Source organism: Polistes fuscatus, unplaced genomic scaffold (genome assembly GCF_010416935.1).
Source record: "Polistes fuscatus isolate 324 unplaced genomic scaffold, CU_Pfus_HIC Scaffold6, whole genome shotgun sequence".
NCBI classification, from domain to species: domain Eukaryota; kingdom Metazoa; phylum Arthropoda; class Insecta; order Hymenoptera; family Vespidae; genus Polistes; species Polistes fuscatus.
Window position 1 is genome coordinate 7,737,378 of NW_025113140.1, and position 72,089 is coordinate 7,809,466.

The window sequence follows — 72,089 nt, forward strand, 5'->3', positions numbered from 1 at the left end:
TCCTCGACATAAATATCAAAATTATATATATAAATAGATATAGAAAATCCTTGATACGCCATATTTGGCATAAATAAATGATTCGATCAATTTTATATTGAATTTTATTGCTATTTACCACATTCGAGTAAAATTATTGCGAAAAAATATATATACGATCTGTTGTAATAAATCAAAAAAGGGGGGGGAGAGAGAGAGAGAGAGAGAGAGAGAGAGAGAGAAGGGGGAGTTGAAGTTGAACAAACAAATATATAAAATGTTACGAGAGAAGTTCGATACGACCTAGGATTAATTTTGCAAAGATGAATGAATTTGCCATCGACCCGTCGCATGTCCTACGTATAACGTGCTCCCTATGCGGATTACAAACCGCGGGGAACACAGTTGCAAATATTACTTTGGCTTTAGTAAAAGACGAGGAGGAGAAGGAGGAGGAGGAGGAAGAGGAGGAGGAGGACGCGTCTGGGTCCGAGCTGCGATTACGAGGAAACTCCTCTAACTTTGGAGGTTGTTCCTTCCATGATGTTATTTGCCCTTGTTACTTAAAATAACTTTATTTTGTTACAATCTCCCTTTTCTTTTTTGTTAGAAAAATAAATTACAAATTTAAAATTGTTTCTTATCGTCTGAAAAAAGATCAACTATTTTTTTCAAAAATAATATTCTAAATTCAATTATATACAATTATTATTAAATATAATATTATACAAGTATTTCTAATTTATTTTTTAATATAAATATTCAATTAGATATCGCAACCTTTTTGATAGTATTAGATAAGCGTTTTAATTTATTCTTAATTGATATTAAAATAGATTATTAAAATCCAAAATATTAATTTTGAAATACAAAATGAAGAAGACATATGAGTATCCTTAATATTAGATTATTGTTTTTAGGACAAAATGTTTCTAACAAATTAGGAAAGCTTCGGTTGGATAGTCGAGGGATGTTCGTAGGTTGTATAAATTTAGCTTGTAACATAATTTTTATTTTAACGATAACATGATAAAATTCTTGTATCGTGTACGCAAGAACACGAGCTCAAAGTTCTCCGGATATGTAACCAGTAACCGTTATCCTGTCCTCCTATGTCGGACGAGTAGCCGCAGGCACTGGTAAAATGAGATTCCTACAGTACTACGCGAACGATGTATTGTAAAATTTCAAAAGAAACGATTACAAAATTTTTATCGCTAGTACCGATCGAGTACAAGTGTAATTAAGCTTTTGTGAGCGAAGTGAACACGAGGGATATCTTGCAAGCGCGGAAATCGATATAACCTACACCTATCTTTCGAGATACTAATAGGTTAAAAAAAAAAGAAGATAAAGAAAAGATAAAAAATAGATTAAATAAAAAAAAGTAGAAATTAATGAACGCAATTTCGTTAGATCCTTCGTTCCCGCGTTTTTCTTCTTCTTTGTTTTTCGTTTTATTTTTTGTTTTTCCTTTTTCATTCGAATTCCGATCATCTACAAGTGTAGGTACAGGTATTACGATTAATGAAATTAACCGTGTTGAATTAGTAACCTTATTTCTCTCCTCCCCCTTTTTTTCTTTGTTTTGTTTTATTTTTATCTCTTCCTTCCACTTTCTTTCTTTAGTAATTAAATAGTTGAGCAAAGTGTAAGCTAATTTATTTGCCGAGTGAGTGAATGAACGAACGAGTGTTAGTGACCGTTAGAAAATGTAAGATCTTATCGGAGGAAAAACGTAATCGTGAAATCGTAAATGCGAAACGAAATTCTAACCCGAGAAAAACGTATTTTCTTATCTACTCTCACTATTCATCTTTCTTTTTTTTTTCTTTTTCTTTTGGGGAGATTGAGGGAGAAGGGGTGGGGCTTTTCCAACTGGTCATTTAGCATTCCAAGATGAAACGTTGGTCCGCCACGGTCGGCAAACATCTCACGCTTGGGAAATAGCAATTTCGTGGCTAAAGGCGAACGTTAAAACGACGGCAATGAATTTTTATAGGCTTAGGTAATATAAGTCATTCGTTCGTACTTAAATGAGGAATGTTAATATGTAATCTCACTTTCACTCACTTACACTCTTATCTTTTATTTTTCTACAAAAAAAAAAAAAGAATCGCATTCGTTTCGCGTAACTTTTACGACATAACTCGATAATCTATTTGAATATTTTTTATCGAAAGAAGAGAATCTATTTGTTAATAATATATTTCTCTGATTTCGCTGTTGCTCTCGTATGGATGAACGAATAAATTGGAATTATTATTATTATTATTATTATTATTATTATTATTATTATTAACGTACATATAATATATTTATGTGTATGTGTTAAAACTTTTCTAATTTAAAAATTTGACTACTCATTGTAACAATGAAATACAGATATTAATGGGAAGTACTTTTATCTTTTATTTTTTGTTGTTGCTTTTTTTTTAATTAAGTAAAGTTCGAAATAATTATTATTTGTTATTTTACGAAATAATGATAACGTAGTCCCAATCGATTTGTATATCGATATGTGTGATCGATATAACAAATCGATGAGTTGCTTGATTAAGATTTACGAATTTCCATAGTCTCGGTTGGACGATATCATCGAACGTGTTTCATTAGAGACGATCATTTTCACTAATTCTTGCTATAGTATTACTCCACGCGACCCATTTTACTCAGATTTCACCACCAATTGCGGATTACATTTGTCCGATAGAAAATTTGTTTTAAACGATAGGTCATAGCAATGACGCTGCATATCGTATATAGATTTTTAACTTTTTATTCATTTACTCTCCGAACAAAAATGCAATCCGATCGTTTGATTAATTGAATTAATCAATGCAAAAAAAAGGTAAATTGATCGATTGATTTATCTGAATATTTTTCCAAAACAACGAGAACAAATCGATCGTTGTTATCGTGGATAAAAAAAAAAAAATCACGTGAGTGGTACAACCATAATTTGCGCACCACTGTGCTCCTTGGAACGATCGTTAAACCGAAAACACGATTAGAAGAGTAATTCGGGGAGCATTTTCGCGAGAGGTACAAAAGCGAGAGCTTTGATTGAACTCGGACGAAAAGATCTACGAGTATAAGTGGCAGATGCGTGAAAAAAAAGGGGGAAAGAAAAAAAATGATCGGAAGTCGTTGGAATTGCGAGCAGTTTCCTTCTTTCCTTCCTTCCTTTCTTGCTTGAATTCTTGTATTCCAACGAGTAGGGTGAAATTTGTAACAGTCATGATCCCGACAAGATTTTTTCTCCCCTTTTTCTTGTTTTTATTATTTTTCTTTTCCTTTCTTTATTTCTTACTTATTTTACCAACACACGTTTCACCGATTCGAATTCTTTCTCTCTCTCTCTCTCTCTCTCTCTCTCCTTTTTTTGCTCATGTTAACTCGATAACGTGTACACCTCCTTCGACTGGTCCAACGATATAATATTGAACAAATTGTACAACGTTTATGTTTATGCTGTTATGTTCCTTGGAAATATAATCCTCTTTCCATTTCTTCTACTTTGAAAATTCACGATTTTATCTTGAAAAGAAAGATACAACAATAAAGAGAAGATCGTAGATGACCAATGGCAACGAAAATAATAAAAATCGTGAAATTTAATTCGTTGTCTTTGTTACCATCACGGATTTGAAAAGAAAGGTGAGATAATGATCGCTAAGAGTATTAACTTATCCTTCTTATAATCCTCTTGTCGTCAGATTGTGCTAATAACGTCATTCAAGTGGATTATGAAAAACGAATTAAGACAAAGAGATAGATACTTTTTATAAACTTTCGTTTCTATCTGAGATTATTATCTTGAGTTGGACTTTTTTTCAAATAAATGATTAATCAATTATGAGAGAACTATTTTTTTTTTCTTTTTTTTAATTAGATAAGTAAGATTCTCAGTATTTAAGTTTTCAAGATATAGATTTAATTTTAATAAAAATATATAAAATAATCGTATATATATATAAATATAATAATTAATAATTATATAATATATATATATTTTTTTTATTTATATATTTATATATATATATATATAAAATATTATTAATAATTATATAATATATTTTATAAAAATACTTTTCATATTATCAAAAAATCATTATACTTTTCCATGTATTATATATGAATTAACGAAGAACGAAAAAAAATATTATCGCGTCATATCCGTTTTGCGTGCATAAGAAAGGAAGAAAGTAATAATAAAAAAAAAAAAACAGTATAAAAATAAAATAAAATAAAAAAGGAAAAGAGATTAAACATTTTTCACAATCCTTTTTGGTTCGAATACGAGCGTCGAAACGATCGTCGAACGTAAAGGCCGACGGTTTGTTCGTTTCCGTTTTCTTGAAGAAAATCGACGCTTGGAAAAATTTAACGAAGCGAATGAACGAACGAACGAAAGAACGAACGAAAGAACGAACGAACGACCGAGCCGTTTGGTATAAGAAAAACCCTTCGCATTACATCGGCTCGGATCGTTACGCGACGCGAACGGAAACGGAAGTGTCGACAGGGACTGTCATTAAGCGGCCTTCTATGAAAACGTTGTGAGTCAAATGCGAAACGAGCAAAGGAATAGAAAATAAAGGAAAAAGATATAGCACGAAAAAAGAAATCATAGGAATTGATGGGAAAATGTTTGAAATGTATTAGGAAATTCATATTTCAAATCACGAGGGGTACAAATATTTTGTATAAAACTTACGTACTAACCAGTTTATCGAATTAAATAAAACTATTTTAATATACCAGGATAAATGATTTATAACGTACATTGATTGTATAATAACATTGTATTTTAAAAATCAAGAAAATCTGCAACAATCAGATGAGACTCATTAAAAACGTATTCCCATTATCACGCGCAATTATTAAATTATTTCATAGAAAATTATGCTAACAGATATAAATATTAACACGTACCACTATATATATATGTATAGTTTTAATAGCTACATTATTATTACTTAAACGATTACCGGAACGAAATTCGTGCATGTAGATAATTAATTAACAACGATATAACGGATGAAGTAATCTGCCGAAATGAAATTTTTTCTTTATTTTTTCTTTTCTCGTATATTATATTTCTTTTTTTAATTGAAACGAGGAGAACAAAAATTCGTGATTTTTTTTTTTTTACAGGCTTTCAATTAAGAGGAAGAAGTAATCGCGTAAAGATTCATGTAGATGGGGGGGAAGAGGGATGGTTTTTTTTTTGTGAAAGCAACACCTTCGGTGATCGATGCGTCAAAATTCTTCTTAGCAAGGATCGTCCAAGCTTTATCACTTCTCTTTTGTACATAGTAGGTCCTGAGCATATTGTAGAGAAGGTTCTTCTCGCACAACAACGCCCTTCGGCTTCGTATGATGTATATTCTAAGGGATATATCTACATATCTAGTATATACCGGGTAAGACATTTAAAACATGCTACAAGAATAACTCGATTACTATTCGTGATAAGAAAAAAAATAACACCGAGAGATGTCAGATGAAACTTATTCGATTTTGTGGCTCTGGCATCATTTCTTGCTGTAATAATTCAATGCTCGTTGTACGCGTTTTAAAATGTCTTATTAAAAAGTGTATAGAAGAATACTTATATAATTTTATTAAAAAAGAAAAAAAAATCAAGTCGACGTTCATTTGTTCATCTATAAAAAAGGAAATAAATTATTAATATAAAATTATGCCACTGTATAAAAAGCCGTGTAAGTTTTGAACGACACATTTTCTCCTATCGCTAATTGCAATCAGGTTATTCAGGTTGACCTGTTTTAAATTTCTCACCCAGTATACATACACTTACGTATATGTATACGTACTATCGCCTTTTGATCGCTCGTCACTCAAGAAATATGCAGCACAATTTTCCAAGGGCTAGTTCCGTGTCAGGACTGGACAGGAAAAATTAACGAGGATCTATCGAGAAATTTCATTTTTCTCCTTCAAAATAGCCCGATCGATCTTTTTTCAAGAAATGGAACAAGGATTTATGGTACGTTTTAGTGAAAATATTTTCATTGAATTTTGGAAAAATTTAGTTAAACGTATTCAATTTTCATTGCATTATCGTCAAGTATCGAAATTAATTTGATTTTGAATAATTTCATCGTAAAGAGATGTAGATATGTAATAATTAGAACCAATATTTTTTATCATTTTTATTTTTATTCAAATATTTTTCGAAAATATTTTGACAATGCTTCGTTCAACGTCTAAATATTCATCTAACTCGGTAAAATGAAAGGAATGAAAGTCGTACGACCGTCGTCGGCTCTAGGGATGGATAATGAGTGGAAAAAAAAAAAAAAGAAATCCGCACGGTAAATGACCTCTCGGTGATTTTATAAAGTTAAGGGGTAAAAGTTAAAGGAATGAAAGAAGGTCCGCGGAAAGAAATAAAACGGGAAAAAGGAACAAAAAAAAAAAGAAAAAGAACAAAAATTGAATAGAATGGCAAGAGATTTTGATTCGCAAATTCTTTTATTTTTCTTACCCTAAGACGTTAAGAATTCTAAAGCAAGTTAGGTATTTTAATTTTCGAGAAAGGAAGAAACAAAAAAGGAAGGAGAAAATTATATAAAAATGCTTTTTATTGCCCACATTTGCTCGTGATATAATTAAACGTCACGAAACTAATTGAACCTGCATCGATTCCGATTTACGGTCTGATATTATCTCGTAACGAGATAATGCGAGTGAAAGAGATACGAAAGATACTTTTTTTTACAATCTTTTTGTTATCCTTTTCTTCCTCTTTAGATATTATTTATATCATTTTCGAGATGAGGAAAATTCAACTGCTTAAATCAAATTTGTTATTTGGTAGCATTTAAAATATCAAAAAAAAATATGATTTCTTTTTTCATATACCTACATACATTTACACTAATTACACATATAAACAATTGCAAATATATATATTATTTTATTTTCTATATTGAATATATATTGTGAACACACATGTACGCGTACACACGAGTATACTTCTAATATTATTCTACATTTTATTGGAATACACGTATATACATTTATCCATATTTTTATATAAAATTATATTCGTATTAACATATTTTAAATATTCCTTACGCACATACGCAAATCTACATATATTATTATTATTATTACTATTATTAATATTATTATCACATATACATATATGCTATGCATAGAGAAGGTTAATGCACGCTTTAACGCTTACGATCGTGTGGGTGCATTAGCAAGGTTCGCGAGGTACCTTTTAGCCAGGTGCTGTCGTGCACCATAATTTACTTGTACCAACATAATGCGTACGTACCAACCATCGTCTCTTGCCGTGCGCGTACCATGGTTGAAATTACGCGTACCATCGACTTCGCGTGTCACTTCGCCCATGACGCAATTTTCCTCTGACACAGACACACACATATACACATTCACACTCATCCCTCCACACACACGTTCTCGGGATAGATACATTTTACTTCTCCCCCCCCTCTCTCTCTCACTCTTCTCCTTGTTTGTTTCTTTTTGTTAAGCTAAACGTAAATAATTGATAAGTTTGGATTAACACGTGTAAGATAACTTGTCGACAATATTTGATTCTGTATTTTTTTTTTCATGCATACATACATACATACATACTTGAAAATGGTTGTGTGAAGTAAATGATAAACGTTATGTAATTTCATATAATCTTTCGCGTGTTATATATTATGCTAGTTTATATATTATCTCATCGCAGAAATAAAAAAATTGGTCGGTTTAAAAAGTGGGTCACAGTGTCTATGGATAGGAGAAAAACTTGGCGTTTAAGCCACGTATAAAAGTTTGCGCGCGAGAAACATGTATTTATATGTGTTATATGCATATATAGAACACACATATATATATGTATATGTTTTAGAAGATTACATTTTTAAACGAGTTGTATCTTCTCGTAAATGTGAATTTTATTAAAAACTGACGATTTATTTCTCTGGATAGTGTCTTGCAAACGATAAGTCCAGTTGACAGGACACAGGTTTTTTTTTTTTAATTTTGTACATTGTGCAAAAGGTAAGACCTAATTTATATATTTAATCGTGTCAAGGAAAATAACGGGAAAAGTTTCAAATGCGTTTTTATATACCAGTTTGTTTAAGATAGAAAAATAAATTATTAATATAAGAAAAAAAATATATACAGTTGGGTTGAAAAATTTTGAGCCTGGCACAGGAAAAGCACAGAAAAAGCGGATCCTTACGACTGTGTAGAATTAAAAACAAGTATCGGTGTCATCTGCCAACTCGACTTTCCTCTTATACGTCGAGTTTGTTTTTGAGTATCAAATGTGAGGTATAAGACATCGAGTTTTAATTTACATATATGTATGTATGTATGTATGTATGTATGTGCATATATATTTTGAATTGTTCGAACTCGAAGCATTTCTCTACTGTTTTCTCTTATCGTAGAAAAAGAAAGTAAAAGAAAGTAAACGAATCGAGGGTAGGAGATAAAATCGCGTTATATTTTCTTCCAAGTAGGAGAAGGAGAGAAGAAGAGGTTTGGCTTTTGAAACGTGGAAATTGCGGACACAGCGTGTATCCCAAATATTTACTCGTCTCTTCCCGTTACACCGTACAAATATTCCATTTTCAACTATGAAAACACGCATCGTAGCAAACTGGACGGGATGCGTTTGACTGCTGCGTCTAAATTCCCCAACACTTCATTCGAATTCAATGACCGCGAATCTGTTGACCAAAGATGATAACTACGAAAGAGTTTGATTTGTTTGTTTGTTGGGAAAATATTATAAAAAAATTTAATTCCTTATACAAACCGTACGCCATTTATATTCGATAGAATTATTATCGTTAAATTTTGTCCGAAATTAATAATAATATTATTTCGATATCGTTCGAATAAATAATTTTTCGAATGCATAAATATTTCGTAAATATTTCGTAAATATTCCTCGAGAATATTTGTCAGAATTGGAATAACTTTTTTGATCGATACCATCTATCGAGTTGGAAATTGAACGAGTTTACTTATAAGAAAAGAACAAAATAAAGAAAGAGAGAGAGAAAGAAAGAAAGGAAGAAGAAGAAGAAGAAAAAGAAGATGAAAAAGAAGAAGAACGATCTTATACAGTTACGGTCGACAATTAAATCTCCCTAATCCTTCAATGTCGATAGGGGTTGAAAGAAAGGAAGGAAAGTGAATCAAGGGGATTCATTTTTCACGATAATTACCGAAACGTCAAAGCATATAACCCCCCAAAAATGATTTACGAAATCGCCTCGGTTCACCGAAAAATTACCGTTGGGTTTCTAATCTTTCCGTTTGACTTCTTCCACCTCCTATTTCTATGAAATTATTTATCTTTTAGCATCTATTTTTAAATAAAGTTGTAGCCAGAACCTAAATGAAAATCTTTTGCAAGCTCGTGTCCTCTGCTTTGGGTATAGAACGTCGCGATAAAAGCAACTTCCTTCCTACCTTAGGAAATTCGAATCGGTTACAACGGAAGAACCGAGAGGGATGAATATCAGCGTGAGCTAAGAGGAAGTTCGGAAAGCCCAAGCTAACGATCGAATTAATGTGCAAACTTCAACATAATAGTTGCCGTTCTTAAGGTCTTAACTATCGAGTGCTACCCTCTCTATCTTCCTCTCCTTTCTCTCCCTTTTCAGTTTCCCATACCCTTCGACGCAAGTTCATTAAGTTATATCACAAACACACACACACACATACACATACAAACACACACATGCACATACACTCTCATATACGTATATATACGTACTCATCGAGAGCTTATTCGATCTTATTCTTTATTCATTTTGCCGACACTTCGATCCATCTCTTTTCTCAATGCTTAACGAAATTTCGACAAGTGACAAATTTATTCTTAGAGTTTATCCGTTTGTAAGAGAAATGTAACATTCGTAGTGATCGAAAATAACGTTCTTTATTTAAATACGTCAAATGAATAAAGACGTTGAATATTTCATTTTCCCAAATAGGTAATATAAATTGTTATTGATCGATATATCCTAATCAATCATTGAATTATTCAAATTGATTTTCATCTAAATGCAATGTTGATACGAATCTCGTAGCTATATGAGATCTATATGTGTCATCGAGGTTAATGTTAACCATTTGGTAATGTACATTTTGTAAAGCTAGAGTATGATCGTTCAAAATGACACGTGTCATTTAATTAGTAATGGACTATTACCAATAGTATCGTGCTTTTCTCGACCACACCGCCGGCTATTGTCTGTAACTCTCGTTGAAATAACAGTAAAGCGACGCTCGTGATGTTTTGCAACTAAAGTTAATTGAACTTAATTTATCTAACATTGTTCTGAATCGAGAAAGGGAGAGAAAAAGAGAAAGAGAGAAAGAGAGGAAGAGAGATAAAACGGAATGTAAAGAGTCAAACGGAAGTTTGCATCCCACGCTAATAGAAACGATCGTTCCCATGTTTGGTTAATTATTTCGATTCTATTTAAACTTCGAGTAGCTGCGATTTGCATAACTCGTTTAGTTAATTTATTGATCCATTCATAATTCTAAAGATTAATCTCCTGATTTATATATTTATTTATTTATTCAGTAATAAACGAGTATTGCTCCGATATTACAAATCAAGTATTAAAGGATACGAATAATAATAAAATTAAGTAGAATTGTCAATAACTTGTTGAAACGAGAAACGAGATATTTTAATATTACGATTGTTCGAGAACTCATTAAATTTACGTTTAGAATTGCTAGTCTTTTTTTATTCGATAAAGGATAGAGAAATAATTAACGGCGATTATAAAATTAGTTGAAATTTTGACGAAATTTAAACGTATTATTTCTTAGTAATACAAGATTAGATTTGTTTCGAATAAAGAGAAGTAGAAAAAGTGATAGAAATAGGTAAGATCATTTTGATGTAGATAATGCTCGTTTCTACGTAGGATTGATCGGTGTTTAAATATTAATATAGCATTCCATTACATACCTGACGAGGAAACTCAATTAGTGTTTCGATAATTTCAAGTATTCTAATTGATGATCATTACAAGATAATATTTTGTTTTCTTTGTCTTGGTTCCTAAATCAAAATGAATCAAATTGAATGAATCAATTTGCGCGTGTAAGTATTTATTCGAATATATTTTAAATATTTTCGAATGTAATTAATTCGAATGTAAAACATTACAGGAATTTGTGATAAATATTTCAGCCCGTATAAATAATTGATGATTAATAGATAAATTGGTCAGAAAATGGATAAGCCTTTTTTTTTGCATTTGAAATTAAATCGTTCGATTTATTTAATCTCTTTGAAAAAACATAATTTATTTTTATTTTTAACAAGCGTAAGAGAATGATTTATAAAATATTCTAAATTCATCGGGGATACTTTGATAGCTTTTTAATGGAATAAAATAATGCGTTAAATAATCGTACCATAAAGAAATATAATTCGTTGATCCAACGTTCTCTGATAGATAATCAAATGTCTGCGCTTAAACGAATTCCTTGAAAGCCATTAATTTAAACAATGATTCGGATAAACGGCCTGATATTCGTACGCACCACTGCGGTTTATTCATACGCACCACTTCTCTATTTATGGAATTTGCGTACAATTTTCCACCCAATTTTTATACTTTCAAAGAATGTAACCAGATACACGTAAATACGAAGTGTAGGAAATTTGCAAAAACTGAATGTAAAACAAAACATGTAAAATACTTTTTATGTACATACGTAAATTGTTTTTTTTTTATTTTGTTTTTAATATTTTCTTTTTTTCTTTTTTTTTCCGAATACAATTGTTATTGTTTTTGTCTTTTCTTCTCGTTTGTTACATTTTATATTGAATTAAAGCGAGCGAGACTCGTTCGTCTCTCCAACGCGGAATATCGAGCACCGAAAAGCCACGATGCAAATTCGGACTCGCACCAATAAACACCGCCAACAGGTAAATTTCGAAATCGCGTTTCAGCGATGGCAGTACACCCGATGCTCTCTCTCTTTCTCTCTCTTTTTCTTTCTCTCTTTGCAAAAAATGAAATAAGCGTGTTCACATGATGGATGGAAGCGAAGTAACGCGTTTTCGATGCAATATCGTCCAGGAAATATCTTGCGTATTGTTCTTCGTTCCTTACCCATTGACGAACTCATTTCTTTTGTTGTGGTCATCTACAGATGATCAAATATCTAGATATTTACATATAAAGTATAATATCTAACAAAATTTATATTATAGAATAATCAAATATTTCATTTCAATACGCGTTTCATTCGGCTTCGATAATAAATTTATCGAACCAATTAAAAAATTCACGGATTTCATGTTGAGAATACAAATTTTAAGATTACGTATACAAGTTATATTTGAACTGTTTATTTTAAAAATGATACAAGTCTACTTTATGTTGTTTAGAGAAAATTCAAAGTTTGCATAAATTTCTTTTAGACAAATGTAACTAAAATAATGTATATTCACCACTTTCAAAATAAACAATCTATTTATCTTTTCTTTCTTTTAATTATAAAATTAAATAAACCGATAATAAAAATAATTCAATTATCTATTTTAAATAGTCAAACGTGACGAGAAGAAAGGGGCCGGTATTTCTATTTATTAATTATTTCATACTAAAAGCAAAGATTTGTTTGTCCAATGAAAAAGAAGTTAATGAGAAAGAGAGAGAGAGACAGAAATAGGGAGCGTGTGAGAGCAAATAAAGAAATCGTTTGGAGATTGGTTCTTTTTCGTCATAACCAGTCAATTAATTTTGACTCTTTGCGTTCCCTTTTCTAATTCCACGCCTTTTTGTTTTTTTATCAAAAGCAGCAGCAGCAGCAGCAGTCAAATAAACATTTGCACGGGCAGTTCTCTCCCTAAACTTGCTTTCCGATCTTGCAGTACTTTGTTTTGATCACGTCGGTCGACGGGAACGGATTGTCAACTTTCGAGTTGTGAACACGTAGCCGAGCTTTTAATTGCACTCCCAATTAGCGCACGCGCCCGATCAAGAAGTACTCGAAACGACTTGCGATGTGCTATGGGGGATGCTGTTATCCCATTGGTGGGGATAATACGCAATGGAATTAAGGGGTGGAATACGTGCGAGAAACACGTGTCCAATTATTATCAATCGCACCCTTCGCCACCTTTTCCTTCTCGTTTATCATAGTCATCGTTTCTCTCTCTCTCTCTCTCTCTCTCTTTTTTGCCGTATTTTTTTTCTTTCATTTCTATATCAATTTATATTTATTTTCAATCAAATGGAGATTAACTTAATCGTATTATTATTTTTCAATACAAATTTCTCGAAATTATATTTATTCTTTGATCAAATTATATTCCAAAGAGTTCATATACGATGGAAATAGTTTTTTTTTTTTAATTTAATTACCGAAATAATCATTTGAATTATAAATAATCGAGCACAGGATGATTCAGGATCATAATTTTATTTTTTCAAATCTTAATTTGTTTGTTTTTTAATTCAAATATTCGTTGATATTTATTCAAAATGTAAATTATATTTATTGTAATTATATTGTAAATTTCTTTTAAGCATTAAAAATAAATTGAATTATAAATTACAATTATGTATACTCGAAGAAATATATTTGACATATTTCTACTTGTTTTTTTCTTCTTTTCTTTTTTGTAATTATCATCAATAAGAACTTCACTCTATTAAAAAATTCTAAATTAAAAGATTATTCGGATCGATCGGTCATTACTAAAGTTTCCTTCTTAGCATACTAATGCAAACGTAATCGTATTCGCATTTCTCGAAACGTCTTCGTTTTTCCTCGAGTCTATCTCTATCTTCCTCTTCAAGGATATCGTATTCACTTGCTAGCGTGAAATACGATCTACGAAGGAAAATGGATCGTCCAAGTTCGACCATCATACAGCGTTTCTTCGTTCTTTCATATTATCGAAGTACGAGATACCTGTTACGAATTAAATACTATAGTATTGTAACAAGAATCCGAGTAAAAAAAGGATTTCAAAGTATCACAGAACTTTAATTTCATTTGATATTTTATTTTTTTTTTTTTCACACGAGTACGAGTAATATCATTTGACGAGATACATTTTTCAACAAAAAAAAAATAAAAAAAGTCGTCTAGAGTATTAATGAGATCTGAGAATGAAAATGCATCATCAATATACTTTCAGATAGAGATACGCCATAGTCATTGGTCTCTTTTATATTTCCTACACAACAGATACAGAAAAATGTGAGAGAAGAAGAATAAGAAGAAGAATAAAAAGAAGAAGAAAAAAGATGCTTGATGCTTTTCCAACGTTATGATATATCGTTGGTTTCTATAACGAGAAGAACAACAATAATAAAAGGATGATCACCTCGCACGCAATTCACGGTGTTAGCTGGATAAAAATTAGAAATAAAAAAAAAATGAAATGAAAAAAGAAAAAATGAGAGAATAGTTTTCACGTTATTCCACGAGAGAGAGAGAAATCTTTCTTCTTTTATATAATATACCAACATATATACATATATATCGACAGAAACATAAATTATACGAAATAACCTAATTTTCTGAGAGTGCTTGCTTGTTCGTTCAATAATAAATAATATACATAACCACCAAGCTATATTACGAAATAATGTTTCGATCGTACACCGTGCCATAATTTCAACGAAAACCCCGAAAGGAATTGTAATGGACATTCAAAACGAGAAATTATGTCGATAAATGTGAATGATTGTTATGAACAAATTTCAACGAGGGGTACCTCTTTTATTTATAATGGCACACATATATATTATATATATATATATTATAGAGAGAGAGAGAGAGAGAGAGAGAGAGAAAGGAATTTACCTGCTGAATCGTTTGCGTGTAACGTCGTATACACGCATACGTCGTGGTTGAAAGAGGTAGAGTGGGGCTAAATGTAATTGCCGAAATGGGAAAATTGTGCGAAATTGAATCGGCGCGGAACCGCATTTTCATTATCTTCGCTAATACGCTTGGCAACCTTCCGGTGCATGCTCTTTGCCCGGGAAATTTGATAACAAGATTATAGATTTTTTTGATTCGTTCGAAATTGTCGTACAGAGAACAAAAAATATAATATATATATATATTAAACAAAATATATATTAAATAAAAATGAGAGAGATAAGAGAAACTATGAATGATAAAAAAATAATGTATACTTTAATACGAGTTTAATAATTGACTACACTTTTATCAAACGATGCAATCGATGATAATAAATGAAGAGTTAACGAAAGAGATAATGGTTGACAAGATATCATTAGTATGACTCTCATTGATACATAAACGTGCAGAGTCAGGGAAAATGACATGTCCATGATTGTAACGTTGGAAGTCGAAGGGGTTTGATCAGAGAGCAACAACTCTAGATCGTTCGGAACGATCTACCTGCATAGGTAATAAATTTCGATCGTAGAGAGTTGGAAACTAATCGGCTCGCTGTCCACGTTTGCGACGTAATGGCTGATATCTGGTATGTGTGTTAGTGTGTATATGTATACTATGGTTATATCCCGGATACACGGTCTTGCCCTTATTTGCCCTCTCGTCCTTTTTCGTGAGAGAGAGAGAGAGTATACTATTACGAGAGAAGAAGAAGAGGGCTTCGTCCTTTCTTCTTCCTTTACCTCTTTTCCTTCTCTTCCTCATCTTCCTTATCTACCGTGTCCTCTTTTACTTGACTATTTTCTTTTTTTCTTTTTTTTTTTTTTTTTTAAACGACGTATACCAGATGGTAGTAACAAGGGAATACTTTCCTTCCGTTTGTACGGTGCTGAGAAAACGCGATGAGTACAGTAAGGTACTCGCACTTCCAAGGAGGAGACCATGTCGAAGTACTAAATATAAAGTAACGTGTTCTTCTTAGTCTTCCCTCGAGTCTTGACTATCCGAGCATAAAGAGAGAGAGAGAGGAAGAGGGAAATAAGGGTTTGATAAGTGTTATATCGTAAGATTGAAAAAGATACAAAAATTTTATTGTTCAAATAATTATAATAGAAATTCGATAAATCAAATATTAATGACCAAGTATTCTGTGCATTTAACATGTTTTGAATAATCCGAAATAACTTTTTACAATGCATATATGTATTTTTTTAATTCACATTTTTATAAATGCTTAAATATTATTATATATATATGTATATATTTATATATTTATTCGTTCTTTTTTATCTAAATATAATATAATTTTAATCAAATTATTTTTAATTCATAGAATCGTTGGTACTAATAATTATGAAAATGGTTTAAAGTAAAAATTTTGGCAAAAAAATAAGAAATTAATTTATTAGTCATTTCTAAGTTAATCTAATCTAATTTTGTTGATTAATGAACAGTTAGATAGTGTGCTTGTTATTTTAATATTATAAATAGAATTCATTTAGCGTTCAAGTGTAATCCTTTAAAAATTTCGAAACAAATGATATATATGACTTATTGTTAGACCACTTTCATAATTATGAGCTCATATTTCGTAACCCGGTCTCAACGCTCAGTTTTGCAATTTACGAGAATTCTCATGAACTCTTAACGCAACGGTGTTAAATAACAAAGCTTAGAAAATCCATCGCTGTCTTTTTTTTCTTATTATTTTGACATAAAAAAAAAAAAAACAGGAACGAGACAAAAGGTTGAAAATAATCGAGAATATATCTGGATGATAATTTTAATAACAAAATTATGTTATTAATATTAATATAATTATATTATACTTAATATAAAATTATTATATTTATATATATATATATATATATATATATATATTATTATAATTATTAAAATGTAATATTTAAGGACTAAAGGTGCGATGATAGAATAGTTAAATTAAACAACTCATGGTGTTTATAATCAAAATGAGAATGACGTTATATTGTCATCTACCAGCATAGCAATTACTATTTCGTTTTACTTCCTCTTTTTCGATTTTTCTTTTCTTTTCTTTTTTTTTTATTTTCCTTTCTTTTGTCAGAGGTCGAGCTCGCGTGCACGTCGCAGGGTGCACGTCGTCGTAGGGCCACGCGCATAACACAATGCACTTTCTCTCGTACGAGTGCTGCAAAAAGGATCGTCAGGTTAGTTGATTCGACTCCACGGACGGAACTAACTAGCCTGCTTATTATCTTATACGAGATGAATAACGTTTTTGTATTCCCTCCCCCCTTCCTCCTCCTCCTCCTCCTCCTCTTTCTCTTCTTTCTCTTCTTACTCCTCGTACCTTTTCCATCAACCCTTTCCCCCTCCTCCTCCTCCTCTAGGTACGTTCTGAATGGCAACTGAGGGATTCGTGTGAGAGAATGGAAATAACACGTTTGTAGAATGGCATTTACAATAAACTTTTTCTATTGCGTGAAATCATTATTAGCTGTTGACATTGACCAACGTTAGCGTGATGAAAACGTTTTCTTTGCCCTTTCCTCTGGTTTGGTCTTGTTCTTGTTTTTTCCTTTCTTCTTTTTTTTAACTTTGAATTCATTTCTATTATTTTAATTTCACCAATTTATGGGTGAGGAGGAATCGAGAATTTCATCCTCAAGGAAATGAGAATAGGTTCATTGAAATGTGTAAATTATACGGAATAAATGTATTTTGTAAAAATTATGTAATTGGTATCGTTTTTTAATTACAACGAAATAATAATGATTTACTTGAATTAAAATTTCGGAATTTCTTTTTTGGTACTTAAATAAAAATGTTTTTTTTTCTGCTTTTCACTGTTTGACATACGTCAATTAACAACGTATATATCTAATAGTATTTATTTTTTTATTTATAATTATCATATGGATTTATTTTACCTCGTAGTTTAGAATAATGTAAAATAAAAGATTTTTTATTCGCAAGAATAATAATTTTCGGAAATAAACGATGCGGATGAATTTATTTTCCCATATTTCCTTCTAATTATGAACAATATTCGTGCTAATTAGTGTTAAAAATAGAAGAAATATTATCTATGCGCATGATTAATTAAAGGAAATAAAATAATCTGCTTTGTTCCGTTATGTATTGACAGGAATGAAAATAGCGTACTTATAGTTTAGTAAACGTGTTAGCGATGAAGAAAGTAATGAGTTAATTAACTCGTTGAAGGTATTATACTTTCATTGACGCGTATATATCGTTGAATACAAAATAACTAGTATGTGTGTGTAGGTGTGTGTATTGGTAGTCAAGAATTTAACGAAATATATTGAAACAAAAAAAGAAAATACAAAAAATACATGATTTTTAATAATTTGATACAGGTACGTAAAATGAGTAAACACATAGATGATTAATTTTAATTGTTTTTTGATAAACGATATTATACAACTTTTGTTTATGCTACTACAATATTTATTTACTATTATTTACCCTAATAATATTTTTATTTATTTTACAAACATTCTTGTAAACTTTCCAAAATGTATATAACTCTCTCCACGATATTAATTAAAGCTAAAGCATAAGCCAAAATTTGTATTAAAACTTGGAATCATGCCATTTATTCAATTATTTGAAACCCCAAACGCCATTTCTATCTACTTTTATATTACATTAAATTCTATAGATATATCCGTACTCTCAAAATGATCATTTATTCTCTAAAACTTATTTCCAACGTAAAACTGAATCCTATTATCCTTGAAAAAAGAAAGCAAGAAAGAAAGAAAAAAAAGGAAACAAAGAAGTACAAAAAAGGAGGAAAAAAGCAAAAAGAGATATCGCTTGATCTAAATCCACACAGTGAAGCAAACAGTCGGCTTATTATCGTGCAGAATAGTACTCGCAAGATGGGTAACATCGTATGTACGTACAAAATAGAGAAGGATAGCAAGAAAAAGCAAACGAGAGAGAGAGAAAGAGAGAAAGAGAGAAATAGGATAGTAAAAGAAGAGGGGATTGGGTAGGAAAGAGAAGAAGAAGAAGCAGAAGAAGAAGAAGAAGAGGGAGAGAAAACGAGGAGAGAGGGATGACATTAATAAATGACCGAGCGTGGCTGAGCTTCTGCCTTCCTTTTCTACTATCATCCTTCTCTCTCTCTCTTTCTAAACGAACTGAAGTTCGTGCAGCAGCTCGAACACCCTTTTCGTCCCTTCTTCGTTCCTTCCAGCAGCACCAGCAGCATTGGAAAGCCTCTCCCTGTTCGTTCACGAGCCACCCACCGGCTTGCTTTTCCTCTTCCGCGACCCTCGTGACCGAGCCACCGCACCTTAACCGACCCCGGGTACCGCGCTTTCGCGAAATCTGGCCAAACTTTCGTCATAAATAAAGGGTAAACAACGCGCTACCTACCCCCTTATCCCCCGTTCCCTTCTTCTTCTCCTAGTCTTCCTACCATCCCCCTTTTACTCAGAAGCTCCTTCCTTCTTCCCTCCTCATCGGCCTCGCCTCGTAACTCACGCTCCTTTGCTATCCTCGTCTGCTGTTACCCTCCTTTTCCATTCTGACTCTTCTCTCTCTCTCTCTCTTTCTATCTACTTGAAAACCCTCTCTTTCTACAGTCTCTACCTTCCACCCCACTCAGTCCACTTTCCTTCTCTCTTTTTCATCCCACCGGAAGGTCACGCGTCGTCGTCGTCGTCGTCGTTGTCGTAGGCGAAGCACGACGACTTTCCAGTGAAACTTTTATGTCCCTTTTCTTACCCTTCTGGCTACTATTCCGGCGTCTGCAATGCTAATCGTAAGCATAAAGAGAGAGAGAGAGAAGAGAGATAAGAGAGAAAGTTTCGTGGGAATGTCTTGAAAATGTACAGTGTAAAGGTTTCAAATGTGATCGTTAATAGCCTAATGAAAGTTACGTTTATTGTATCAAATTTCGAAATAATTATATTATACTACTTTTCTCTGATATTATTCGTGTAATTAGATCGTCATGTCTTTGTTTTGTTGAGTTGGGAGTTGAAGGAGGAGGAAGGGAGGGGGAAGGGATTACACAACGTTATTTGAATTATTTTATTTTGTTTGATAATAAAAATAACTTTGTTATATCAAAAATTGGTTTTTGAATTGAATCGAAAATTTCAATGGAAAATTTGTTTTGATAAACTATTTTTTAGAATTATTGTTACGAATCTATACGGATAAAGATACACGTAGCAGCACGTAGACAAAATCCCAATGCGGCAAAATCGTTAATCTTCCCTGTATAAATTCTACGACGATATAATTAACGATAACAACTTTATCGAATTTCAATGGGGGAACGAAGTTGTTTTGATAATCAAGGAGGTACCACTGCCGTTTCCGTGGTATTATTTATTCGAAGCACACGTGAAACGATTGAAACGGCCACGCGTATTATTTCTCGTTGACGAATTGAATGATATCGGTTGTGCGTATGCGGACAGTGACTCTCAATTTGCTCACCTTTTTTTCTTCATCGATTTTTCTCGGCTTTGACGTTTGTTTCTTACGTTTCTTACGCGAGACACGTTTACCCTTTTTTTTTTTTTCTTTTTAAGAGAAAGAGAGAGCTCATTTAAAATAATAAGACAGAAAGAAAGAAGAAAAAACCATAAAGAAGAAGAAGAAGAAGATTTGAAACGACGAGCACGACAGATGGAAACTTAAAGAACGGGGTATTAAATGCGTGGGAATGGAAAGAGGAAAGAAAGTTTGGTTGACCGTAAGAGTTTTAGGGGTCGTAGGTCATAATTAACGAAAGTTAATAAAAAACGGAGGAGCCCTTTTTTTAATACTTTTAATCTTTCTTGTTATTATTAGTCCTTAACCCTGTGAAATAGGGGAAATTTAAACGAGAAAAAGAGGACAAGAGTGTGTGAGGAGAGAAGATGCTTCTTCTGGAATTCTTCAGCTCGAGTAGGACATCTCGAAAGTCGAGTTTCACAGAGTGTGTGTGTGTAAGAGAGAGACAGAGAGAGAGAGAGAGTATGTTTGTCTCGTAGAAACGTTTCTACGTCCGAAATGATATGAGGCTAGGTGACAACGAGCGCTCGAATGTAGTCTCGTTTGCCAAGCAGCTTATTGCGAAACTCGCGTTAAACGAAACGATTCTTTTTTCAAGTGAAACTTGTAAAGAAGAAAGAGAAGAAAACTCCTGTTACTATTATGACCTTAATTATTCTTAGGTAACGGTATAGTTAAACGTACACGCATTGGGATATGTATACGTGCATGCTTTTACTAGTTCAAATAAAAACAGAAACATGGTGTTTCCGATGAAAGATATTCCAAGTAACTAGATGTGTTTTTTTTGTATTTTCTTTTTTCCTTTTTTTTTTCGTGTTGAGAAAATACGCGAGATGTATGTACGATATTAGCGGGAGTCTTTTATCGACTACGAATCTCTCATTTGTCTTAACCGATCGTAGTTGGATATAACATGACACGAGATAAATGTGCTGGCGTCGATCTAGACACGTCGTCGACTAGATAACGCGACGAAAACGTGTGCTTTCTAATGGATTCCTATTATTGCGACATCTTAGAACGATGTATAGGTGAGACAATGTGCAGATGGAATCACGAATTTCTCCGATGTAATGATCAACGATCTTACGACTTGAAATTTCCCTTTAATACCAAGATTTCTCGTTTCATGGAATCTCTACAATTCCGATTATGAGAAAAGAAAAAGATATGTTAAAAAAGAAAAACTAATGTGTGCACTTATGTACGCACTAAGAAGTTATACTTCTTTGGCGTATCAAAACGAATATAACCTCAATAACCTCAAAAATAACTTCGGAAAAATAACTTCAAAAAAAAAGAAAAATAATAATAATATATATAAGAAAGAATAAAAAAATATAAAAATATAGATATCAGTCCACATTAAATATAAGGGAGATATATCGAATTACTTCACGCGTCAACAGCCATGGCGAGGTTACAGCATTAGTTCTCGCTCCGATCATTTAAGTAAAGCAGCGCTGAGTACGATTAGTACTTGGATGGGGGTGACCCGCTTGAGAAAAAAAAAGAGAAGAAGACAACTTCATGCCGTAAATTTGAAATCGCTTTCCCGCTCATCGTTCAATATCGACAAACTTCGTGGTGTCGTTTTTACAGACGCTCGGAAAAAAATCATCACTCCCATCACATTTTCCCAAACGCGCCAAAAGAAGTATAACTTCAATATAAAACGGAAAATAGAAAAAAAAGATAAATGGTGTCGGTAAAATGGTGATAGGTTGGTCTCGTAGTCACATTTTGCGGTAAAAGAGAATTCCAATTTCTGGTTAGCCCTATGCGATTTCGCATCAAACATCGTGGAAAGGCCACAAAGTGGTCCACTCTCTCTCTCTCTCATTCTCTGTGTCCTGTGTTGTCGAGAGCATGGGGTCATTGTGGCGTGACCACGGCCATCCGTTTCTCGGTAAATACTTCATTACTCGGCACGCTCGAGATCGACGCCTATGTTATCGTTCTCTCTCTCTTTCTCTTTCTCTCTCTCTCTCTTTATCTATTTCTCTGTTCCTCACTTTCAGTGTTCTGTGGAAGTAAACTTCGACGGGTTGAATATTTTACATTGGAATACAACGAGGAACAGTCCGACAATTCCCGACGTTCGTTGTTGACTACGATGTTCTCACCGATTCCTATGCTCAAGTTTTGTTTCTCCTTCCTTCTTGTTTTGCGCACGAAGCAGTACGAGAACTCAGCCCCAACGGAGGAGGAGGAAGGGGAGGAGGAGGAGGAGGAGGAGGAGGAGGACGACAACGACGACGAAGAGTAGAAGACAAGTACTTTCGATTCGTTCGAAGTCGGAGCTTAGAATGCAGCAGAAGAACCGTTTGTCAACAGCTGGGATCGTCGTTATTCGACATTCGACCAACGATCTCCTCGCGTACATCTGCAAACAGATCCTGGGTTTTTACCTCTTGGAATCGTGTCACAAAATTCCCGCGATAAAATATTACCTTTTGTCGATCCAAAATAACGCCTTTAGCGATGATAACAAAATAAAATCACTAACAATAAGATATATTTTATTCCATACAAAAGGAACTTGGGTATTATCGAAGATTTCATTTTTTTTTTTTCCTCTGATCAAATTTTCTTTCTTATCAGTGGAAAAGGAAGTTAATGGGAAATACGAAGGACTACGAAGTCGTATATCTTTTCTTAACGTGTCTCTTATTCTCTTTTTGTCTCTCTTTTATTTCGAAAGAAAGGGAGAAAGACAGAAGTTTCTCGGTGAGCTTTCAGAAAATCCACTTCTACATTATGGAACTTGTTTGTATGTATGTAATACCTAGAAACGAGTAGAATATCGCGTAAAAGGTATCCGACGTTATGACTTCCCGCGGATACTTGTGCGATGATATCATTATCATAATCATTACAATGTATTTCTTTCTTTCTCTCTCTCTCTCTCTTTCTTTCTGTTTCTCTCTTTCTTTTTTTCTTTGCATTAGGAAGGAACACCGAGTTATTATCACAGAACTTGTTACCATTCCCTTCTATTTAAATTGGAAACGTAAAATATTTGTTCTAATAAAAGCATCGGAGAGACTAAAGAGAAAAGAAATAAAAAGAAGAAAAAGAAGCAGAAAAAGAAGAAGAAAAGAAAAGGATGATAAGTGGAAAAAAGACACGTGTCGTAACAGTTACGCATCACTCACGCGGATTAACTTTTGCTAAAGTGAAATAAACTCTGGTACAATACGGGGTGTACTTTCTTACAAGAACGTATACAACACACTAGGTAACGTAACTTATGTTAGTAACAGTAGTGTAATCAAATAGTTGGAACTTTACGGTTTGCGTGTGGATTATTTGTAGCTTACCGTGTACAAACGTGTCCGGCAAAACGCAACGTTTCAACGGAATTTCTCTTGGTCGAGAAGGAATTCAAAAATACTATCAATTATTTCCAATTAGATATTTCGTATAAATTCCCCCCCCCCACCGATATTATTAAATATTTTAATATCTTTCCATTTCAATATTTGCATGTAAAATATTTCATTACGTTTAAATTACAAAGTTAATAATTCAATTTAGATTGCAATATAAGTACATGGAGTATTTTAATAAGAAGAAATAAAATTTAATCGATGATATACGGCAAGTAATGTAATTGAAGGAGAATCAAATTATTATTTCTTACTATTACGTATTTTCAAATATCGATAAATATTCGTTTAATTCGAAACAATGCCGTGCAAGTTGAATTAAAAACAAAAAAAAAAGATAGAAAGAGAGGATAAAAATATTTCCCATAGCAAATAGCAACGGGCGAGAAAATTTATTATCCATTTATCACTGTCAAAGAATTTAACGAAATATTATTAGTATTATAGCGCGTGCTTTTGAAATGTTGAAAGATTTGGTAACCCACGTCGTATAGTTTTGCTAGGTGCTTTTGTACGCGTGATTTTCTCGCTATTAATATCAGATACTTGCAAAGGGGTTGGTATATATGTATGAGCGTGCGGTTTAGGGACGGTCCAGACAGTGGAGGAGAGAGAGGGAGGGAGAGAGAGAGAAGAGGGTTGCCAAGAAGAGGTTCGCGGCGTTTGCGGTCCGTGGCACCATTGTTCAAGTTCTCCTGTTTCCCCTTTAACCCCCGTTCTCTTTCTTGGTTTTCCTCCGCGTGACTTTAAACCCACCAAAACTGTTCCCTCCAATATTCCTTTCCAGCGAAGATATCACGTACTTACACGCTACCATTACTGTGACGTGCTGCTTCTTTGCAAGAATGAAAAAAAGAAATGAAAAGAAAAAATGAGAAACAGAAGAGAAAAAAGAAATAAAAAGAAGAACAATTTTTGCCACTGTTCGTGAATTTACGAAACAAGAAACTCGCGTGATCATCTTCACTGAAGTATTATTATTCTTGGTACAATACAAAATGAGAATTTTTATTCAATTTGAAAATGAAATATATTTAAGGATAGAATTTCTTTTAAATACGATTTCGTCGAAGTCTCGAATCGAGAGATGGAGGTTAGAACAGTGTGGTTTGTGTTTAGGCCCTTTAGGAAACCACAAGAATGACAATCCTGTGGTGAAAAATGAGCCTTTTCGGGAGTTTGACATCGGAGAAATGTTTCGCTTCAATGACGAGACTTTGCCAGGGTTCTTCCCTTTGTTCCCCCTATTTTCTAGGGTATACCCTATCATCCTACAACCTATAGAATCGTACATCGTAAATGTAACGTAATGTAATGTCGAATGAAAAATATCTATGCATTAGTATGTGTATTTGTAAAGTCTCCTACAAGCATGCATCCACTTCATTTGATGGAAAGGACAGCAGGAGAGTGGAAGTTCAGCGAGTGGAATGGGAATTAATCCTGTCAGTCAGTAAAAGAGAAGAGAACTTACGTTTTTTCAATCTTTTTTTCTTTACCCTTCTACGTAGATGTATTCGTCTGTATATATAGTTCGTTTCATTTCGTTGGACAAGATCTATAGATATGCATATCATCATCGTATCTTCTCGATTCAAATATTTGTGTAACGTACTGTTCAAATATAAGAGGAATCTAACCATGAAATATTAACGTTTAATAAAGTTAGCATTTGTCATAAGCGAGTAACGTATAAACATGGATAGATGAATGAACGATCAAATAATTTGAAGATCAATGGAATGCTTAATTAATATGCTATTAGATGATTTGAAATATTTAGAAATATTTATGTTTACTTTTTTATAATATTATTTTTCGAATTAGATCTTTTCTTCATTTCTTTATTGATCAGTTTCATATTATATTTGCCTTTTCCCGAATTCTTCTACTTTCTTCTTTTTCCGGTCTTCCTTATTTTTACAGTATTTTTTGCCGAAAAACTCTTTTCTCCGCTAGGCAATTTAATTCTTTCTCCATTTTTCCTTCTTTCCATTTTTGAGAAAACCTATCAATCTTCCTTTTTGTCTTCCGTGCATGTCTTGTCTCAACAAAACTTTATATATCCTATTTTCTTTTCTTTGTATTTTATTCTTTTCATTTTTTATCGCATTCCTGATTTTAGTTTGTTTGAATTTTTGTCTTATCCTTTTGCCAAATCGAGTATGGTGCTTTTTCAGGATTTTCTTTAAATCGTCATAATTTGTAACATGTTGTTGTATATTTTTTTTTATAAATTAACTTTTTTAAATATTTACGGATACAATACGATCGTGGAGTGTCTTCCTAAACCACGTATCGTCATTGATTCTTTAAGTATCTTTTGTAAGAAAACAATAGCCCGTTTGCTTAGCTGTCTTCCATCGTAAATACGTTTGCCATTGTTCGATATTTTGCTGTCTCTTTTTTTTCTTTCTTTTTAATCCCCCTAATATTTATTTTACTTAAAACTTGGCTTTCATCTCTTTCTCTCTTTTTCTCTCTCTTATTTTTTGTTTCTTTATTATTTTATTTTTACTTTACTTTATTTCGTATTTTTAAGTATTGGAATTCTCTCGTTTTCATTGGTCATGTTCGTTCCCCCTTTTCTTCGAAATATTTTCAAAAGCATTTCCTTTTTTTGCCCTATAACTGAAAAGAAATAAGTGAATTGGTCGAAGAACTTTATACGAATCCATAATATCGAACTATTCTATTCGAAAATTGTCCTTTCGTTTTATAATGCAATCCTATTGATCTTTCTTTTGAAAAAGAAAATTATACGCTAGATCGTGATACGAAATCCCAACATTCTCTACTTGATAATTATATACGGCAAATAAGGGACAATATTAGAAGTTATCAAAGTATATATGTATCTCGTGAAATATAATCGGGTCGGTAAACGAGTGAGGATTTCGAAATCGTTGAAAGAAGAAACGAGTGAATCGAGTTAAAGTCAGTAAAGTAAAAATATAAACAATATAAATAAAAAATAAAACAGTAAGAAAAAACGATTAAGAAAAAAATTGAAAGAAAAATTGTTAAGAAAAAGTACCATTTTAAAGGGAAAAACAATGTATTTCTATGTTATTAAAAACTATCGATATAATCAGATCGATTTATCGATATTTTATAAATACGTTTCTTAGTATTTTTTCAAAGAACTTTAAAAAATAATTTCCAATAAAAACAAATCATTTTAAATGGCAAAACATTTCTTTCTTTATTATTATTAAGATCATTATCGTAATTAAAAATCAGAAATAATTAAAAAACAAATATATATATATAGAAAATTGTATTTTCGAATTACCATACGATTTTTAGTAAAACATTTAATTTCCAATAAACATTAATTTCGATCTAAATTATTTTCTAAGAATATTTATTGAACGATAAATTGATAGATTTTTCTTTTTTCCATATTAAGTATTTACGTTCGTTAAATAGGATCACAAATCAAGTCAGAAGTACTCTCAAGAGAGAATGTTCAATTAATTTACTATAGGATTTCTGTCTGTGTTCGCGATCCCGTAGAACATTATACAGGTAACATCGAGAGAAGATAATTCGGACTATCCTTTCGCAAATCCAATTACAATTTTGACGTATAAACATACACACACACACATACACACACACATGAATGCCTATACGCAATATACGAGTATACATACATATACATATTTGTAGCAAAGTAACGGAACCTTCTAAAGGAAATTACGTTCTCCACTGAACGTATGAACGTTCTTCCTCGTCTTCACTTTATGCATAATTTTATCTTCTTTCGCATCTCTCGATAAAACGGGTAAGTACAGACATATACGCAACACACAAACACACACACACACACATATGGATATGTATATATAAATACACATTTTTCGCCAGCTTCATCGATCGTTTTTATCCTAGCTTCTTCGTTCGTTCGGAAATACGAACTTTATCTGACATTTTTTTGACAAAAAGAAAATCGATATCGATGCTCGATAAATTCCGAAATTTTTCTAAGCTTTTTCTATTTTCTTCAATGCTCCTTCCTTTTTACTCCCCTCTTCCTTTTTTCTTTAGTAAGATTTTCTATAAGAGAAAAGATCAGCTCGTTTAGATACCCATTCGAATTTTGAATCAAGAAAGAAAAAATAAAAAGAATAAAAAGAAAGGGAATAAAAAAATGTCAGACATAACTTGTATTTTTAAGCAATGACGAATCGAGGACAACCACGAACTGAAAGTGTTTTAAAAGGGCCTTTTATAAACGCAACTTTTTAATTAGGACGGTGCTCTCGCATTTTCCTCTATTTTCACCTCCTGTACTTTAGTGGTCTTGTTCGTGTAATATACGTACATTTACATGCATATATATATATATTGTACATTATAATATATATCTAAATATATTTATAATATATGTGTAGGTGTGTGTATGAGAATGTATATTACTATTTGGTCGTGTCGTCAAACGTATATCTCGTCGGACACGTTTGCTTGTAACAAAAGAATTGGTATGCGAGTAAAAAGCATTTCGTTTCTCTCAGGGCATATCTGGGTCACCCACGCTTTTCTCGTTTTTATATCATTGTTAAGAAATTTCCCTTTTTTTTTTTTTCCTCTTCTCTTCTCTACAGTCTACCCCCACTTTTCTCCCATTTCATTCGTTCTCTCTCTCTTTCTCTCTTTCTCTCTCTCTTTCTCTCTTTTCATTGCCAACGTGTACTGATAAGAGTTGAAAGACTTCTCAACGTTTCGTTGGAAAAAAGGGGAAAGAGACGGAAAAAAGCATGATTCACGAAAAGAATATGGCAATCACGACACGTAGGTATACATATGTATTGTGGGAAAGAATAATAACGTCTAAGGATATTCTTTTCACACATTTCATATATACCCTACGTGTAACCTTTTCATTCGTCTAAGAGAAGAACATGATACTTTTATATTAAATGAAAATTATTATTAAAATAATAATGCAAATGTGTATAAAATAATAGTTTTTGTTGTTGTTGTTGTTTAAATACTTATATACTATATGACGTATTATTAATGATAATACTATTAGAAAATAAGAATGTATTTTATATCTATGATATAAAATTGATTCAATTATTTGATCGCAAAATCACCATGGATAATATCGTCTTGTTTATAAATAAGAAAAAGTAAAATGATGAAAGGGAAGATAAACTTGTTTTCGCTTTTATCACACGACTACTAGCGGCGGCCATCGAATTTATCCGACATGGTTATCGATACAGCCGTTTAATCCCGACAAGCTTTCTCGATAGATCGATCCTCGTGAAAACGATAAAGCGTCGGACAACAATCTTTACGGGCGACGAGGGATATAAAGTATGAGGAGTAAATAGGAGAAAACGAGACTTTAACAGGGAGTGAATCCAATGTTAAGAGAATATAACGTGATAGATTTAACCTGGGAGGGATAAGAAAAAAAAAAAAAAGAAATATATAAAAGAAGAGAAAAAGAAAAATGGAAAAAAAATATAACGCGGTAAGAGAAATGATTTTTCTACAAATAAATCCGTACGTATGGTAAAAAAAGAAAAAGAGTAATTTATCCGACAAATTCCTTACAAGACGACTGTAAGTAAGTACATATATATATAAAAGAAGAAGAAGACACCTTGTTGAATTCCTTCCTTGTGGATTTTTATTGCAAGGATCTCACCTCGAGAATATGGCAATTCTTTGATATACCGAGTGATACCTTGTATTCTACCGAAAAGTCGTAAAACGAACGAGTTGGAACAGCTATGGAAGGAACGCAGATCTTTCCTTTCTGCACCTGTATAGATTTTCCTGTTATAACACCTATAAACCATTCCTCTCTCTCTCTCTCTCTTTCTCTTTATCTATTTATTTTCTCTCTCATTTCACGACAATCTTCTGTTTCCTCGTATATTTACACCTCGTAGAACGAAAATCGAGGGATACCTATAACAACGGTAGAAAACAGTCGCGAAATAATTTCACGTAGGATATACCCAGTATATCCTACGTGTTACCAATGACAAAGACGAAGACAACGATGCAATCTCTTTTCGAAGCTTATCCTCGAAACTCGCTTTTTTCCCGTTGTTATTCGAAAAGATTTTTTTTTATGATAAGTCTTGGATCGTTTTTTTCATGGTATTCATATGTAGGTACGATGAACGGATTGGAAAAAATTATAATAAAAATTGTACGTATGCTTATGTTCCGATGAAATTTCACCATTTGACGAATACTAAAGTTTTGTAAGTTACAAAATATTATAATATTTTAACATTTGTTTATTTATATTATATATTACTAATTTCTTATATTATTTTTTTATTTATATTATATACTACTAATTATGTATTACTAATAAAATAAAAAAAATAATAGATACCAAAAGCAAGAATAATTGAAACATAAGTAAATATCTAGATCGATTAATCTAAATAGGAAAAGCCATTTATATTTGATCGATAGTTTCGCTATGAATGGAGTCACCAAGGGATGAATATAACAATAATAATAATAATAATTAGAGCAAATCTATAACATGGATATACAATGAAATTATATTATTCATAGTTATATCGATCAAAGGTAATGGATTGTGCAGTAAGTAGCATGTATTGGCTAAGACATTGTACATATGTACATAGGCGTAAACGACCGATCGAGAAGGATCTATGATCGGCTTCGAATGCCGAGGAGGGATACTACGAAGGGATAGGGTAACGACTAATAGTGAATTATGGGGTAGAAATTCACGCGTACCTGATATAACCGAAACGTTATGGCTCTCGTGTATCATGACGATCGATATGGGGGGTGCCATTGTGATACTTAGAAGAGGTAGGAGAAGGCGTATTCCAAAGTCAAGTAATTTCAAGCTCGTATATTGTAAAGTGAGAAAGTGATAATAACGCTTGTGTAGGGAACTATCAATTTATCTAACCCTTTCGTTACAATTTATATTTCACATTTCGTATATTATATTTCTTTCATCTGATTATAATTATAATATTAATAATAATAATAATAATTGTTATTATTATTAGTTTAAAGCGCATAACGATCATCATTTTTGCCTGTCTAATTAGGTACCTACAAAGCGACCAGACGAAAAGGAAAGAGAAATAGAAAGAGAATGGATAGAAGAGAGAGAGAGAGAAATTTCAAGTCTGCGGTAAATTATAATATATGCTAACAAAATCCTCTCTTCTCTGGTGGCTGTGGTTCTGGCAGAAAATGGCATCGAGATTTTGTCAGAGAGGCTTTGTTTATAATCATTTACAAGGCACGTACGCGAACCGTACGACAAAGGTGTCGTACGTCGAGTTCTCAAACGACATTCTACTAGGGGCGAAAGAGAGGCTGGAAGGGAGGGAGAGAGAGAGGTTTGGAAAAGAGGACTGGTCGACGAACGGAGGCGATGCTTTGTAGTTTCTCATAATTGATTTCCAGTCACGTGCTTCAAAAGCGAGCACGCTCGTCGGACTTCGAAGTTGCTACGTTTCCCCTGCGTGATATGATTTTTTATAAACAATGAATTTCAAGTTTATATATTTTTCAAATTTACATTTTATTCGGTCTTTTTTCCTTTTTTTTTTTTTTTTTATCTTTTTTCCTCCTCCTCCTTCTCTAAGGAACAAAAAGTTAATTCGTTCGTTCGTTCATTTTTGTAATCGTTGATTCCGAATGTATTTATTTTTAATTTTTTCCTACGAAATAATAAATATATGCATTGTTAGATATTAATTTCAGACAATTTCCTTCCTTCGTTCTCTTTCATTAGGAATATAACAATGTCAGTATAATCCGTTTATGCACATTCCGTCGAAATTCACGAGTAGATAGACGACTTGACTATTTTCGGTGCTCGTAACTCCTTGTCTGCGGTCGGACTGACCTGTTATCTTATTCGATGAATCCTCTAACGACGAAACACGATCTATGACGCGGTTGAATATGCTTCGCGAGAAACACGGGCCGACGTTAATTCCAACATTTCTCTATGTGTTATTATAAAAGCAAGATATGAGTCACTGTTATATACATGTGGTTAACATGTGGAAAATTATACGAAAAATATATAAAAATGAAAATATTGTAAACAAATCTTAAAAAGTGAGATAATACGTATTGGAGCAAGTTTTAAGCAACGATTGTTTGAACAACTAAAACGAAACGTCATTTTAACCAACAACAACGAACGATTAAAAATACTAAACAAATTAGGCTAATTGATTCTAGTTTTTTTCCTTTCTTGCTAATTTTTAATCAAACGAGTTACAATTAAAAATTATATGAACAAAATATTGCAACATTTTAATATCACGTTATTTGCAAACAAAAGAAATACGAAAAAGAAAATAAAAATTTATGTGTACCTTGTAACGAATAGAAAAAGCAAATAATTAAATTTATAACGGATAAGGTAATTTGAAATTAATTTTAAGTAGCAAAAACTAGAAAATAACATTTTAAGATAGGTACAATATAAAAAAATAAAAAAAGCATAAACAATTGTACTTTGCAATCCTACAAAGTAGGTTCCTTCTATATTGCATTTGTATTTTAATAATAATATAATAAAAATATATAATAATATATATGCACATTTATTAAATATAGAAGTTAATTTCGATGCATTTTCAAGTAATCATAAAAATCAATTACTCTTTTCGCAACACTTCTTATTTTCGTAGTAATTCCTAAGTATCTGTTAAATAATTATTAGAGTTATCGGAATAAATCAAAAATTCTTTTATCTATTCCATTTTTTAATAGATTTCTTTCGCAACGCAGAGGTAAAATATTTTTAAAAAATTGATGAATTTATCTATTTTCCCATACTATTCTTTTCCTCTTCTTCTTTTTGTTGTTGTTGTCGTTGTTGCTGTAAGATTTATCAAAATATGCAAAAGCACGTTTACGGAATATACAAAGCGTAGAAAGAATGAAAAGATGAGACGGATATCATCGAATTATTCTCGACGCGTAGTTTTCTTTGGTTGGGGGCTTTCATGTATTCGAAAGATCGCGACGAGATCGTCCTTTTAAAGCGTGGAAAAAGGGAAGAAAGAAAAAGAAAAAGAAAAAGAAAAAGAAAAAGAAGAAAGAAAAGAAAAGGAGCCCCCAATAGAGGACGAGTAACGCGTTCGTGCACGCGGAAACGAGTTAACGGTAAACTTCTTCTTCTTCTACTATTCCTACTTCTACTTTCTTCGGGGATCTTCTGTATATCCTTCTATTTGCGAAGGCAATCCCAATCCCAGACGTCGATTTGTGGGATCGGCAAATCGAGCGCGTGCCGTTCGGCAAGATTTCGAAAGAACGAGTCTCTTTATTTTCAAGCTTTCCTTCCTTCCTTCCTTCCAAAGGATTCGCTTCGACGAATTATCGACGATGATCGACTAAAAAAAAGGATCACAACCTTTTTCCACCATCTTCCCTCGACATTTTATTTTTCTTTCTTTCTTTCTTTCTTGCTTTATTTATCCCGATGAAAACTCAACAGAGATGTTTATTTTTACTCGAAAAACAAGTTCTTGGCTTGCAGTGGTACGTTCTCCATTCGAAAACACCCAACACGATTATTCCATCCTACTAGCGTGTGATCGAATTAAAATCGATCCACTCGTGAGATAGAGAGAGAGTGTGTGTGAGAGAGAGAGAGAGAGAGAAGAAGAGAGTAACGTTTATGGCACTTTGGGTCTCCCATAAACCGCGTCCGATTAACGACCTTCGTCGTTCGGCCAACCACTGGAGAATCGTTGAGAGAACGTTAATATCGAAATTCGCATAATCCATGTACCTACACCGACGATACTAATCTCTATACTATGATGATACTATTTTCTCTTGTATCATACTGTTTAAAGCGGAAGGATCTCTCGACGAGGAAAAAAAATATTCAATAACACGTTTATAATATATTTTACTCCTAACCCCTTCCGAGCTTTTTACCAATTATTTTCACTTATGTTATTTTTCTCTTTCGTAGATAAGGAAAAATAAAAATAAGCGTTAAGATTAAAGTGAATTTCTTCTTGTACTCGATCCCTATTTGTATTTTCTGAGAAAATCACTATTGGGAAGAAAGTCTAAACTACGCAAGGTTTGTTGTTTCAGTGCTATGCATAAGAAGAGAATGGAAAGAGACAGACAAACTAAGGACATTTAAATATTTTTACATAGAATTTAACGGAGAGAATAGGAGAGGGGGAGAGAGAGAGAAAGATGAAGGGAATGAAACGTACGTGAAGCATAGTATGTATATACATATACCTAGCATATTCTTTTTCTTCTCGTGCATCGAGCCACCAACACTATTCTCTATCGTATAATGGGACTCCTATTTACCTACTTGCAGCCAACTGGCTGCAGTCAGCATCTCGGTCGGTCGAGTCGAGTCGGTATGGGCCAACCCTCCGGAAAACAAGCCTGGAAAGCAAGCTCTGAAAGTATCAGGAACGTCGGGTGGCCGCCTTGGCAATAATAAGAAATTGATAGTAAAGGAAGCATAATTTCAAGTATAGCGCCACTCGGTTTCCATGAATTTTTCATGAATTCCAAAGCTGTATATATGCAAATCGGGCTATTTTCACGATTCGGAATGCCTTAAACGTTTTAAATATACGCTCGGGGAATAGACGTGGTATAACGTAACATGGTTTGCCTCCAGAGGCCATTAAGTTTTCACTTACACGTTCACCCTCTCGTCATTTCGTCCCTTTTCTCGTGTACTACTCCTCATCTTTTTCATTCTCCTACCACCTTAGATGTAATCTATCAAAGGTACGTCCGATAAATCGTCGATGTATTCCCCATCAAGAGCTACGAAAATGCACGACCCGAACTTCAAAAATGCAAGCACGATAGCTTAAAAGTACCATCAACATGTTACGTTAAACAAATGATGTATCCTGTTTCAAATGTATCATCGTGTTTTCAAATTCACGAATTAGTTTCTTCAATGATTATACTCATTTCATTACCGTTATACGATATATGCAACCAAATTTCGGAAATACGAGTAAAATTCTTTCAACCAGTCTTATGAACTCCGATCTTTGGAGGATCTACGTTTGGCTAAATGCCCGAACGAAGCATTCTTGAAACTTGGCTGAATTTCATATTACCTCTGTAGAATAGAAAGATCGGAAAAAAACATACACCAAAACGATTCATATCCTCGATCGACTGTGAACTATGCATTTAATATCCTTTTATATACTATATATTCTAACCTATGCTATAGAAATGTTTTTATTTTTATTAATTTTATTTAGGAAATGATAGACCTAAGAATAATATTGGGATGAACTTTTTCTCATCGTTTTTAAGTTTAAGGAAGCAATTTAACTGATTATAATGATAATAATTATTATTATTATTTTCATCTTCATCTTTATTCCGATATAAATCATCCTATCGTTCATCAAGCTTTGATTCCTTTAATTATTTTCGTCAAGAACGAGAAGAGGTAATCAGAAAACTATTCCCCCGTCACCTGCGTCGATTTTTTTTCGTTTCCATTTTGCAGTGACTTTCGATTCGGTTGACTTGCTCGGGTTCTGATTAGTTCGTATAATATAGGCTACATTGTTGAATAATCGACAATAATTTGCTGTCGTTTCGTGAATCGAACCGAAACTTGTTAAAGCGTTGCGTTTATATTCAATGGACGTGGAAAATGCATAAAGCTGGACTAATCATATGCCGTGCTTTTTCAATTTTTATTTTTACCTTTTTTTTTTTTTTCGTCCTCTTTTTTTCCGTCGCAAGATTTAAACTGAAAAAATTCGTTGAATTTATTAACATTCAATTTCGCGTACCTAATACTCACCGAAACCGTTCATCTCGTATTTCATGTGAATTTTTCATATTTTCGCGAATTTTATCCTTGCATTATAATCCATTATTAAACGTTAAAATGAAAAAAAAAAAAAAGGACAATACGGGTAATTAATTTAAATAGAAATTTAAACAACGAATACAATACGGATAATTAATTTAAATAGAAATTATTTGATTAATAGAAGATTAGTATACTAGTTGTAAGAAATACATTAATAAGGAAGGAAATCCTTCTTATCGGTTTAATATTCTTTTTAATTTGAAATAACAATGGCAAAATGATATTGAAAAACAAAAGTGTGAATATTGTTATCGAAGACGAATTCGATTTCGATTAAAAATCCATTGGAACGGATTAAAAATCCTTTCAAAGATATCCCAAACGATCCGTATATCGTTTCGTTTAATTATTTCAGTATAATATTTCAAATCTGTGCACAAAGACGTTAATCGCAATGATAATCTTCAAAGGCTTTGATTTTAATCGTTCAGTAATAATAATAATAATCGATACGTGATCTCTACATTTATATCAAAAAACATATATATATAACACATATATATAGAATTTTTATCAGATATTCAAAAACAATGGATATCCGAGGAAGATCAATTTTTCAAATGAAAGTTGTTCGGTTTTGATGTAGAATAAAAAAAGAAAGGGGGAAGAGGAAAACATAGCAGTATTATTTATTTTTGAGTCGGTTGACTTACCCTGTATATATGTTAAAACGTATATATATATATATATATATATATATATATATATATTTACTTATATACGATATACAAAGGGGTATCTTTGTGGCTTCTAAAGCATCTTTCAGAATAAAAAGAGAAAGATAGTAAGAGGAAATATCTCTCGTCGGGATGGTTTTGAGTCTCGGGAACGTTAGATAGCTCGTAAGGATGTGCATAAAGGTTGAAACGTGCGACGCGGCCGATGTGCATACGGTACGAATATCAATGGTTTTACGAGGATAAAAGCAGAAATGAAAAGAAAATAAAAGAAAAGAAAATAAGATGATCTCGAAGAGAGAAGAAAAAGCCATCTAATAAAAAGAATACGACTGCGTAAAGAGAATATAAAAGTTAATCAGGAATATTCGATCGTGGAGGAGGAGGAGGAGGAGGAGGAGGAAAAGTTAAAAGGGGAAGACGTTTATCTCGCTTCATTTCATCGCGATACACGGTAAGAAAATTAATGGGATTCTTACAAGGATCTCTCGTAAATGAGTAACCTCGTATATACAAAATTGATTTTATTTATGAATATAATCTGTAACAGAAATATCGGTTCTCGTAATATATTATAAATAAATATGCGAATAAATTGTATATGCTATCTTTTTTTTCTTTATTTAATCTTTTAATTACTCAGCAATCAAAATCGATGGATAAAAGAGACGAATAGAATGTTTGAACCGTAAGATGATAAAAGATTAATAGTTTTTAAACGTACGTTAACACGATACGATATACACATATATGTACATAGACAGTATTACAAATGTAATAGTTTTTCTGACGGATAGAAATTTCGTATCCGGTCGTTTTGGTTCCGAGATTTTCCAACGGACCTGAACGCGGCGTTCCATCCATCAAAATCGTTCCACGATTCTGGCGCATCCCTCGTTTCCAGACTTTTCCCATAGCCGTAAACTTTTCCGTGCGTACGACGAATCACCTTCCGTACGATCGATCCAATCAGGAATAAAAACGAATAGGAGAGAAAGAGAGAAGATATAACCTGGCACGTTTTTCATTTACGACGAATAGATTACATTCTCCCGTTTTTCTCGAAAGTAAGAACGAATAAGAGAGAAAAATAGATAGTATTTTGAAAAACACGTCAACGTTTAGCGAGCTTAAATCGTAGCTTCGTCGTAGAAATTCGTCTTGGAAACTCGCAATCGTTCGGGTGTTGGAATGAGAATATAAAACGAGGGTAAAGTGTTGAAGAAAGAAAGCAGAAAGAGAAAGTAAGATGAAGGTTTAAAGGCGTTAGCGATTAGGGTAAGCGATTCCAGAGGGATTTGAAAACCCTCTTCTCTTTCCTCTCACTCTCTCTCTCTCTCTCTTTCTCTTTCTTCAAAACAGCAATGTCAGTACCAGTAACAGTCGTAGAAAAGTCCAATCTTGATCGCGACCCAACGTTAAAACTTTCTCAAAGCTTGTGTTTAACTCCAGCATCGAGACATCCTTGTATCCTTCCTTTAGCTTCGCCATTCGCGACAAACCAAGTCCTGATTTCGATCTTACCCTCTTTCCTTGCGATAGACGTACATCTACATTCGCGGATTACCATTCGATGCTTGAAGAAAAAAAAGAAAACCTTCTTCTTCTTATTCTTTTTCTTCTTCTTCTTATTCTTATTCGAGAAGATTCGTCTTACTCTTGGACAAACTTTCTCGTCCCTAACAGCTGACCGAGTAATGCGATTTATCGTCTTTCCTTAACTTTAGACGATCCTCTGGTGATTTGACTTTTTCTTATACCAACTACCTTTATCGTACATTGAACGAGCCTTTATCTTCAACATGAACTTTTACGAAAATCTTTGATAAATATTTTTTACGACATTTTCATTAATCTTTATCAATTTAGAAAAAATATCTTTGTTAGCGGATATATTTATGGGTATATTATATATTACTCAACGAGTACGTTCAATTGTATATCCATATAAATTTGTAATAAAAACCCAAAAAAAAGGAAAAGAAGAAAATAAAACATTTCTACGGCGTTGTATTTTTAATCAAATTATTTTATATATAATATCAATGTGCATTCAATGATTCATTCGATTGAAAACCTTCAATATCCGATCGAATATTATATAATAAAGTTCCAATACGATTTGTTCGTATTTGTTCTGTTTCTCTTTTTACTCTATCTCTTTCTCTCTCTCTCTCTTGCCTTCTCTTTTTTCCTCTCACAAAATTTGTCCAATAAAATTTCCAACAAAACTCGGTAGTAATGTTGTGTACATTTTAAAATGGTACACGAAGTAATCGTTGGAAGTAAGTAGTCGGTACGAAACGTTTAAAACGTTGCTTTCTATGGTTGAAGTTTGTGCCGCCTCGAGAACCGTTTCGAAGTTTCCTCTCGTAAATTTGTGGATCGCGTGTACAATTATTTTGAGATTTTATACCGCTTCCTGTCCTCGCTCTATTTAAGTTTACGTCAAATAAATTCGTTTGTCGTTGCTTTTCCTTTTTTTTTCTTCTTTTCTTTTTTTTTTCCTTTTTTTTTCTATCGAATTTTTGGGAAAGATCATTTCACGTAAAACAAAAAAAACTGTATATTATATAAAATAACTTGGTATTAGTAAATATTTATGATTCGATACATTTATTTTTGTTGCTTTTAATTATTCGAATTAGCGAATTAATTATGCAAGAGAAGAAATTACTTTAAGGGAATAACGAAAAGGAGAATGAAACACTGGATACGATTTGCCTGTGTCGTCTTCCACGTAAGAAAACCGAAACGGTTTCCGCAAAATTCGTTGTCTTTACTCGACTACGGTATAACAACAACGTCGACACAGCAGTATCTGTCAACAAGCAAAACAAGTATTTTCGCAATCATGGCCTTTGTGGTGACGAGAACTGCATTTCTTGGTGAAAAACAGGAACCATTTGGGAATTCGTTTATTCAATAAAAATGTAAATGGATGATTGAAGACGAAGAAGAAAATTTTCCAAGAGAACACAGAAATATCATATTATGCATAAAGAAAAAAATAAATATTCCTTTATCCTTCGTTGTTTTATTTTTCTTTACGTATTTAATATTAAATAAAAAGAAAACTAAAAAATATTGCGACGTGTTAATAGCATAGAAATAAAAAAAGAAAAATAAAAAAAATATATTTAATCAGTCGATCACTCGATCGAAAATCGTTGATAAGCATCAAAGCGAAAATTGTATTCTTGTGTCAAATTGTTTATACCCATGTTATATACATATATACTAATATATACATACACAAGAATACGTAGAAAATACATTTGTATCAACCCCCTAGTGGATTTTCGTCTAATTATTATCAGCGTATTTACACGATAAATTACTGATAATAATTGGACTTACAGCTTGTCCACGCACCTTAATTAGCCGCGCCTATAGCGACGTGTGTTGTTTGTCCGATCGTAATTATGTCTATGTATATATATATATATCATACGTATATAGGTGATATGCGTCAGTCGAATCGTGGTTATAGTCGTAACGAATCGAACCAGAAACAAAAAAACAGGATATACATATTACATCGAGCTAACGAAAATATACTAGTGATATATTTGTATTTATAAATTTGTCGTGTCTAGTGACAAAAGTTGGTAAAAGAGTAATTGAAAAATTACAGACAAATGATACAAGCATGCGTACAAAACTGTATAATTTTTTTAATTTGAAATATGGAAAAAAAAGAGACATAAAACTCTTAGGGCCGTGTTTTTAATTTATTATTCAACGTAACTAATCGCATAATGCTACAACGAAAATAACACGTAATGCGAATGAATTTTTTCGTTTAATTTTTTTTTCCCCAACCCCTTCCCCGACTTTTCGTTAGATCGTAAAATAACAACGAGTACGCGGTTTTTAGAAACGAGGATTGTTCAAAATTTCGACTATATTTCGGTGGACGAAGGTACGATGATAGTACGATGAACGACGCGAGTGTCTATCCATTGAAAATCCCGATGCGAGTATTCGAACTGTGAGAGAATACGGTATCGCGTAATAGACTGTAAACGAACGCACATTTAACGAACGCGTATGGCATACCTTTCTGCGTTGCAAATCGAAATGAACGTTGCGAATCGGCATTGGCTCGCATAGCCGAAAGAGAACGCGAGATGTATTTTAACATATTTTTAATGTTACATATTGCGAATAACGCGAACTTTGTTAGATAAACGAATAATCGATCTTTTTCCTAACTCATTAAAATAATTCAAAATGATTTAAGCGTATCGTTAAATTCTCCGATATTTTTTACATCGTCGATCATTATTTCGTAGATATTGTTAAATAGATTTTATTTAAAAGAATGTAAGAAAATCGTTTGTAACAAATTATTTATAACAATTAGTAAATCATTATTTTCAATATCGTAAATAGGTAGAGAAATAATTATCAATAATTATCGTCTTTGTTAGAAATCTTGACGATTATTTGTTTCGAAGATATTTATATTGTTATATAATGTATTTATTTTGACCCACTGACCTACATACATTCCTAGAATTAACGGGAAATTACTATTTTACTACTAAAACGTTTCTCACGACTACTACGATCAGCTGTTACTACCAAAACGAAAAAATATGAATGTAATTTTTAAAATTCGATACTTCGAAAATGGAAAGTCGTGGAGACTTGAAACAAGTACCGTTTTAATAGGAAAAACATTATCTTTTTATCTGTGTTATCAGAAACTCTCGATATTATATCGAATCGATCGTATGTCGATATTTCCTAAATTTGTGTTTCTCAAGTATATTTTTGTTCGATGAACTTTTAATATCAATTTCAAACAAAAACAAATCATTTCGGTAGGAAAATCCGTCCCATTATTAATATCAGTATTCAAAATAAAATAACATAATAATTATACTTTTTATTATATAAAACAAAAAGTCAATATTAAAACCAATCTTACAATAACAAAAAGAATTTCCTTATCGTATCCTTGCGTATAACACAACTCTTAATCCTTTTCGACAATGAAAATCGAGGACTTTGCATTCGACAAGGTAGATATTAATTAATAACACTAATATTATTCACAACTATAAAAGACATTTTCGAGGTAACAGGAGCAGTTAGACGAACGGGTACAAACGCTAATTATTTCAACGTCGAAGACAAGGCTTTCTCACATGTAGCTAAAGGAACGAGATTCCAAGAGAAATAGATAGATGACGATATAAGGATAGAGAGAGAGAGAGATTTTAAGGGTGGGGGGGGAGGGAAGAGAAGAGGAGTGAGCGAGAGGTAGTCATGGATGGGAATGACCGAAGGTTTCACGATAAAGGTAAAGATGGAAACGGAATAGCGAGGTGTATAGCGGTTCGGTGGTAAGGTGGGAGGATGGGTGGATGGGTGGAGGGGTGGAGGGGAGGGGGGAAGAACTCCCGCAAGTAGCGGGCTTTGCGGTTATACGAACAGGCTTTATAATTAATTCCATTGTTCGAGCCGACTGCGATATATATGTACATTGGTATATCTAGGGTAATGCCAACTATTACGAAAGACGAGAGAGATAGAGATAGTCGATGAGAGGTAACGTGCATTTCCTTTTCCTACTGATTCACCGTTAATCGCATGAATGTTGTAGCATCGTTGCTCACCAGCATCAATGCATCACACTACAGGATTAAAGTATCAAAGGATAATACGTACTTTATCCTTTCGAGTACAGTACTTGTATGCTTTCTTGATCTCAAATTCTTTCGATTGCTACTTTTATTCTTCTTACAAATGTGTACGTAAGTTTGTGTGTGTGTGTGTGTATATATTTGTGTATGTATTACTTTAAGAAAGTAAAAGAGAGAGAGAGAGAAAGAGAGAGAAATAAAGTTCTTTTCTATTATTTAATTGATCGATAGTTCGTAAAAGTTTGTAGAAAAGGAAATAGAGAAGGATAGAATGTTTTAAGTCGACAAACTGTGCGAAAAGTGGTGAGCAAAGTTGTAAGAATGGGAAAAGCTGGTTAACGAAACTAGTTAAAAAGCGGAGACCCGTTCGTTACACTCGATCGTGCCACGAAACTTTTCCATTCGTAATTTCGTGAGACAAACGTTTGAATCTTAACAGTTCGTATAGATTTTGATTTATATATTTTACGATCGATGTATTTATTTATTGCGGAAATTGTATACACGCATTGTTTGGACAACGTACGATAAATATGCTCAAATATACATTGACCAATCATAATGGACATTCTTTAGAATGCCCGGAATCTGAACAAAGAGAGAAAGTATTTGTCAAATATTGAATTAATCCGGACAAATATTTAGAAAATCTTTTAATCTGAAATAGTTTATTCTGCCAATATTTTCTTATCTTTTGTTTTTTTTTCGTGTCTTCCTTTTGAATTTTCGATAAACGTTCTATCAAAAGATTCGATTTTCGATAAAAAGACCCACGTATATTTCAAACTACAACGTTAGAACACAACGGAAGAAAAATAAAAAGAAAGAAAGAGTGAGAGAGAGAGAGAGAGAGAGAGAGAGAGAGAGAGTCTTATTCTTCTTTCGGTTAGTCTCAACGATCGTCCGAAGGGGTCTCCAACGTAAAGTGAAAATTGAGCTTCAACGGAAGAAATCGTCCGAGTACCGCGATAACGGCTCACTTTTATCGAGTAAATTCACATGGGTTCTTACACTTCGTTGAGAGAAAATGAGAAAGGAAGAGAAAGAACAAGAGAAAGAAAAGGAAAGAAAAAGAAAGTGTGTGTTGAGAGAAGAAGAGAGAGAGAGAGAGAGAAAGAGATGCAGTATTCTCAAGCGTTCACGAAGCAGAAAAGTACAACTTAAAGCTCGCACGCTTGGGTAAAAGAGTTTTCACAGAAGAATCTCGTAAATGCCAGCTTTCTGCTTGGTCGACAAACCTGGAAAGAAAAAAAGAGAGAGAGAGAGAGAAAGAAAGAGAATACACACGCATGGACACAAAGAGAGAGAGAGGAGAGAGAGAGTGGTAGTTGGTATTATACGAAGGTGTACTTGAAGGATGGCGTGTTGCTCGTGCCCTGGAGATTCTCGAAAGGGTAAATGGACGAGGAATAGAGGGTGGGAAAAGGGTGAGACGAAAAGAACGGGAACACGTTGTGCCAGTAGGTAAAAGGATCTGGAGGATTCGTTCGTAAAGAAATGATGTATGATCTATCCGTGCCACGCCATGTGGTGGCGAGATTTTCAACCCCTTCATCTTTGCGAAGCCTTGGACCCTACCACTATTACTAATACTTAGTACTGCCACTACTACTACCTTATTCCCGTCCAGACCACCCTTCGTGCCGTAGCCAACTCTCGCACGAATTGATGGCGAGTGGTCTTCGTAAAAATGGCCGTAATGCATTCCCAAAGTGAAACGCTTAACCCCCTACTCTACTCACTCATCAGCACTCTCTCTCTCTCTCTTTATTCCACGCAAACTCATCTAATTTTATCTTAATATATCTATAGATAAATTTATTTATTTTTATTTAATAATATTTGATTGACCCTAGAGCCTAGGCTCCCTAAAGGGGCCATTAATTACAGTGTAGTACAATATAATGTATAGATAAAACAAAACGGAAATGAAAATTATGTAATTATTATTAAACTTATCATTATATTAGTAGCAACGCACAGTAAGTAGATAAAAGTAAAAAGAAAATAGTAAATAATAAATAAAAGTATAATGATTTTATAATAGTAGTATAGTAGTAGATAGATAAATCGAATTGTTGAATGTGAAAATACAATCTTCGTTATCGTTGAATATTAATCAACGATATAAATTTCGTTTCCTTTTATTTGTATTTTTAAATTATGTGAGTAATAAGATGAGAATTTTGAGAAAATTTGGGCAAAATATTTGATTAACATTTTTACACGGGTGATATAATTAATATTTCAATTAATACGTCATTTTACTTTCCTTCGCCGACTTTCTCTGCCGTCATTTATGTCCTGCAACAAGAATAAAGCAAACTTCGGCGAGATTATTACGGTAAAGTTCGAACAGTGATATTCACGAATTGCTTACTCTCTTTCCGTTGTCGAGGTTTAATTTGCCGAGCAATGTCCAATAATTACTTCGTTGAGAAAATATAGATTTTGTTTTAATTTTTCTTTCTTTCCTTCTACCTTTTGTTATTCATTTTTGTACTATTAATACAAGAAGTACAAGATTAAATTCGTTGAAATGAAAATGGCCAACGTTGAGCACACAAATTTCGTCGTCATTTTCTTCGCGTTGCGGTTAATGATAATAATAAACGAAATTGAAAGAAAAAAAAGAATAAATAAAACAATAATAATAATAATAATAATAATAATAATAATAATAATCGGAAATTCAAAGGTTTGTGTTTTTCTTTCTCGAGTATTTTATCCCATTCCCATCGATCGATCGTCTTTTTCACCGATAAACGAGTATTAATTAATCCCAACCTAAAACACGTTGTTTTTAAAAAGCAATATCTCGCGGAAGCTATGGAATTAAATAGAAACAAGAGAGAGAGAGAGAGAGAGAGAAAAAAGAGAGATGACAGGCAAAGAGAATTATTTCACTCAATCAGTGAGTAGTTTTTAAAAAACATAGCCGAAAAAACAAAGACCTCGTTAGAATCCTTTTTATGCTATCAAAGCAGAACCAGTTAATCACAACTGATTAGTTTGTTTGTTCAGAAATATTCGTCTGTTGACAAGGTTAAATGATCGTAATACACGGTGCCCCTATAAATCTAAAAATGCGGGATATCATCGACGTTATGCAGATACATAAGCTTTTAATAACGGTTAAAGAGTTTCCCCTCTAACAATCGAATATCTCATTCACCGCGAGATTCTTATCGAAACGTTTGAAATTCCCACTCAAAGCCCGCTTTTCCGTTCGACGAATAATAATCGACTCCATTATCGTCGAAACTCTCGGTTATCGTCAATTCTGTATTTCTGGAATAGGGTGTAGATATAAAAAGGGGGATAAAAAGTGTACAAAAAAATAAATTAACGTTGAACGATAGGTACCACATCGCAATAACTTTTGTTTTTCTTTTTTTTGCAATATGTTTTTTCTCGTTTTTCTTTTTGTATTTTGGCTCTTTGTTTTTTTTTTAAACTCGGACGATGCACAATGCCATACGAATGCGAAGCGCGTAGAATTTCTGTAAAAAATTAAAAAAAAAAAAAAAAAAAAACGAAAGAAAATAATAAAAATAAAAAAAAGCGAAAAAAAAGAAAATAAAATTCAAAAATAGAAATTTGATCGTCGAAATTTTTTCCTTCCCTCTCGAAACGTGTGTTCGCGTTTCAGCGAGTGCTCGGTTGAAATGGTTTCCCAACCAAAACGTAGTGGAAGTTTTTAATAAATGTAAATTTACAGAACAACAACGCACCACCGACTAGTGTCTATACCCCCGATCCTGAAAACTGTTGTATGATTTTCTACCCGAAGTATTATATGAACCGAAAAGGCTACAATCTAAAAGATTAACTTTTTTTTTATTTTTTCGTAGTAGCGCAATCAACGTGATACGCATTCGTTGAAATTATACTCTCGGAGAAAAATTAACGAAAGAGTGCATTTTTGCTTTCTTTTCTTTTTTATTATTTTTTTTATTTTTTTTTGGAAACGATACGAGATATAAAAAGAGAAATATATAATAACTTCGCGAGAATATTAATTTCATTAATTGCTACAACGGTTGGGCGAATAATTGTTACGTAATTATGCTTCCTAGAGAGAATCATTGTAGGTAACTTTAGACAAGGATAAACAATAACTGTTAGATATTTTCCTTAATTATCTTTTTTGGAGAGAATGAGAGAAACACACACACAAATATATATATATAAAGAGAGAGATTGAGCTTTTTCCGAACGAAAATCGTTTGAATATTTGGAGCGTAGTGAAAGTTGGAAAATTGAAATTTACAATAACCGTCGCGTTTTCTCAACGTAGTACCTTCTTATTTCGAATAAGATATTGGCTTCGAAGTTCAAAACGCGCCTAACAATAACACACACATACACAAACACGCGAACACACACTCTCTCTTTCTTTTTTTCTTTTTTTCTCATTCGGTCTCTTTTTACCCACTCTCTTTGCTTTCCAATTTCTGTCTCAACAACGAGCAAAGTGCATCTCTGAACAAGCTGAACGAACGAACGAAAGAGTCTCTCGGAAAACAAAGGACTTTTCATAGTGCCAACGGTGAATCCTGAATAGAGAAGGACGTAGAGACTTTCGTGACCGAAAGAAGAACGTATTTTAAGATCTCGCGAAGAAGAAGAAGAAGAAGAGTGCTGCGAGAGAAAGAACAAGAACAGGAAGAAGAAGAAGAGGAGGAGGAGGTGAAGGAGGAGGAGGAGGAGAGACTAAAGGAAAGACGGTCCTGTGGAATAATGATTAGCGGCACACAAGATGCAAAGAAATGAGTACTAGGAGAACGATGTGGCTAGGAAGATGCTATTCGAAATAAGAAGAAGAAGAAGTAGAAAGAAAAAGAGAAAACGAGAGGATTGCCTTGACAACTCGCCAAATTCTTAAAGAAAGAAAATAAAGGAAAGAGAGAGAGAGGAAGAGAAATAGAACGAAATAGATTTCATAAGTACATGGAAACTTCTTTAGGTTGAAAAAGAAAAAACTATAACAAACGGTAAATTCAATTTAAACAACAAATTAAAAGCTAACAACCGATGGAATTATTAAAGAATGAAGATTACAAAGAGAGAGAGAGAGGGAGAGGGGAAGAAGGAAAGAAAAAGAAAGGAAAGGAAGAAAAAGAGGGATCGAGAGAGAGATGAGGTAGAAAGACAGAATAGAATATGAGCCTTTGTGCAACACGGCAATCAGTGTCGCCGTTCGCATGGAATTTGCACCTTGTATGCAGTTAACATTGTACAGAGGCGTATACATACACAGAGATTCGCTTGGAGAACGTGCCACACGTATTTTCGCCACCCTCTCGCTTACTCTATCTCTCGTTTACCCTTCTCCGAGAAAGGAGGGTCCTGAGTGAGTGAGCGAGCGAGTGAGTGAGTGAGTGAGTGAGTGAGTGCTATAGGAGGACAGACCAAGAACGGAAGCGAGCTAATGGAATCACCTACCGCGTGCCGTGAATCCTACATTCGACTAGGGGTTCTCATTTGGACTTGAGGTTGACCAGTCTTGAACGATCGTAGTGACCTAACCGTAACAAGACCCTTCGACCTTTCAAAACGGTTAACTGGTTCAAAGCATTTCATTATGTAATTCTAATGGTTTGATAATCGTTGTTTTTACTTAATAATAATTATTATAATATTAATAATAATAATAATTATGTACTTAATTGGATCACGAGCTGTTCGTTTCATCTTCTCTATGAATAATATTAGTTAGAATTAATTTGATTAGATCGAAGGAATATTATACCGGGAAAATAATTCAATTTTCCTATTTTTATTTATCTCCAACTTTCATCTGCAATTTGTCGAAGAGGTGGACATTCGTGGTAGATACGTTTAGATACAAATTCTTATCGTTAGATAAAATTTCTTTATTCGTTTAATTTTGAATAACACGTGGATGATAATTTACTACTTTCTTAGGGTTATCGGTTTCTTTTACAATTTTTATGTATACAAGTCAACCAGATGTTTTTCTTTTTTAATCTTTTTCTAATGTCAATAGTTTGTTGTGGTGTATTTAAAATAGATAAGAAATAATTGTCTATCGGTTACGTAAAATTATATTTTAAAATAAATAAAATAATAATAAAATAATAATAAAATGATATTTTAAATTTAGAAGAATATTTAATAACGGGAGATACATTAGGACGACACACGTAAGCAAAATACGTTCGAAAGGAAAGGAGTGGACAAAGAGAGGAAAGGGAGAAAGGTAGAATGCCAAAAAATAGAACGGTTTCTTTATTTCATCAAGAACTCCGAAATCCTCCTCTCTCTATCGAGCGAAGGGATAGGTTACTGCGCATGCGCCCACGACAAACGACAGAGGTCAGCCGTCGAGGGAGAAAGATATTAAAATATTTCTCTCTGCACCCACAGTTTGTTCTTACTTCTTCGAGCGAAGTACCAAAGTTACCTACCCAACCTTCCTCTCTCTCTCTCTTTCTCACTCTTTTTCTTCCTTCCCCCATCCCTTCCACCCTTTTCATCGTCCTTCGAGAGGAGAGAAAGAATTGAAAAGTTAAAGAAGTTGCTTGTGCTCGTGATAGTCTTTCTTCATTCCTCATTCTTAACTTCCATTCATTCATTTATTTTCTCTCTCTCTCTTTCTCTCTCTTTTTCTTTATTTTTTTCCAAATAATATAAATAATTATTTCAACTTGCGGGCTTAATAAAAGATTATACTATTAAAATATACAAAATTAAACGTTTAGCCACGGAAGCGAATGGAAATAAACGAAGAGAAATTTTAGTTTTAAGAATTCACCTTGTAGGAAGGCTAGTACCTCTTCCTCCCTTGATTTACTCGTTGAAAGCAAAGAGCAACTCTGCGGATCGTTCGAGTAAGGAGCTTCTAAAGGCGCGTTGGGTATGGTTTTTTGCTTGATCCGCTTCATCGATGTTTTTACAGAAAAGTTCGTTTCCTAGTGCAATTTCTGTTCTCTCTCTCTCTCTCTTTGAGATAGATTTTATCCAACAACAACGAAAAATAAAATAAAATATATATTAAATAAATAAAAGACAGAGATCTTCGGTAAAAAGAAGAAAAAAAAAAGAAATAAGACGAATAATAAGACAGATAAAAAGATGCGATGATAAAATGAACCGCCCGTTATATATTCCTTAAGAGACATAAAGAAGCATTTCCCCGTTACGTGGAAATAGCGTTTCTGGCGTGATGACGAGCTTTAAGAAACAAACGGTGTGTACTTTCCAACGAAGCGTATCGCGCTGCGTTCGCGAGTGTCACAGGAAGAAGAACTGGAGAATAAGAAGGAAAAGGAGGAGAAGGAGGAGAAGAAGAAGAAGAAGAAGAAGAAAATCGTAGAGTCACCTACCACCATAACCACCTCTGTCCTCTCCTCTGCTCGGAGGGCAGCCGCGCTCGGCGTAAAACGCGTTACTGCAAAGTGCATTGTTTGTTCTCCGAAGCTTGTCGCATCTCTCGCCAAGCGTGGAGAAAGAGAGAGAGAGAGAGAGAGAGAGAGAGAGAGAGAGAGAGAGTGAGAGGGAAAGCTTTGCGAGTTACGGAAAACACAACTCTAGGGAGGAATAAAAGGAACGAGTGGGAGAATGAAGGCGAGGGGTGGGTCAGGGGACGGGGAACGTTGCTGTTGAATACTTTAACCTACAGGAGGAATCTTCCTACCATGAGTCTCCTCCAACATGTAAAGGAATTTTCCCACGAACTTTATCCTGACTCTAAGCAAAGGTTCCGCGATGTTAGAAGTAACCCTCATCGTCATTCTCTAACCCCACTCCTATCCTTTCCCTTCCCATCTTCTTCCCCCCTCCGCCCCTTTCGGAATTACTTTATCTCTCCTCGAATTTAAACGTTTATCCACTTTATTAGGGTCGAAAACCTGGAGTACTTCCAACGAGGAAGAACAATTTTCTTTTTTTCTTTTTTTCTTTTTTTTATTTTATTTTCGTTTCTTTCCCTTTGATTTTTATCGAATTTTTTCCTTAATTTCTTTTTTTCCTTCTCTCCGCTTTTTCTTTTTTTCTTTCTTTTTTTATTCCGGTGTTTTTTTTTTCCCTCGAAGAAGATGAAGATAAATTTTATCCTGATTTTAAGAGAAAGAATCTTAAATCCTCGCTCCTCGTCGTACGTAAGTACTTACGTTTGGTACTTTTTTAAAAGCTCCTCTTAACTTTCTTTCCTTATTTTCCTCGATCCTTTTTCTTTTTTTTTTTCTTTTTTTTTCCTTTCCTTTCCTTTCATTTTCTTTTGACTACTTAACTTTTCGAGGACACGTGCCAGAGAAGATCTTATATCGACTCAGAAATAATGTCAACTCTTTTTATTTCTTATAATCCGTCTCTTTAACTCTATTTTTTCTCTTTTCTTTTTTTTTTTTACTCTTACCGTGTACTATCGTCATTGGATTTGCGTTTCTCACGCTTCGAAGTATTTCCTTTCTCTTCTATATTGTACGTTGAGTTAATTGAATGAGCCCGGTCTTCTCATGACTGTTCAGGTTACTTCTTTGGACGATAAGGATTAAACTCGTGGAAGCTGCAATTCCAAGATTCGTTAACGTCTTGCCTCCAGTCATTCATTCCTAAGAGAAATTATTATTCTCTCTCTCTCTCTCTCCCTCTACCTATCTATTTATATCATTCTTAATCTCATATTATTATTATTATTATTATTATTTTTATAATGTTGTTATAACTATATTATAATATAAAATAATTATAATATAATTATAATATAAAATAAATGTTATATAATTATAATATAAATATAATTATATTTATAATTAATTATATTTATAATTATATTATATAAAATATATAAAACTATAATTAGAATATAAAATAAATGTTTGCCCCCCCTAGAGAGTAGGTAAAATTAAACTTTTTAATATTTATATTTTTTGTAGGAAATCCATGAAATTTTTCTACGCAATCAGATTCGACGTTAACACTCGCCGACAGTTTGGAAAGACTTCGTGAACTTTTCACAGAGTTTTGCGCAACGAACGACGACAAATAAAGCAAGTAACTTCGTTCACTCCACTCGACACCAGAACGGACTTCGTTCTTTCCTAATCAGCAGCTATCTCGAATCTCTCCGAGGAATGAAACAATGCCATCTAAGCGAACGGTCGTTTGATTTTTGTCGAAGATCTTCGTTCTTTCTTTATCTGATTTTTATTCTCTTCGCAAACAGAAATAGTGCAATTTTTATGGGATAATAAAAATAGAAATATTTGTAAATTATTTACGTGACATCTGAACATTCGAATATCGTTTGAACGTTACTCCGATCGGTTTGAATTACGAACGAGTACAAAATGATAAAAACTAAACGAGATTATTGATAATAGTAAAATCGAAACCATAATATATATATCATTTTTTTTCTTTTTATATTATTTTTCAGAGAAAAAATATTCTCCTAGATATCGTTTGAGCGATGAAAAAATTAACTGAAAAAGAAGTAAATTCGCGAATCACACACAAATAGGAGCAAAAACAAAACAACAAAGGGAAGAAGCTTATTCGGTGGTACTTATTGGACAATTGTAACAATGAAATATAATATAAAGATGTTGTATAAAGTAAAAGTATAAAATATGATAGATATAGGTATGTTTCATGCATATATACATAAAACTCTAGAAAACTCTAGAAAACGAGTTGGACACGGAAGGAAAAAGGAAATCCGAAGAAAGAAGACCGTGATTTTATCTCTCACTTACCTTTATTCTCCCCCTTTGAAACCGTAGTTCTCGCGTGAACGACCATGGTGAATGGCGAGAGAAAGTTGTGACGTTTCTACAGGACAACGCGATAGGACACGGAAGGGGTTAAACTACCCTCTCTCTGTGAGTCCTCGCGCCAGTTTGTCAGTCCGACAATGCGCCCTCTTGTCGTACGTTTCATTCTCCCACACCCGATCCCTTACACTTCCAATTTCACCCAGCCCCCCTCTCTCTGCCCGCCCCATGCCCCATTCATCCACTATTCTCATCCTTTCCTACGAAATACTGGACGGACGTGTTTACACAGGCAGATCTCGTAAGCGTCGGATAGCAGTCGTCGACCATCACCATACAAAATTTGCTCCGTCACGTATTTGCCTCTTCTTGATGTTGTTGTTGTTATTGTTGTTATTGTTGTTGTTGTATTGTTGTTGTTGTTGTTGTTATAGGTGTTGTTGATATGTCATCGTTACTGTTGGATATATGTGGTTTTGGCACGTATACACGTTCAACGAAGATACATTCGATGTATTCATGAAACTCATACGAATGCATTTTCAACGCTCGCTGGATAGAAAATTGTTCGCTTTATTCGACCACTGGTTTCCAAAGTATGGGGATACTATCGTCAATTTTCTATAGGATTCAATAGCAATGCTAAACGCGCAAGTGTTTATTTGTTTTTCCAGTTTTGTATTTCGTAACACGTTCGAGTGTTGCATTTAATATTTGTTACTTTTTTTTTCTATTTGTTTCATAAATATAATCAATTATAAGAGGTTTTTTTCTATCTCGTGAAGTTTGTAGTTGAATTTTCAAATTGATAATATAAGTACGGGATTAAGGAGAAGGGATGAAATACGCGTGTATCATCTTCCAAAGACAGAGAGATTCTCTTTCCTTCATTTCTATCTGTCTTCGAACTTTTACACAGCACACTTCAATCTCGTTGAAACGCATGTGACGAACAAAATAACATTTGGAAGTGCAGTATCAAAGAAGTAGGTGCTTTCTTATCTTGCGAACTTGAGTACCACGTGACAGAAGACCAAAAAGGTAAAGCGTTGAGGCATAAGCATCAAATCTGATAGCAGAGCGAGTAAAGGGCAAAGGGAAGGTTCTGTTTTAGGCAAAGACGCTAGCTAGCTACGTGGGGTCGTATAACGAAGAAAACTAAGTCTTTGAGTTTCGTTGAGAAAAGTGTGAGGAATGATAAGAGTGAGCTTGAGATAGATAGGGTGAAAAGGAAAGAGAGAGATAAAGATAAGTTTCAAACTGAAAGCCACCTTTGCCTATAAATCAGATCTGTCTAAGCAAAGTTGCTAGAGGAACCCCTAGAGAGGAGTCTTTCTGCCCCTCCCCCTCCCACCCACCCCCTCCCTCCCCCTTCCCGATAGAAGCATCTTTCGTGTACTACGTGCATGCTTGACAGGAATGCGTGTACCTCGAACTCAAGTGGCATGGTTGATGTGTGCTCAGGTTACAAAAAAAAAAAAAAAATAAGAAAGAAAAAAGGATCACGAGCGATCGTGACCTCATGATTTTCTAAACAATAATTGATCTCAACGTATCTTCTCGTTTTATATTTTTAAATTAAATAATGAAATAAATTCCTGAAACGTTGTAACTTTTGATTTGATATTATCACTAGTGAAAAATATAATAATAAATGTTAATGTTAAAATAAATTTACGCATGATTCATATCGTAAACTGTATTAATCGTTTTTTTTATCGAGGAAATTTTGACTGGTCTCGATAACTTCTTCGAAATAACAAGGACTACACGCGCGTGCTTTCCATGGTGGTCAGAGTTCGCGAGGTCACGCCTGGTTTCCGGTAGTGACGTGCGGCTTTACGGTTGATAGACCGAAACCGCAAAACCGATAAATCTGTTATGCTTCACGTCGTACCGGCTTCGTGTCATTTAGAAAATTCATTTGCAAGATTCGCGTTCTAATCGTTTCCCTGTCATTCTTCCTAGTTAAAAAAAAAAAAAGCATTGCTATTCAATTATATTTATCATATGCAGGTGGATATGAATTTTTTTTTTTTTCAAATCCATTTCCAACAGAAATTTCAATTGTTTTTCTATGAAATATTCGTAGAAAATTTGTTAACGAGAATAAAAAATGATGCAAAGTAAAAGTCATCGTAAAAACTTTTTGAAACGCACACAATTTTATTATAAATTAAAAAATTGAAAGAAATAAATGTTAATTGAATAAATCCTTTTCATTAGAATTATTTATCTTATTAAATAAATAAATAAAAAATTGTTCATTGTCATTATCACTTTGCACATATAAAATACAGGTCAAAATTAATTGAATATAAGTACAAAAATTGAAAAATTTTTAATTAAATATGGAATAAAAATTAGCAATCGTTTATATTCGTGACAATATTACAGAAATAAATCGTTTCATCGAAATAGCCACCATTTGTTTGTAAAAGTAATTAATTTAAAAAAATAACAAAGAGACAGAATTATACAAAATATATAACCGATAAATTATTTTGAAAATACGTTTTGTACAAATGAAGACACTTTGATTGATCACACACGCACACATTATAGTCGAACGTATGTACGTAATTATTAATATTTTGAACGAACAATTGATTTCCTATATAAAAACGAATAAGAAAAATTGGTTTTAATCAATGTTCTATTATATTGTAAGACGGTGAAATTATTTTAACCGGTAATGTATAATATTTTGTATACATGAAAATAAAGTGAAAATATAGATACACATAATTGTACGTATAAAAGTCAAATGAATCGATTTCAATGATAGAATAGCACTCGTAACTGGAATTAATCGTTCGTATCGTAATAAAAATAATCTTCCACTTAGCCTTTCTCGATACACTATTATTCTCACGATACATTTATTTCCGGATAAAGCATAACATCGTGGAGATTAATGACGTTCGGAAGAGAATACATATAATACGTACACGTATAGTAACAGGTAGTACTATAATACATGAAGCACAGTAGTAACCGAGGGAAGCCATCGAAGCGATTAACGGTATCAGATTTTAGGTACCAATAATTCTTGAATCCAAGTTAAGATACAGTAATTGAAAAAGTAAATTGAACGGTAATCCAAATTGTCACTTATAGGATAGAAGAAAATCATTCTAAGATTATCTAGAATCTATTTAGTTTACTTTTTAAAAAATAAAACATTCCATTTCTTTTTTACTATTCCTTATTGTTTTCTATCGAAACCAATAAATACATGAACTATTGTTTCCTAAAGTGGTCATAATAATTCACAATTTGAAGAAAAACACGAGAAATGGATTTAAACAATTTTTAAAATAAACGATTCGTATATAAATGAATTAATTATTTGTTATAATAAGACCATAAAAGTTATATATATTTTTTTTTTCGATATAATAACTGTGTTAAAACTTTCATTCGATTAGTAGGATTAGAATAGAGATAATTGACTTTTATCTTCATTTAAGAGTTTCTAGTTCGAAAAAGAGAGAGAGAGAGAGGAAGAAGAAAGGGATGGAAAGAAGGGTGGGGGGAAGGGGAGAGAGCGTTGAAACGACTAGAAACACGTTGCAAGGGTTTTGCTTTCGTCTAAAGCATGGGAAACGATCGAATAGTTTCCGAATCTAGTAAACAACGACGATGAAAAGAAAAAGTGAGAATGAGAGAGAGAGAGAGGGAGAGAAAGCAAGGTAGTAACTAGTATATGTGTACTCCGTTTTCGAAAGGAAGAAGAAACCACGTGGGACTGCATGTAGCTGAGTCGAGGAGCATGGCGAACACTTTGGCGTGCGGTTACGGTGTTCCTTGTCGAGAACTACCGTTGAGAAATACCTTTCCTAGCTCGCACCGTGTAGCTCGCTTTTTAACGCGGCATCCTGTGAGCTCACGCGTTGGATTCGCCCTCGTGTATATTCTCGTGAAAACGAGTTTCGCCAACAAAGGAAGGACTTTCAATGATGTTGCTGCTACTGGTGCTGCCTTGTCTTTAATGGAAAAACCTTGAATATACGTTTACTTTGGGTATTTGTATTCTCGGTGTATGTTTTTTTTTTCTCGTTGTTGTATGCTTGGGTTATATACATTGCGCTTAACCACACGCGAAATGAAAAATGTCCTCTTTCATTGAAAAAAAAAAAAAAAAAAAGGGGTATGAAAAAGCAAAGATTCGTGAATGGTTCCCTCGATTCGCGAAGAATCGATCCGCGTGCAACACCAAAGACCAATACTATTGTAACTTGCCGTGTAAAGATATAAACGAAAGGATATTACTATGTGTTTTAGGAAGAACAAGAGAGATAAAGACAATAGATTCGAACCGCGGGAAAGAAAGTAATGGGACAATGGTAACGTGTGGTGTGATTCTTCTCGCCCCGTTGCTCGCAATTTCTTTGACAAATCGTTGCAATTTGTTCGTCATTGTTTCTCGTCCGAACGAGAATTTATAATGATTATTATTATTATTATTATTATTATTATTATTATTATTATCGCAGAAGATGTAGATCTAATTTCTACTCATACTCAAGTCTGACGAGAGAAACAGTTTTATTTATTTCGAAACTTTTCTACGGGGGTGTGTTCATTTGAATGCTTATATCGCAAGTGTATCTCGGAAATTGTTGAATTTCATTCTCATTCTCTTTCCATCCCTCCCTCGTATTTTTATTATTCAGGTAGTTTCGAAAATTTGAGCAGCTTACTTTTCGAGATTAATTCTCGCCGGATTAAAGTACGGTCTGGGAATTAAAAAAAAAAAGAAAAGAAAAGAGAAAAAGCAGATTTTCGAAAGATTCAGAGCGTAAAGAGAGAACGAATGAGTGAGAGAGAGAGAGAGAGAGAGAGAGATGATGTGGTAAGAAGAAGGTTAGTGAAATTTGAGAATCAAAGTGCACAATGATTTCCGGCTCTTTTGCAGGCGACGGTAATCTATCGCGACGGGCCAAATAAGAGAGAAAGAGAGGGAGCATAAGAGAAGACTCTTTACTCTCGAGAAGTCCGACTAAGTTTCAAACTAAGTTAGTAACGCAGATCCTATTAACTAGTAGGGTAATACGGGGCAAGAGTCTTATCGTGAAAATTATCTCAGCCCTATACGGTTCTTTCAAACACTCTCTTACTCTCTTACTCTCTCTCTCTCTCTCTCTCTCTCTCTCTCATACTTTCTTCATCTTTCTTTCTATCCGTCTCTCTTTTTCTTCCATACGGGTTTTATTCGATTCATTCTTCTCTTTCCAGGCTACTAAGGATATAAGTTTCCTTGCTCAGCCTTGAGATATATCAGGCATCAAATTATAGAGCCCTCTTTACTCCTCTCTTTTCGACCCTTCCTCCCGTGAAAATTGAATACGTGATGTACCATAATCCGCGTAAGTCTGAAATACTTAAAAAAGTTCGATCCTTCGGATTCCCACGCGGCTTTATCCTTAAAGTTAACCCAAGGAGATCGTTTAAATTCTTTATGAAAGATAGGCAAATAGACAAATAGATAGGCGGATAGATAAAGAGAGAGAGAGAGAGAGAGAAAAATACAATTTAATTACAAATGAAGATTATTTATACAAAAAAATTATATTAGACAAGTTAAAAGTTATTCTCACTAAACGCAAGTAATTATTTTTTAACGATAATGACAAAAGAGACTAGTAAAACATGTTTGTTAAACTTCCATACACGTCTGATAAGTTTTTAAATGAAATCGTAAATAGTTTGAAATTGTTAATGACGCATCGTTACGTTTTAACTATTAACTCCTTTTTCCAATTTATCTTTTACGTTAGTTCGCGATTGTTGAATTGCTTATCATGGATACTTTATTATCTTGAAGATTTTTTGCTATGTTTATGATGCTCAACCAATCAACGTTATAACTAAACATTAATTATCTACGATACCAGTTCATTGTCGTTAACTGTAAAATTATTTCGATAATGGTAGGAGAAGACGTTTATCCAGTTTCGAAAATTACAGTGACGAAGTCGAAAGCAAATCACTTTAACGAAATTCAATAAATTATCGTAGACGTTATTACACTCTAGATAAGAATAGCTGCAAATTCCAATTTCTTAGAAGAGAAATTTTCTATTAGCTTGTCTCTCGTATTTCAAGAAGATATATACTTTTCTAGTTTCGTCTTTTTTCTTTTCTTTTTTTTTTTTTTTAGATTCTAAAATCGTTCCGGTATCCACCAAATAAATCGTATTACGAACATTTCCCAAAACTTATCTTAAATTCGATCGGAAATCAAATTAAATCGAATCAAATGAAAAGTACCAAACAAAAAATCCTAATCAAACGCTATACTAACGAATACGAGTCTATAAAAGAGATCCTTATTTCCTTTTTTAGTACTTAGTCCCGTATAATTGAAGTTCCCAAAAATTCCAACGTTTTTACCAATTAAAAGTTTCCGATGTAAACGAGTGAAATTATTTTGTAAGTTGCGTTAATCGAGGAGGGGGAAGTGCGAGTAAGAAGAAAGTAAAGGGGGGCCTCTCACTGGGACGATTCCGGTTGTCAGGTAGGATTCATGGTGACGCAGGTGGCGTGGAAGAAAAAAAAGTGAATTTTCGGTGTGACATCGGTTATTCCGGCCACGGTTCCGACGACATAAATCGTAAGTCACCGAGCGTGGTGCAATCAATATCCAACGTGCGAAGGTTCCCGTGTATATGCGTGTACGTGAGTGCGTTTGGTAGAGAAGGAGAGGGTGGGGGAGGGGAGGGGAAGGGATTCGGTCGGGGGGAGGGGGATAGTTGACAATGAGATCCAGTTTCGAAGGGAACCCTGCAACGAGCTAGTTCATCATCCTTGTCCGGGATACCCTGACCACATATCATTTTTTGCTTTAATTTTTGTCTCCTTTTATTTGATCATCTTTTCCAGGTTCACTTCGGGAGAGCTCGGAAAAAGAAATAAAAAGAAACGATTCGGCAAATGAAATTAGACCCCCTGATCGAATTAGACCCTTTGGCACCCTCCGTGTTTCATATATACAGAAAGTTCGCACTCTTCTCGATAACGATGAAGGTAGTAGAATCGTAAAGCGATAAATGGTTGAATCGTGTCTGGAGAAGGAAATGCGACTCGTTAAGTCGGTTAATCGGTAATAACGTTAAAGGAGGGTGATAGAAGAAGAATAAGAAAAGGAAGAAGTAGTAGTAGTATTAGTAGTAGAGGGAGAATAGGAAGTAGTCTACGTTTGTATGTAATCTTTGAAACACGAACGGCTCGATTGGAGTCGTTGGTAGAAAGGAAAAAAACAAAGAAAATGAATAAAACGAATAAAAAAAGGGAAGCAGAGAGAGAGAGAGAGGAAAAGAAAAAGGAAGGGTGGTAAAATTAAAAGGGACATGAAGTCGTCATCCAGACTCGATTGTCCCAGGGCGGGTTATATAGCGAAGAAAGATAAAGAGAAAGAAAGAAAGAAAGAAAGAAAGGAAGAGAAAAAATAAAATAAAAAGAAGAGGTCGGTGGTAATCGTTCTTTCTTCTTTTGCTGGTGTTCGTCTGGCCGAAGTCCCCGGCTCTCTCGTTCTCGAAGAAATCGTCGTTGTCGTCGAGTTCATCATAGGCTTAAGATCGACCGTTCTCGGCGTCTCCGTTGCACGACACTCGAGTAAGAAACGCTGCCGCGGCACTCATCACCCTCGTGCGCCACTCTTTTGAGCCCTTCAGCACCCTCTGGCAGCTTTCGAGGCCCTTCACCTCCACCTTCATCTCGGTAGGCAGTCTCCACTAGTCATTTCAGGGGCGACCACCACTCGCCTATCGAGCACGACTCGCGTCTGAAAATGCTTCGAGACACTCGCCATTACTTTGCTTCCACTCGTTCCTCTCTAACCATCATTCCTCCTAACTTAGACGCAAGTTTTTCAACTTTCCCAAAGCGTACAAGCTGACTGTGCTTCCGTTCCTCGAACCGCGTTCCTCGTTCGTTTCTTTATATATCAGCCCCATTCATTCCTTTCCTACCTTTTTTTCTTTCATTTGCACTTTTATACCGAAGTCGAATGTGGTTATAGGGGGACGGGATAAAGTGCTATAGGGGAAGAAAAAAGGATTAATAAGAATAATCGTCTAATATCGTATATAGGAGAATTATAATGATTATTAATTGTTATATCATATTCTCTATTTTTTTTGGGTTAATAAAAAATACATTTAAAATTTTTTTTTTCATAATCTCACGTATAAAAGTGTATAAAATATACGTACAATTGACTAAAGTCACTCCATTAAAAAATATCAATCTTAATAAAACGACGAAATAATGTTAGAAGAAAGTTAATCCAGTTATTTAAAATGGCAACCTGCTCGTTAAATATTCTTTGACCCTTTTCCTCTAAGCAACACTTCGTTGGCTGCTCGTAGGCTCGTTAATGCCATGCCAGATACGCGATTTATACACGCGCGCTAATTACCGGCCTTTTAACCGATATCGGAAGGAGTTAATTGACAAGCTCCGGCTTGCTATCCTATCATGATTAAAGCAGTAAAAGAGAAACCTTAAAAGAAAAGGGATAAAACATAGAGAAAAAAAAATATAGGAGAGAGAGAGAAGAAAATACAAGTTATTTAAGCAACATCAACGTTTTCTAAGTTTCTGAGTTATTTGCATTTAAATTGACCTACCCTATAGTTTCACGAGTTGAAAGTAACTACTCAGGCCGTTTATCGCGATACGACGTAATCCAGAAGTTTGTTGATCGAATGGATATTGTGAAATGAAGTAAGAACTCTCAAGCTTTCTCTCTATATGTCCTTTTTTTTCTCTCTTTCCCACTGTTTCTTTTCCTTTCGGTGTTTCGTATTCGGAACTGGTATTTATGGTGAAGCTTCTCGTAAACACGATAAAGCCCTCTCGTAAAACATCGGACTGTATACGATTGCGGTGACACGACACTATCTCTTTACCCTCTCCTCCCTCCTCTTACTCTATCATTCTCTCTCTCTCTCTCTCTCTCGTGTTCATTCACTAGTTTATTTCTTATGTACTCACGTATCCATTTTCCTTCTTTTTCTTCTCTCATCGCTACGTTGAGAATATCGAAAACCCACTTGGCACGCGCTCGCCCTCCGTGGTTTTATGCGAGAGATGTGCAAACTATCTTTTCTCTCTCTCTCTCTCTTTCTCTTTTTCTCTCTCTTTTTCTTAGAAAGCAACGACTCTATAAGAATATTTCCAGAAGGGTAGATTTTTCTTTGCTTTTTCGAGTATATTAGCATGTAAGTATGTATATACTATCATGTATATACTTTTATACCTTCGAAAGAGAGAGAGAGAGAGAGAGAGGGAGAGAGAACTACTATACACACTGAATAGAACATAAAGGACAAGAGAGGAACGATATTGCGACAAATTGAAACGTAGCACCGATCTAAACGAAGATCGTTACGAAAGGTATTGTCCTAAGTTTACTGCTATTACTATTGATATTATTAATGTTATCGTAGAAATTTTTTGTTCGTAATAGAACCGACGATTTTAATACGTTGTTGAATTGCTTTGCTATGACATATTCTTTGCTTTTTTGACATCACAGTGATATTACTAACGATTGGAATTTATTAGAATTTAATAACGAAGTAAGGAAACAATGTTCTTCTTCAAATGGGAAGATATTGTTGTCTACGATTAGAATAATTAAATAAATATTTTATATTTAAAATATATTATAAATTTATATAATTATATATATAATAAATTTATATTTATATTTATATATTTATAAATATTTTATAATTTTATATTAATAATATTTTATAATTAATAATATCTAGAGTCGTATTTATTTTAGTAATGTGTTACATACAATTATAATTTACATATAAATGACTGTATTATGTTTCTGTTCTTCTTCAAATGGGAAGATATGTTTTCTACGATTAGAATAATTAAATAAATATTTTATATTTAAAATATATTATAAATTTATAATTATATATATATATATAATAAATTTATATATATAAAAATATATAAATTTATATAATTATATATATATAATAAATTTATATTTATATTTATATATATTTATAAATATTTTATAATTTTATATTAATAATATTTTATAATTAATAATATCTAGAGTCGTATTTATTTTAGTAATGTGTTACATACAATTATAATTTACATATAAATGACTGTATTATTTTCCTCTTTCTGTCTCTCTCTTTCTCTCTTCTTTTAATTTTTAATATTTATTACACTCTATCTATCTATCTATCTTTTTCTCGAGGATCGGGGTAACATTTGTCTTTCTCTGAGAACTTGTAGAAGCTAATCGAGGATAAACGCAAATTCGGTAATACCCGACAAAGCGGTTTAGATGAGTCATTCGAGAAGTAATTACGAACTAAGCAGAACCGAGCAAGAACTTCTTACGTTTTCGCAAGAAACTCCTTTTGGATCCATAGTAGAGGGCAAAATCCTCGGTAATGATTAAATTTCATCTAATCTGAAGAGAAGGTGTAGCATGTCCGTGATACTATTTTTATATTCCCCTTTTCGAGTTACTTTTATGTTACGTAATTTCCGGTTACGAGCCCAACTTCTTTTTCTCTCTCTCTTTCTCTCGCTTTCTCCCCCTTTTTCTATATTTCTTAAGGAAACTACGTACATTAAACATTAATCATTATTTTAAAAGCGTTTTAACGACTCTAAGGTTGCGTAAAATCGTGGGCGTAGAGATATGGAACAGAATGATGGAACAAGAGAATGAAATTATTTCAATTACTTACTCGCGTTATCTAAAAGGAAAAATGAAATTTATTTAGAATGCGTTTACCACTCTCGGATAACCTTTTCAGAAAGAAATAAACAACGCTACGATCAATTTTACTTTACTAATTGGAACTCGCGATTGAACCTACGCAATCATTATTTTTTTAATTGGTTTTTTATCTTGTCCAGAAAATAAAACTATTAAAATGGATATCTTAGGAAATTTGGACGGGTTAGAAATTCTTTTTGAACGTTATGACTTATTGATACATTATATAAAAAAATTATTTTTTTATTTGCAAGTAATAAAAAAGTTTCTTTCCTGAATTTTATCTTAGGACATCAATACAATTGAATGTTCAAATTGTATTGTAGAGATACTTTACTCGAATAAAATGTACAAACATCCGTTCTCCTTATAGTTTTATATTTCGTTCATTTTTTTTTATGTTTTTCCTTTTTCCCACATTTTTCTTCTCCTTCTTTCTCTAAACAAAAAATACATTAGCGTTGCGTGTTTTCCTAGTCCGTTCGAAAATGTTAACAAACATTGATCCATTTGATTTTTATCTCGAAAGTACATTTTTCTTCCATAAAAGTTAAAATGATTCGCGACGAGAAGATGGGAGGGAAGAAAAAGATAGAGAAAAAAGGGGTTTGATATTTTGAAAATCTTCAAGTTTTTTACTAACACTTGAGATGATATCGGTGATACGATAACGAAGCTTTGAAGTTATCGATTCTTTCGATCAAGAGTGTTCTCGGAAATAAGTCGTCTAACAGAAGGGCAGAAGAAAGAGAGAGAGAAAGAAAGAGAGAGAAAGAAGAGGGTTAGATGAGAGAGAAAAGGACGAAAAGGAGAAAGTTGGACGTTTTACGTGAGTGGGATGAAAATCCCATTGGCGCGGCACGATCAATAATACAGGTGCCGGCGTCTAGACAGCAGCGTTGCAGAGAACGTAGAGAAGAGGAGGAGAGGGTCGGGGGAGGTTTTTCGCGATGACTGTACCTACGCGACAGTACCTACAAACTACCTACTACGGCCCTTGCCCAACATCGTGAGTCAAAGGTTCTCTTTCGCGGAGAATTTATTAAAGGATCTTATGCCGCCGACAGTGCACCATAAAAAAAAAGCCGGGGGTGGCCGGTTACCAAGGGGTGAACCCTGAACGCCACCCGAGGTGGCTTCTTTTTTCCATCGACGCTACAGCTGACAATGATGTCATTTTTCAATGAACACCTGTTCCACGAACTCTCTTTAATAATTTAGATATCAAATTAAATATACCCTTGATACGTTCTCGTTATCATGCTAATTCATTTATGCTAATCATTTTCTTTCTATACCACAAATATCTACTTTGAAATTCATCCTATTGGATAACACGATAAGTAATGTTGACTTTTTAATAGTTTAGATTTGAACTTTAAACGTACCATGATTGATCGTCAATGTTTCGAAAGATTTCTTACAAATTATAGTGCAATTTGGCGAGTCGAGAATATTTATCGCATAAATGATATATCTTTTGGTATATTATATATATTTACATCGTAAAATATATAATTTTCCGAAGACGGGGGGTCATCTGATATGCTGTAACAGAAATAAGTATACATAAAACTGATCGATACGTTTAGTGTTAAATATTTAAAAAAAATATTAAAAATTTCTAAGAAATCGAAAGGATCTATGAGATAAATGATCGCAGATGAAAAATTCTCGTCGATCTACGGATTCGATAGTGTTTCATTAGAATGCAATGCGAAGCTAAACGAAACGTGTCCACGTGTAACTAGCTACCTACCTACCTACCTGCCTACCTACCTACTAACATATCTAGTTACCTAGGATGTCAAGATTCGTTTCGAAGGTCCGGTCAACGCGACCGCGCGTCCTCCGATGGGGCCGATGGGAAATGGGATCTCGATTGAATAGAAATGACGTTCGATACGTGTATTCCGTGCGGAATGCACATGAATACTGCTAATCGGTATCCATGGCAAACGTCCGAGGGTCCGTATCCCCCTTTCCTCGTTCGTTCAATGCTAATTTTCGAAAATAACGCTTCATTTCGCCTAACTTCTCAAACCCACATCCTTCTCTCTCTCTCTCTATCTCTCTTTTTCATCTCAAACTAACCATAAGTACTCTCTACTTAGCAACCATTTCGTTCCTTTGAATCCTATGAAATACCTAGCGTGTCTTTTTTTTTCTACGAATCATACGTTCTTGTTGATGCTACAACCCAAAATTTCGTCCTCCCATCCTTTGAGAGATCCTTCGAGCTTAAGAATACTCGACTCTGTCCAGTCAGTTCATTTTTGAAGATTACTCGTAAAAATAACGAGTGACTCGTAGAACATACGTTCATATAATATATATGTATATAGATTGGTAAATATAAATTTATACCTGTACGTAGAGAATGTCTAACGAAGAGTCCTTAATTGCACCAGAGTAACGAAAAGCGTGCGTTGTAATGAAGCTGCTGCATTTGCTTGTAGCATGGTAACCTCGCTTTGACGCAAACTCAACCTTCTGTAAGGATACTAATAATCGTTGCCACCGGTGGAAGTAATCAGAGAATTATACGTGTGCGGTTTAATTTATATTTCTTTTTTGATTCGAATAATTCGGTTATTAATGGATCCATAAGGAAAAAAAAATCGCGAACGATTTCGTACATTGCTATGTGTTAGTTTTTTTTTTTTTTTAGAATTTATATTTTTGATCATAGAAGATCGATCGAACTACGTTTTATTTGCCCCTATTTTTCTGTTCTTTTTTTTTATCTTCTATTAACTCACGTTATTCACGGAAATGATCGTGCATTTGTCTCATCGTTGCCCTCTGAACGTCGTCGATCGTTTTGCATTTTACGAGTCTACGGGGACGGAAGAATATAAAATGCAAGGAACCATCGAGAGCCATTGAAAAATGGATGGTAATCAGGGTAATAGTACGATGCACCTTGATGAATTTATGTAACGTCAGAATATTTGGATAAGAATTCTTTCGGTAGTAACGAAACGAAGGAATCGGTTGCTTTGAAATTATTACAATTTTAATATATTATCAATCCTATACTCCTATTGTATTTTTCTATATATTGAATTATTTATTTAATTGATTTCTCAGAAATTATTTTACAACGATTAGATTACGTAAAATTGAAAAGTAGGTTGGCGTATGATTTTTTTATCACACGTATTATTGTTGCAACATTGCAACTACGTTCGATCGATGACATCTTTTTCTCGTTTCTTCATTGCGATATAGAAAATATTGTTTGTTATTATTTTTCAATCTTTATATCTATTCCCACGAGAGTAAAACTTCTATTTACTTATATGATAATTTGATATATTATCCGTAATTATTTGTCTAGAGTAAATATAACTTTTTATACACATAACATATAATATATTGACACATGTAATATTTCATATAGAGGTAAAATTGATGTAATAGAATTTTGTCGAAAATTCGACAGCGAACGTATATATCACTTCATTATTTTTATTCTTTATTTTATCCTATAAAATCTCGTTAAATTAAAAGACCAATTTTTGTATCAACTAAAATAAAAGATTCACGAACAAAAAAACAAAATATACATACATATATATATGATTTGGACGGACGTATATCCAAAAATACTTCAAAATTCGCAGATATTTGAAGAATGTTGAGACACGAGTAGTACATCAAACAGAACTTTTGCAATTCCCTTTTTCATCGAAATATAGTGCAAACGAATCGCTTTTGTGATGATGAATGCACAGGGCTCGTGAAGATCTACGTTGACGTTGGTATGTTTAAAAACGATAGCGACAAGTTTCGAAAGGGTTCGTCCGTTCGTCCCTTCGTCCGTTCATTCGTTCATTCGTTCATTCGCTATATGCTCGAAATAAATTTATAAATCATAAAGTCGAGGCGACAGAACACGTCGATGAACGAAAGAGATAGGTACACTCTATCGTGTGATTCTACGAAAGGGTTATTAAAAATTAACGATCGTCGAAGTACGACTGGCTTCTTGATATCCTTTGATATACTTGTCAAAGGTACGTAGATACGAAACGTTGCTGAACTAGTCTCGTTAAATAATTACATAGATACATACACACACACACAGATATACGCATTTATATCGGATGTGACATAACTACATGGTTGGACGAATGTAACTCGACATTTCTCGGAGAACTATGAGAGAGAGAGACATAGAGAGACAGAGAAGGGGGGAAGGAAAAAGTATTTGAAAATATGTGTAAGTATGTTTACACGGATGTGTGTGAATATAAACTATTATACGAAAGCAGGACACAGCTGGCATGGGGTGTCGGGTTACCGAAATCTTATGGTCTTATCCTGTCTGCTTGTCGGTCCTTCGTCGCCATACGATAGCCACTGATGTGAGATCAACCAGTTGGCCGATGGTATGAAAAAAAAAAAAGGAACGAACGAAAGGAGAGAGAAAGAAAGAAGAAAAAAAAATATCTAACGAAATGAAAGCATTTGTCTTTCTCTCTCTCTCTCTTTCTAACTAACTAACTAACTAACTAACTAACTATGAATCTATCACTTTTTATCTTTCCCATCCTCTCTCCCCTTCTCTTTCGTTTTTTTCATTTTCCCTCGTTCTTTCAAAAATTATGGTAGCTTTTCAACGGTGCACTGTCAACGTAGCGGCTCGTTTAATGCTCTTATCTAAATGCTAACTAGTTTTAATCTCCGGGCACTTGCCAACGAAGGACGAAATTACAGGCGGATATCGGTGTGCCACGGCAAAAGCCATAGGTTCTCGCGCGACGACAAGCCAGAAGCTTTCACAGCTTGGAATTGGAATCGAGCGAAAAGCCGCGAAGAAATCTGCATCCGTGGCTCAATTCGATTCATAGATTTCCATTTCTCTCTCTCTTTCTCTCTCTCTCTCTCTCTTATTCTTTGGGTTGTTCGAAAATACCATTAAACGACCATCGGTGGGAGGATCGTTTTAACCACATGCATATATCTTTCTTTCATTCTTCTTCTTCTTCTTATTCTTCTTATTCTTTTTCTTTTTCTTCTTCTTTTTTTTTATTTCTATCTGCATATATATATTTCTTTCTCTCTCTCTCTCTTTCTCTTTCGCTTTAAAGCGAGAATCTTTTTCGTTCCACGCGAAATACGTAGGAATTTCATATCGATGCATCCTGGATAAAAGTGCATTCCTGAGAGGAAGAAAAAAAATAGAAAAAATACACACACATAGAGAAAGGAGGAAAAGAAAGAGAGAGAAAAAGAGAGAGAGAGAGAGAAAGAAATAGTCTTCGATTTTAGACAGCCTGGTCTTAAATTTTTATTTGCTCCGAGCGATCTCCGAAAACGCTTCCAGATGTTCGACCTTTCGAAGGTTCGAGCTTCGCTTTCATCGTCTCCTCGTTGCAGATCGATAGCTCGAAATAAGTTTGGAAGAGAAGAGAAGAGAAGAGAAGAGAAAAAAAGGGAGAAGTCTCTCAAGTTTCCAGCAGTAGGTTTTCAAACGATAACGGAAAGCTATATCGAAGTTAATAAGTTGTGTTATGGGGAAGAAAAAAAGAATAAGAAGGAGAAGGAGAAAAAAAAGAAACCATAGACTGAAAGAAAAGAAACAGAAATGAATCGCATTGGTTGATGGGAATTTTTTTTTTGAAAATCTACGCTTTTCTTCGCCACAACTTTAAAATTTTTTTCCTTTTCAAATAATCCCGAGTAAATGGATCAAAGGCACTCACGCGTATTTCTATAATAGTTGCTAAAACGAAATCTTTAAAGTTTATACAAAAGAGTGCAAAATAGATGAAAGTAAAAGAGAGAGAGAGAGAGAGAGAGACAGTCTTTATAATCTCTACAGAAGGATCATTAATTAAATCCGCCGAGCTTCATATTCTTGAAAAAGAGGGAAGAATGAAAATAAAAGGTATCGTACTTCAATGAGAAATGTTATCAACCTATCAAAGATATAGACCTTTTCCTATTTATAACCTTTAATATTATAATATTCTTAAATTACATGAATTTATAATGATAAGTAGTATAAAAAGAAAAAAAGGAAGAAGAAAAAAGACTGTGGAAAAAAATGATTACTCTAATTTAAGGAAGGTCACGTGAAAATTGTTCATCATTTCCACGTTATTCCACTTTTCGTGTGACCCCTTTTTTGCATTCTTCAAACTCGTTTTCTATTTCTTTCTTTCTTTATTCCTTTTTCTTCCTTTCTTTTTATATTTTTTTTAAAAGAATCCAGTGCAATAATATTCTTCAGATAAAATTACCTCTCGAGCGAAGCGTCTTCTCTGTTGGATGAGACATTAAAACGTAAAAAAAAAAAACAGAAAAAAAGATTCGGATTGAAGTGACGGCATAATACTTCTGCCCTCGATGAATATTTTCCGTAGCAATGAGAAAACAATTACTGTGTCGTCTCAGCATACGACAGCGTCTCGGAAAATTTATTTTCTAACGTGGCATGATATTAGCTCGAACTGTCTTAAACGAAACGCGTTAGAAATTTTTCTTTCATTTATTTCTTTCTCTCTCTCTTATTTCATTTCTCACCTCCTCTTCTTTATTTCTCCTTTGAATTCTAAAGAGAACAAAATCATGAAAATTACATCCCCCCAATGAATCGTAATAAAATCGTTTATTATCCAAACTAACGAACATTCTCTAATGTACTACACGTACAATAATTAACAGACAAATATTTCGATAGAAATATTATTTGCGAATAATCCAAATAATAAAAACACGTTTCGGAGACTGTTTATTTTATTCGAACGAGTTTATGTTATTCGTAACGCTAAATCATTAAATATTCTTGACACGATTTAATTCAACTGTTTGCGTTCCCATATAATATCTTTCGTAATTAGGGAAGACCTATTTTTTTCTTTTACTTTTTTTCTACTATTAGATAAGATAAACTAAAGATAATCTTATCCACTATACATATGTTATCCGTCATTTCCTTCGCTTATCTATTCACGTGAAAGAATGATTAATTTTTAAATTTAGTATTATATCGAGTAACGAAAATAACTGACTGAGAATAGAATTAATCGATCGAATGAAGTTCGATAACTATTTCGTGTACATAGTTGGAAATATCAAACAAATATATATACACACACACACAAGCGTACACGCGTAAAATATATTTGCCAAATGAAAATTTAATCGAATGAAATTGAAATGATATTTGAACAAAAGAAACAAAATAGAGGAATTAAAAAATTAGATCAAAAATAAAAAACAAATATATACACAGAGAGAGAGAGAGACACACACACTATTTAACATTGTTAGAGAGAAAAAGAGGAAAAAAAAACAAGGTACGCTTAAATATGACTATTTACCCAAGAATAGAAACAGGAAAGGAGAGAAAATATCGGATTTCCTTGGATGTTCCAAGCTGTCCTCCACGTTTATATGCAAAAATAGCCTGCCTTGGTAAATTCAGGGTCGAGAATTCGATGCTCACGTTTTCCTGTTAGCCAGACCTATCCCTATGCAAAGTATAAGAGTATCCAACCATGTTCCCCTACGGTGCCAAGGAAGAAGAAGAAGAAGGAGGAGGAGGATGAGAAGAAGGAAGAGGAGGAGAAAGAAGAGAAAGAGGAGGAGTCGACGAGCTTCCGACGGGGCTCGTTTTTAACTTTTAAGCTGACGCTGCGAAGATGCACGTGGGTGTAAGTTTTCGTTCCTATATGCATACACACATATATATATATATATATACATGTAAACATATTTTTGTCTCTGTCCTATTATCTTCATCCTCTTTCTCTCTTTACGCATTTACACATACACAGAGAGAAAAATAGTAGAGTCCATCGAGGCAGGAACATCATCACATCCGTCGCATCTGTGCATCACCATTCACTTTTTTCGGGATCTTCCCCTTTTCCTCATCCTTCTCTTGCCACCCTTCGTACTTTCTGTATCTCTCTCTCTCTCTCTCTCTCTCTCTTTCATCGTTCACAGCCGTTGCCACATGACGTTCCCCTCTTTTTCTCGTCCTACACTCTCTACGAATGCGAGAGCAAGCATGATGCTTCTACCCTAAACGCCATAGCACTCGTTCACCATATACCACAGGGCCGTACAAAGAGTGGCGTAGGTATACTTGAAATTGAATGGACTCGTATTAATAAAAGCGAAAGGTCCTTTTTTTCTTTCTCTCTCACTCTCTCTCTCTCTCTCTTTCTCTTTTCTTTTTTTCTTCATCGATTCTACACCCCCTTTCTACTACAACAATGATAATGCTTTTGTCGGTACCGAAATAACCTGCACCTGCAATAATTATGCGAGGTAATACGGGAGAAATATTTCGTTCGGCAAAAATTTCTAACGAAATATTTTCTTTTCTTCTTCACCGCGGAAAAAGATTATTTTTATTTGAAATAATACGAAAGAATGAGATTTACGAATATTAATGAATCACGGACTATTCATATTATTCATAAATGTATTTACTTTAAGTTAAAAAAATCGATATTTTGTAAAAGTATAACGGGGTTCGTTAAAAGAAGAACACGTTACTGTATAACTGCCTGTTATACCATAAAGAACATAGTTACAATCCGACGAGCATGAGCAAAGTTCGTAGCTTTTTACGCTGTACCACCAACGGTGACTATTCGCCAGACAAGGAATCGCAACGAGATAGGTATGCTCTCTGGATTTGTTACATTAACTTCTAATATATACCAGAAGTTGTTCTAAAAAAAAACGGGGGGAAAAAAAAATAGAAAAGAACTTTTTTTTTCTAATATTTTTACATAGGAAAAATTTCCCATGAAATTTCTCATCTTTGTAAACGAAAATGGGATTAATACGTTACCAAAAATCACTATCAATTCTCGTTGAAATATAACAACGTTAAGGAAAGACTACGATTTGAGACAAAAAATAGGAACGAAAAGAAACAAAAGATAAAATAAAAAAAAAGATAGAGAGAGAGAGAAAAAAGTTATATACAACGGGAGTTAGAGAGAAGAAGAGAACGGTTTTTCGGTAGCCATTCGAGTAAATCCGCTTGTCCTGGTTAATGAGTATAAATGTTCGTTCGGACACGTTACCGTGTGCCACTGTGAAAAGAACAGACAATGAATTAGTACTTTCGACGAAATCACAGTGGACCGTCCAAACTTGATCATACGAAATTGAGGCCTGTGGTATATTTATCAAAGTAATAGGTATTAAATTAATTAACTTTGATTTTATTTTATCATTTAAATTGTTGCGCAAAATTTACATTGTTTTAGATTTAAATAGAAAATATTAAGAGCATACTAATCGAGCATTATTTACGATAGTTGAATTTTATATGTTTGATAATTAATTAAAATATAATGAAATGAATTTTATCAATTTTGTATGAGATACAAGGATATACATAGAAGTAGATAAATGGAATAGATCAAATATTAAATAGAATAGATAGAAAGGTGATCGTAAGGTGATCCTTTCGTCATATATATATCGTTTTAAGAAAGGTTTCTTACAAAAGGCG

The 72,089-nt window shown here is 33.6% G+C and overlaps 1 long non-coding RNA gene across 1 annotated transcript; it reads right to left on the reverse strand.

Moving 5' to 3' along the window:
* Positions 1–16,965: 16,965 nt before the first annotated feature.
* LOC122523481 lies at positions 16,966–39,906 on the reverse strand. The gene is made up of 2 exons (XR_006305307.1): positions 39,792–39,906; positions 16,966–17,089 (listed from the first exon to the last, which is right to left on the reverse strand). It is a non-coding gene; the product is annotated as an uncharacterized LOC122523481 (long non-coding RNA).
* Between the last annotated feature and the right edge of the window lie 32,183 nt (positions 39,907–72,089).